General features: G+C 42.5%; 3 protein-coding genes across 8 annotated transcripts in view; 2 read left to right on the top strand and 1 right to left on the bottom strand.

The window, feature by feature from the left end:
* Snx24 (sorting nexin 24) overlaps positions 1-1,539 on the top strand; it is a 146,688-nt gene extending 145,149 nt beyond the window's left edge. For 3 of the 5 annotated variants that reach the window (XR_004768343.1, XM_027400899.2, XM_027400900.2), the window contains 2 exons: positions 54-117; positions 1,086-1,539. Coding sequence is in view for 4 of the 5 variants with exons in the window: in XM_027400900.2 (XP_027256701.1) it covers positions 54-117; positions 1,086-1,122 (101 nt within the window). In the remaining variant the exon portion in view is untranslated. Of the gene's footprint in view, positions 1-53 lie in introns of all 5 variants that reach the window. The other 2 variants (XM_027400898.2, XM_027400901.2) reach the window with 1 other exon arrangement.
* Positions 1,540-17,556: 16,017 nt separating this feature from the next.
* On the bottom strand, positions 17,557-30,377 carry Ppic (peptidylprolyl isomerase C). 2 transcript variants are annotated; one of them, XM_027400902.2, is made up of 5 exons: positions 30,175-30,376; positions 23,726-23,839; positions 23,219-23,312; positions 20,752-20,936; positions 17,560-18,372 (listed from the first exon to the last, which is right to left on the bottom strand). In XM_027400902.2, exons 1-5 carry the CDS (start codon positions 30,289-30,291, stop codon positions 18,244-18,246), a joined length of 639 nt encoding a protein of 212 aa, XP_027256703.1. In that variant the 5' UTR covers positions 30,292-30,376; the 3' UTR covers positions 17,560-18,243. The 2 variants fall into 2 exon arrangements, with proteins under 2 accessions (XP_035296038.1, XP_027256703.1); XM_035440147.1 differs by lacking the exon at positions 23,726-23,839 and having other exon boundaries at positions 17,557-18,372; positions 30,175-30,377.
* A 38,480-nt stretch (positions 30,378-68,857) lies between these two features.
* Positions 68,858-72,089, top strand: part of Prdm6 (PR/SET domain 6) — a 98,643-nt gene continuing 95,411 nt past the window's right edge. The window contains exon 1 of the mRNA XM_035439036.1: positions 68,858-69,449. Coding sequence (XP_035294927.1) covers positions 68,858-69,449 — 592 coding nt within the window. The remainder of the gene's footprint in view (positions 69,450-72,089) is intronic.

Here is a 72,089-nt window from a genome sequence, read left to right as displayed (position 1 = left end):
ATTATATGTTGTTGTTGCACATTAAGAAAAGCAGCTTTCCTTTTCTTTTTCAGATTTTCCAAATGTGGTCATCGAAGGAGTTCTTCATGGAATATTTTACTCTCACCTGCAGCCCAGGTAGAAACCCTACCTGGCCAGATGAAGCTGAAGCGAGTTTCAGTGTCAATGGCAAGAAAATTGATAGCTCTACCAACTTACCTGAAACTCCATGACACCATAGCTCTAGCTAGAGGGAAAATTCACAGTCCTAGCTTCCTTCAGAACAGGGACGTTTCTATTAGAATGGTGCTTTTAAAATTAGAAACTGAACCAGGGCAACGTCAGTTAAAGGCCAATTGTTTGAGTAAAATCGAGATTCTAACATGGGAAGTCAGGACTAGGAGGCCACAGTGGAGCATTGAGAGTACCCAGTGTCAAGGGAGCCAGCCTCTGCTTCAGCTGCACCATTTGCTAATTGGAAATCAGACCCTGAGTCATGCTGACACTGAACAACTCTGGTGGCCTTTTTTTCAGACCTTGACAATACTCATCTTTACGCCGTGAGGTTTTTTTTCTCAGAGAGGGATACTGTATTCAGGGGTGCTGGCAGCAGAAGAGAGTCCTGGGACCCAGTGTACTAAGTGTGAGGAAAAAGCCACACTGGAAATTGAGTTGTACTGATAATAGAATGCATTGAAGAATAGAATACATTTAGTTTCCATTACAGTGGAGTTGCCTCCCACCTGCAGGTTGGCCTCCAGCATCAGTGCTTGAGGTGAAATGGGGTGTTGGCACTATCTGTGAGAGTCCCCTAGAAAGACACTATGTGGGAAGTCTGGCCTCCCATTTTTAACTTTAGTGTTGGAAAGTATGAGTGCTCATCTGAAGACCAGCTGACACCCCTGATGAAGCCCCAGGGCCATTTCCTATAGAAAGTACACACTTTGAACACTAGAATCACACTGCAAAGTTCTTGTTCCAGTGGGAGTCAGATGTGAGTTGACAGTGGTTGCAACAGGAGCAAATGGACTGTTTGTAACTGGGTTTCCTCCACGGTGTACATTATCAGGATATTACCACAGGCTTTTATGTGGTTGTTCTTATAGGTTCCTTTTCACTGATACCATGTATGGATTAATGTGAGTTTGGTGTTTGATGCTGTCTCTCCACTGGATGTCACACAGATGGTCATCTTTTGCTCAGTGACAGAGCCCAGCGTATGTCCTACCTGTGTGTATGTGCTGATGAACAACCTACTTGTGGTTATAGATTTTCATACATTTAAATGTTGGAGAAAATATTGACAATTGAAAGTACCATGTCATGAATTTTTATTAGAGTCCAAACCTACAGATTGAAACCCTGCTGCAAACTTTTAAGATACGTTTTATGATTGATTGTGTAATTATGTGTTAGGAATAAAGTAATCAAGTGTTATCAGCGAAAAAAATAACTAAATGGTGAAGTATTAGAGATACTTTTTTTAAGGTTTTTTGTTACTAGCTATTTTGAGTTAAATAAAAACAAATAAAAGTATTTGAATTTGTGGTTTTCCCAGAATTAGTGGAGGCGTAGATTGCGTCTCTTTCTACATATGCACAGAACACAAATACAACCATTCTCACATTTCACTAGACATGTAACTCTTTTCTAGTGGGGTAGTAAATTACTTCATCTGTTATTAAGCTAATTGTTACTCATTATATACTTCATGATTTACCAAATTAATTTTTTAAGTAAATAAAGACCAAACATATGGTGGTATGTTACTCAAGAAATCTTTTAGTTGATATTGGTAGCTCTGTGAGGCAGAGGTAGGAGGATCACTGTAAGTTTGAAGCCAACCTGGTTTAGATAGCAAGGTTCAGGCCAGCCAGAAATACATAGTAAGACCTTGTCTCAAAACCAAGACAACTTAAATCATTCTTTTTTTAAATTAAATCACATCTTAGTAATGACCTTTTTAAATACATTTAAAAATTTTGTAGATGGACCAGAGAGAGGAGGGCACAATGGTTAAAAACAACTGAAGAGCACTGGCTGCTCTTCCAGAGGTCCTGAGTTCAATTCCCAGCACCCACGTAGTGGCTCACAGGCTTCTGAACCATCTATTCTGTACTCACACGAGTTCTGATGCTCTCTTCCGGTATTCCGGTATGGATACATGAAGACAAAACATCCATATACATAAATAAATCTTCAATATATAATCTTATCACTTGGGCTTCTTGCAGAAACTATAAACTACTGTAGGTCTTTTGAGCATAAAGAGTTGTATATCTGAAGTTGAGAAGACCTGAGTTCATTTCCCAGCACCCACCTCAAAGGCCTGACAACACACTTCTATAATCCCGACCCTGGTGAGGTGGAGACAGAAGGATCCATGGGCCTCTCTGGCCAGCCAGTCTAGTTGACTTGGTAACTTCCACCATCATTGAAAGACCTTGTTTCAAAAAAAAAGTGAGAGCCATTGAGGAAGACACCCAGTGCCAACCTTTGGCCACCACATGTATACACATATACACATACACACATCAAAATTCAAAACCAAACAAACCCATGATTTGCCAGCCAGAGCAGTAGGAAGTTGGCATTTACCCCAAAACCCCCAACATTTGCCCACTCCATTGCCCATCAACATATGGCAGTGTAATATATTCCCCACTATAATGGAATCTGGGAAGAAACTGGTAGCCTTTTGATCAACATAGCTCAGGAAACACTGGGAAGATGATGGTGTATATTACTATGGTTAGAAATGTTATTAAAAAGAGAATATATAAAGAAACCCTCCTCTCATTTCATCTCTTGAATACCCTGGTCCCCTCCTATAAGCAGCATGGTACTTAGTTTTTCTGTATAGTACTTTGGGAGAGAATTCCTATATAGGCAAGAATATATTGTCCATCTACTGTTTGTTTTGATTTGATCTTTTAGATTATGTGTATGAATATGTTGTCTGTATGTATATACAGCACATACATACTTGCCTGGGGCCCACAGAGACCAGGAGAGTGTCAGATTACAGGTGGTTGTGAGCAACCATGTGGGTGTCAGGAACTGAACCCAGGTCCTCTCCAACAGCAACAGTATTTTTTGCTCCTAAGCAATCTCCCCAGCCCCATCATCTAATATTGATACTTCCTGTTTCCCCCCTTTTTTAAAACATGATAACCTCCAATACTCATCTTTTATACATATTTTCATATAATGACGCATCTTGACAGCCTATGTTAGTATACAAAGTATGTTTCTTTTCTATTTACAATTGTATACTTCTACTACAGTTTATGCAATATGGTATTTGTGATGATGTTGACATTTTTCTACTATAAAAACACCACAGACAACTTTGTATGCACATATATATACACATTAATTTTATAATAATTTTCAAAAGCTTATGGTCACAGCAAAACTTTCATATAGAAACCCATGGGTAGATGCACACATTTTATTATTGGATTCTGCTGGGCATGTGTAAATATACTTCACTCGGGTTCCCTTGTACATGGTTGTGTTGTTATGCAGGTTGTGTACTGTACAAGACCACACCATGCCATATTCAAGCTGCACAATGTGAATGATACATTGAGCCATGCCTGAGGCTCTGCACATGAAGAAGTAATAAAAAACTGATCCATTCAATGCATATATTCATGAGCAATAGAGAAGTAAAGGAGCAGATGACAGAAATAAGGAAAAGAAAAGTCCCATTGCCGCTTGATCCAGGATGTAGGGTAGCGCTCCTGCCCCATCCACACAGCTGTTTGACATTCTGCCCACCTGTCCCCTGGTGTTTGTTCTATGCAGAGCTGCTCTCCTACCTCACCTCTCCTCTGTTCATTTGCATACTGGCTTCCCTGGCCCTGCTGTCCTTTCTTTTGGTGTCACTTCTCCTTGTTGCCCTTCAAAAGTCACCCATGTGTACAGTGCTTCGTGGCATCATGATCACTGCTGCCTTGCAAACCCTGCATTTAGAAGCTCACTTTGGAAAGTGTGGAAATCCCAGAGTCACAGGAGAAATAATCACACTTCAAAACTGACAAAGGGCTCTCGTCTTTCTGGTTAACTTTGATCAATGGACAGTGGCTGCTTAGCACTTTGTTGATTCTGGCAGAATTTCCATATGACTCAGTGATTCTGGAAATGAGGACCACAGCTGAAGATGGCATTTGGATATCTGTGTTCACAGAATTGTGTACAGAAGTAGGAATGACCTACGTGCCCATCAGTGGAGGAATGAGTGAAAAACAAGTGAATTCTGGTGTATGCTGTTGGATGAACCATGAAGACATAAGTTGAATAAGCCACTCATGAAAGAACAAATAATAGATGACTCCATTTGTATGTGGTATTTAGAGTAGTGAGATTCCCAGACACCAAAATATGGTGGTGGGTGTGCCAGCAGCTGCAAGAAGAGGACATGAGAAATTAGGGTTGCATGGGTTTCTTTGGAAAAGATGACAGTTCTGGAGATGGACAGTTGTACAGTGTGGATGTGCTCAACGTACACCACTAAAAATGATCCAAATGATTGTGTTCATTGTGTATCTTTCACTTCAGTGGGAAACAACCTGAAGAGGGTGATTGGGGCACCTGGAGCTCTGTGAGTAAGGACAGAGCACTCCATTGGTGCTCTCTGCCATGGCTGCAGGAATTGATAAACACACTGTTGCTGCTCTCACAGTTCTGGAAACTTCTAAAATTCAAACTGGATTCAAAATTCTTAGATTGTCAAGCAACAGAGGAGGGGCTACCTTAAATGCCCGCCCCTGATAGTGAAATTGATGACTAACTTATATGCCATCCTATAGCCTTCATCCAGCAGCTGGTAGAATAGAAGTAGAAGCAGACACCCACAGCTAAACCTTGAAATGAACTGGAATCCAGTTGCAGAGAAGGAGGACTGATGGACAAAGGGGTCCAGACCAGGCTGGTGAAATCCACAGGAACAGCTGACCTGAAAAAGGGAGAGCTGTTGGTCCTCAGAATGATAGCTGGGAAACCAGCATGGGACTGATCCAGACCCCCTGAGTGTGGGTGTCAGTGAGGAGACCTTGGAAATCTATGGGGCCCTTTGTAGTGGATCAGTACTTATCCCTTGCATAGGAATGGACTTTGGGAGCCCATCCCACATAGAGGGATACTCACTGAGCCTAGACACAATGGGGTGGCCTTAGGCCCTATCCCAAAGGATATGACAGACCCTGAATACCCCCTATGGAAGGCTTCACCCTCCCTGGGGAGCAGAAAGGGTATGGGATAGGTAGGGTTTTAGTTGGGGGGGGCAGAGGAGGAGTAGAGGGAGAGGAAACTGGGATTGACATGTAAAATAATCTTTCTAATTCAAATAAAAAATTAAAAAAATTCTTAGATTGTCAACTAGAACCAATTATGAACCACTTGGGATTCTGAGTCAGCCTGGACCATCCCACCTGAAGATTAGAACCACACAGCTGACTGACACACAACACTAGTAGGAACCACTGTAGCAGACTATGAATCACCTTTAACATCTCTTTAAAATACTTTTCATCTATTTGTTGACAATTTCATACATGTATGCAATGTATCATGAGTGTATATAACCCAAATCCCTCTTCCTCCTCTCCGACTGCCTCAATTCTCCCTACATTTGTGCTTTCTTTAATAGCCCACTGAGTCTAATTAATGCCACTTGAATGAATGTGTGTGAAGCTCTGCTGGTTGTTTTCTGACAGCTTAACACAAACTAGAGTCTCCTGGGAAGAGGGAGGGAGGGAGCTCACTTGAAGAATTGCTTCCATCAGATTGTGCTGTGGGGATGTCTTTGAACTATTTTCTCAATGAATGATTGGTGTGAGATGATCCAACCCACTGTGGGCAGTACCACACCTGGGTAGGTGATCTTGGATTGAGTGAGGAAGATAGTCGAGCGAGCCATGATGGGCAATCCAGTAAGCAGTGTTCTATGGTCTCTGCTTCACCTTCTGCTTTGCTTGAGTTCCTGCCTTGACCTGTGATAGATTGGGAATGGGATGCGTAAGCCAAACAAACTCTTCCCAAAGTTGCTTTTGGGAATGGTCTTTTTCACAGCAATAGAAAGGAAAGTAGGGCAGGGCCATTCACTGTACTACAAGCAATACAGCAGAGACCACACCTGCAAAGAAAAATAATTGCCACTTTCAGCAGCTGTCAGTTGCTGACTACTTCTCAGGTAGAGGTGGATACTCATGAGTCATTTTTCAGTCCATGCTGGAATGTAGACTGGCTCAATCTTATGTAGACTTTGTATAGGTGGTCATAGCTGCTGTAAATTCATATACATTCATGTAGTGACCCTGCCATATCCAGAAGACAGCATCTTACGTTCTTTCTGTCCTCTCTTTCATGATACTTGAGAGCTTTGGAGTGTAAAGGGTTAATATAAATGTTCCATTTATAGCTGAACACTCAATAGTCATTTATTCTCAGCACTTTGGCAAGTTATGAGTCTCTATGTTAACCACTGTCAACTGCAAACAGAAGTTTCTTTAACAAAGATTGAGAGCAGCATAAATTTATAGGTATAACCATAAATATTTAAAAGACAGTTTGACAACATATTCATTTAGAAAAATGATAATAGCATCCCCATACTGAACCATGTACTTTCAACGAGTTTATGGTCCAGGCATTAATTCCTTCCTATAGAGTAGGCTTCAAATCCAATCCAAAGTGATTGGTTGCCTGTATTATAGCCATGCCACCTTTGCACCAGTAGGTACCGCTTGCCTAACAGGTCAGTATTGCAGCATACTGGGTCTACCACTGGATAAGTCCATTGATTACTTTTCACCCAGCACCCTACTTATATGGTACCTTGGGCACTATGAAAGCTCATCAGCAGAGAGGAAGGTTCCAGATAAGTTCCACTTTGATTTTTCAATGTCCCATAATCAATGTGTGTTGTGTCTTCAGCATGAGAGTCATATATATACTACATAGCTATACAGTGAAACTAAGAGCAATAGCAACAACCTGTGTTGTTTGGGGGCCTTCTGGGGCCTTCTGATTAGTAAGTTTAGCATCTTGAGATATTTCTCTCCCCTTGTCTCTTCTGTTCTTGCTCCCTTATACCTCAAACTCTGCCTCCACGATCTCTGTATGTCTTTGAGATAATCTACTGTGTTGCCTTGAGTGGGCTCAAACTTTTGGGCTCAAGTGATCCTCCTGCCTCAGCCTTTGGAGTAACTAGGATTGCAGGCACCTACCACTGCACCTGATTGAGTAACTTGATAAATTTATTTTAATAACTACTTCAGAATCCACTATTCTGAGCCCCAGCCCCACTTGTGAGCTTTACTTGTATTAGGTTCAGTGCTGCTTGGCCAATGACTAGGACTTCTCATCTGCTAGCTCAGTCTTAATTATCATAAATCTATATATGTTATAAGACTTATCTTATCAGACACCTTATTGGCGTCCCTCATTGCCGGTGGATCACATACTGCCGCTGGAGGAGGAAGGGGTAAAAGGGGCCCTTCCTGTTTCTCCTTCACTTAAATATGAGTCTCCTGGCTGGATCATCACTTCTCTACTACATTTCCCAGAATCCTCTTTGACTCCTAGTCCTGTCTACTTGCCGTCTCATTGGCCAAACAGTGTTTTATTTAACAATCAAAAAGATAAACATACACAGTACTTTTCCCATCACACTATCCAAAAACACACCTATTCAAGTCAAGGTATTATATGTGGCCACATCAAGGGTGATTGACAGGTTTGAGGAACATTCTTAATCCATGTGGTTATACACTGGGGACATTCTGTATTTACATATCTATGCATTCATTCAGTGAAGTTCAATAGAATTCTTCTAATACATTAAGCCACTGTGATGGCCCTCTAAAGAACAAAATACAATTTCTTGTTTCTCGAATTGTCAACCGCTTACTAAGAAGTTTCTTCCACTGTGCTGAGTTAGGGAATAGAGGTCAGTCTGTCTGTCTACTCTATAAAAGTCAGCATCATCTTGGCTCTTTTTTTGGCTTTTATCTTAGATGATAATTGTATATTTGGAGCTGAGTAGGGATGTGCATGGAAATAGTACCCACTAGTTCCAAACTAAAATGTCTAAATTTGTTTTCTGTCTATACAAATACATTGTGATAGCTAGAATTTTGATGGTGAAGCAAAACATATTTTTGTGTGAAGAGGAGGAGAATAAAGCAACTATAAAGCTATTGGGATAGATTTAACTTACTAAGACAAAATGTGAAAATATGCTTGTGAATTTGATCTGAAATTGTGAACCACTTCCTGTCTTCATGTCTACAAGTGTTCTCGGCAATATCTGTTTTATTCCTAGCTATGATGTCCATTTCACTTGGCCACTCCAGAGCTTCTCCCATGTATGTTTCAGGACTAGAGTTTTGCATACTTACTCCATTGAGTTCGATTTTAGACAGTACCTTGTTACACATAGCTATAGTTGAAAAGCAGACTCAAAGTAGTAAAAAGTAGCTAATCTGAGAATTTTCTTGGGGCTGGTAGTTTCTGAGTAAGTCCTAGTCATGGATGGTGCCTTTACAGCCTCACCACACCTGTACTGAGTCATCTGTAACTGTTCCATGCCACCATAAGAAAGGTCAAGCTAAAGGAAGAAACAGCTTGCCATGGGCCACCAGTTTACACAGGGCACCAGAATCTGAAACTTTCTTCTGCAGAGCTCAGGCCAGTCCACTTTCCAGTCAACTTTCTGTTTGCTGTGTGAGAACTCTGGGTTTTGTGTGTTTCTGATTGTTGCTATGTAATCCAATCTGGCCTTGAAACTGTGGTCCTTCCACCTCTGCCTCTTGAGTGCTTCGATGACTATGGATATAGGATGTGCTACCACATCTTATTGAAGATGCATAGCCTTCATCAAGCTCTATGTATCCCCACCTAGCTTGGGATGGGCAGAATGACTCTCCTTAAAAGTAGGGTGGTGTAAAGAGGAAGGGTCACTTTACTATTGAGGAAATAACCCAATACTACTGGGGAGTTGGCTTCCAGAAACATGCCTTCCAATTCTCAGATTAGGTGTTTTCCATCAAGGAGCAAAAGACAGCAAATGTGTTCATTGGTACCAGTCTCTGAAAATCTTTCTGGACTAAACAAAGAATGTCCTGTCTACATCAGTGTGCTTGTCTGGAAACCAAAATGAAGACAGAGCCTAAAAAAAAGCTCTCACCTTTGATAACGTGTCACCACAGTCAAAATCTACACACTGTTGACAAGGATGAGATAGCCATAGGAGTCTCAAGTAAAATTATGAAATTGTTCCCCCCAAAGTATGTACTGCAAAGGTATATTTGTATGTTGGAAAGTTTGGGTCCTACATGTTTATGTCTCCTGTGCATCCTGATGACATGGTGCCAGGAGAGAGATGATGATCATAGGTTTTTGAGATGCATTTTGCTTTGTCTTCTAATATTTGTCACGTAGACATTTTCCTGCCACTATTCCTCTGCCTAGCCACCCCAATTCTGTATTAGTTACAGTTGTTTTTCCATCACTCTGGCATATCACTAGCATTTGGGGCTATGTTATATCACAGCCACAGCTTCTGTTGGCCAAAATCTTAAATCCCTGGGCTGAGTTACAGAATTAAGTAAAAACTGTTATGTACTTAGTGGAACAAAATTTTCCATTACAAATACTGTTTTCACTCTTCCTTAAGTTATGAATCACAAAAAATGCCTGAAGGGGTATTTGAATTTCTAAACCTTCTAGATCAAAGATATTTTTTTGCCTGTCTGAATTATAAGAATGTTGAAAAACAAAACCAAACCCCTTATAAAAGCCTTGCCATGTTTTTGCCGTTTTGTAACTCAAAACGGCTGAACTGAGAAAGGAACTTGGTTGAGTTTTATTCAAAAATCTAAGAATTCATAAAAAATGAAGTAATTGATAATTCTGAAACTGTCATTCCAACTAATGTGACCCAAGAATAAATTTTACTGAGCACCTAGCTGATGGTCCAGAAAATTACTAACAAGCTCTGGGAGAGAATAAAGCAGACTATGGCTAAGAATGCCAAAATGTTTTAAATTGTTTATTAAAGTGATTCTAGACTAAATTGTAATAACTTGGTCTTGGTGATGGTGTCAGTGTAATTTTCCTCCGGGTCCATATCCAACCTCAGCTACACATGTGCCCTTTCGTCATCAGGATCAGTAAAATAGAGGTGTTTACTTCAAAAAGATTGTTGTAGAACATGCTCAACTATTAAAAGCAACAGATGGGGCCAGTGAGATGACTAGGCCAGTCAGGGAGCCTGATGATTCGAGTTCCACATACAGAACACACATGGTGGAAAAAGAAAACCACCCCCAAGGTCTGTTTACACACACACACAACACATACATACATACATACACACACACACACACACACACACACACACACACACACACACACACACACCCCACACACACACACACCACACACACACACCACACAATTTCGTAGTGATCAGCTTGCTTGTGTTCAGGATGAAGCCTGGTCCTCCATATATAAAAAATAAGTTCTTTTGGAGAGGGCTTGGTGTCATTATCTCATTGGTCATCTATCATAATCAAAGATGTGATAATTTACCACCAGCACTTTAGTACTCTCAGAATTTCATCACTTCTAAGATGAACTACTTTTCCCCTTATCACTGGAGAGGTGTCACTTCCTCTCCTACTGATTAAAACCTAGATAGCAAATATGGTCAAAGGTACACATCCTTTTTTTTTCATTTTTTTATTTGAATTACAAACAAGATTGAATTACATGGCAATCCCAGTTCCCTTCTCCCTCCCTTCCTCCCCTACCACCCCCCCCAACTAAAACCCTACCTATCACATATCCTTTCTTCTAATCTACACCTGACTCAACCTTTCTGCTACCTCATGACCTCTGCATCTTATGCATGGGATCATGGTCATTTGTGTGCTTTCTGACACTATCGGCTGCAGGCACTTCTGCCTGAATAAGGTCATTTATTTCCAATTTCCTGGTTTTGTTTGTTTGTTTTATTTTGTGGGATTTTGTTGTTGTTGTTATCACTAACATTAAACATACCCCAGGTTATACTTGGAAACCTGAAGAGTAGAAAGTATACAACAGATGAGAATAACAACTGAAGATGGAGTTTCTTTCCAACCTGGTCCTGCAGCCAGTTTGTCCCAAATATACTCACAGACACTATATTAATTATAAAACTGTTGGCTTATGGCTATGGCTTCTTACTGGCTACCTCTTAATTCTTACTGTCTTAATTATTAACCCATTAACTGTTAAGCAATGTATTTCTATATGACCTTATCTTACCAGAGAATACCTGGCACATCCTACCTTCCCAGTCTCTACATGGTGTCTCTTCATGGCCTCTTTCCCCAGCATTCTCCACGTCTTTTAGTCCCACCTATCTTCCTGCCTCTCCTGGCCAATCAGTGTTTATTCATCAACCAATAAGAGAAACATATATACAGAAGAACATCCCCCATCATCCTCCCATCATTTGCACCCACCGTGTGAAGCTACATTTTGTTCTATGTACATAATTGGGGGTCATACTACATACAAAATTTCTAATTTTCATTACATTTGCTTATTTATTGTATGGAGCAGAGAGGAGACACATGGTATGCATACTTCTGGAGGTCTCAGAATAACTTTTGAAGGTCAGTTCTCTTCTTCCACTGTGTGGATCCAAGCAGATTGAACTCAGGTCTCCAGGACCACCAGAAGATGCCTTTACCTACAGAGCCATTTTGCCAGCCAGGATTTCTACTTTGAACACCCACAGTAATGGGCTGGAGATGTAACTTAGTTGGTGGAATTGTTTGCCTAACATTCACTAAGCCTAGGGTTTGATCCTTATCGATACATAAGTGATAAAGATCTACAGTCATAGCATTTGGGAGATGGAGACAGGAGAATAAGAAGTTCAAGGTCATTCTCATCTATTTAGAGATTTGAAAGCTAGCCTGAGATGCATAGTACCTTGTCTCAAAAATAAATAAATATATAAATGAAAATGAACCCCACCATTAATACCAGTCTTAATGAATGATACTATTTTGTTATGTGATATATACTTTATAAACATTTGGGCGTTAAAGTTCCCTGCAGTATTTTCCTTTAGTTACTTCTAAGCCTTTGTGCATAAAATGTTTTTGATGTTTCTCTGTTAGACAATGAATTCAGGTTGTATGTCAAAGGAAATCAATTTGCCCTGACTTAAGGGGAAAAGGAGATGTATTGGCTTGGTGGTGAAAAGTGAGGGATGAATTAAATTCAAACATAACTGGACACAGAAGCCAAGTGATGTCTTCAGGAACTCAGGTTTTCTCCATTAACACTTTAGACTTAACATACAAAGTAATGGATTTCATTGTCTCACTTCCCATATACCTGACACATACATACACACGGTACAATTATGTATATAATTAAATTATATATATATATAATAAGATATATATATATAATATAATAAGAAATAAAAATAATATATATATATATATATATATATATATATATATACTATTTTTATTTCTCCTTTTTTGCCTTTCTTTGTCCCCTGCTCTGCCTCCTCACCCAAAACAATCCCTGCTTTTGCTTTCATGTTGCATTTAGGAATTCATTGTTTTTTTTTCTTCTGAACCTGCCTCTTTCTCTGATAATTTCATTCTCATTGAATGCATTGCATCCATTGAACAAAGGCAGCTGATCTTTTCCTTCTCCAGCTGATGTCCCATGGTTAAAGCTGGTTAGTACAATGGAGGTCAAACCCCAGACATGAACTAGCATTGGGCCAGGTTGAGGGACAGCACTGTCTTAGGGTTTCTATTGTTATGACAACATGCTATGACCAAAGCAACTTGGGGAGGAAAGGGTTTATTTGGCTTACACTTCCATATCATTGTTCATCATTCAAGAAAGTAAGGACAGGAACTCAAGCAAGACAGGAACCTGGATTTAGGGGCTGATGTCAAAGCCATGGAGGGTCCTGCCTACTGGCTTGCACAGGGTGGGTGGGCATAGAATGTAGGGTTGTTGGGGTCAACATGAGTGCTGACTGAAGACTGAGTTAAGGAAGCAAGCCATGTGATACTGGAATAGTAGGGGGAGAGGGGTCAAGAAGAGTGTCCCCCAGTGAAGGGCAGGCAGGTGGGTCTAATAAATATCAGAGGCTGAAACATAATACTCTGTGGCTTGGTGCTTGCTCTGGCGAGTTTTACATCAATTTGACAAAAGCTACAGTCATCAGAGAAGAGGGAGCCCCAACTGAGAGGATGCCACAGTAAGACTGGGCTGTAGGCAGCCCTAGCAGGGGCCCAGTTGATTATGGGTGGTGCCATCCCTGGGCTAGTGGTCCTTGATTCTGTAAGAAAGCAGGCTGAGCAAGCCTGGAACTAGAGTAACAGACAGTAGTTGTGAACTTCAATGTGAGTGCTGGGAATCAAACTTGGGTTCTCTGTAGGAATAAGTGTTCTCAACTGGTGAACCATCTCTGATGGGAGAAGTATTTCTGTACAGAGGTATACGGACTTTGAACTACTTTACTCACCTCTCCTGATTTATATCCTGCCTTACCTGATTTGTTTGCATAGTGTAGAAGGTAAGAACTCCAGAAATAGGAGTTTGTCTTACAATAAATGGAAGGATCCAGATTGTTCTTTTTTATGAATTTAATTCTGTCAGTTTTGGGATAATTGTTGCTAATTGTTCCCAAAAAGTCAGTAAGAGCTATCTGCCAGTATTCATTATCCTTCCTAAGGAGGAAATTTCCTCATTAGTTAAAGGTACTATAATTTCTGCTGAATCTTTTCCAGTCAGTTGATGAAGTCTTAATTTGCCCTTTAAAATCAAATCAGAAATCTTTTCTATGTATGTCTTTAGCTTTTTATTCTGTTTATGTGGCAGAAATATTCATTCTAATATAGTATCTTCCCTCTCCATCAGAATCCCTGAAGGGTATTCTCTGGATGGTAAGATAACCAGAATATAGTCTAAATTAGCTAAGGTCCACATGGTCTACATCCAGTATTCTGCTTTCTACCAATTGTAATTCTTTTTCCATGTAATTCTTCAACATGGACTGTTGAAGTCCTTGTCCCCTTTAAGGGCCATTTTTAAATGCTTTAAGTCATGTCCTTCCACTCCAATAATTGTCTGTAGTTGAGAAATTTTCCCTAGCAGCTTCTTCACAGTATTAAGAGTTTGGTAATGATCTCTTCTAATTTGTACCTTTTGTGGCCTGATTTTTTGCAAGTCTATCTTGTAACCTAAATAATTAATAGAATCTCCACTTTGTATCTTTTCTGGGGCAATCTTTAATCCCCAATGAGGTAGAAGTTCTTTCACAGTTTCAAACATTCGTTCTAATGTTTCTTTATTAGGATCTGATAATAAAATATTATCCATATAATGATAAAGAATGGATTGTGGAAATTTCTTATGAATTATCTCTAAAGCACTTTTGTATGAAGTGCTGGCACAAGGTAGGACTATTTAGCATTCCTTGTGGCAAAACCTTCCAACTTACATATTCTAAAAATGCTATGACTTCTACATTTAAATATAAGGACGGGATACTTGGGAAAAGAATTTTTGCTTGTATTTCCACAGAAAATGTAAAGCTATGGATTCCTTCCAGACTAATATGGTTCAATGAAGCAAGACCCCCTGAAGCAGTGTCCCGGGTGATCCAACATCTAAAACAGCTGAGATGATACAGCCTTACAGACTACAAAAACAAAGATCTGGCCAAGTTTCTGCGTTTTACCATGATCCCCATGGTATGGACATCGAACCCAACCAACAGGAAGTAGTTTGGAATGAGCGACAGCCAAATTCCCAAATATTGTTGATAAATGTTTGTTTTCATTTAAATGGGGTTGGTTAGAAATGGTAATGACCACAGTTAATCTCTTTTTAAAGGAAAAAAGGGAAATAGGATATAGAAATTAATATTTTGCATTGGTATAGATTTTCATTTATTGATACAAATTTAAAGGTTAATTTTGCTATATGTAAATTTTTCCTCTTGTTTGTGTATAGTGGTTATACAGGTCTTTTAAATGTAATGCATAATTAAATACAGATTCTATAGTCACCTATAATAGTCAGAACTTATAATTAGGTTAGTTAGATGTATTTGAGTTGGATAGTCTTCAAACCTTTCAAAGACCTACAGAATATATGACATTTAAATGGTTTAGGGTTTTTCATGGTAGTGAGACATAACTGCTCCTGGCACACCAATTACATCTGAGAGGAAGATGGGCATCGAAGAAACTCAATATGGAGTTTGCCTTCAACATGGCAAGATTAGCCATTTGGGCAAGAAACTGCTCTTGCCTGGACTGTTTGATAAACTGGACATGCAGGACCCACAAGAAAGTGACTGCTGAACTTGCAAAACAAGATAGTCCTGAAGGGTTCCTGTTTCATGGAGAAGTCTGCCAGACACACTGTGGCCTATAAGCTGAAGATGGATGCCCCAACATTATAGAGGAACTTCAGGTGACTGTCCAGACAGCGAGATGTCTCTGTCAGTTCTAGAGTTTATATATTATCCCTCTGTGGTCTTTGATGGAATTGAAGACAGATAGTTATGGTTATAGTTTTCTTTGGTTATTGTGAAAGATAAGCAGCATGTAGGACTTTGGACTTACAAGCATAGGATGGATAATAGAATGTTTTCTTTAAATCTTGCTAAATGTTTTTTTCTTCTTTAATTTTTTAAATTTTAATTAGAAAGAAGATTATTTTACATGTCAATCCCAGGTTCCTCTCCCTCCCCTGCCCCCCCAATAACACCCTACCTATCCCATACTCTTTCTGTTCCCCAGTGAGGGTGAGGCCTTCCATAGGGGTCTTCAGAGTCAGTCAAATCCTTTGGGATAGGGCCTAGGCCAACCCCCTTGTGTCTAGGCTCAGTGAGTATCCCTCTATGTGGGATGGGCTCCCAAAGTCCATTCCTATGCAAGGGATAAGTACTAATCCACTACAAGGGGCCCCATAGATTTTCAAGGTCTCCTCACCGACACCCACAGTGGGTCTAGATCAGTCCCATGCTGGTTTCCCAGATATCTGTCTGGGGACCAAGAGCTCTCTCTTTTTCAGGTTAGCTGTTTCTGTGGGTTTCACCAGCCTGGTCTGGACCCCTTAGCTCATCAGTCCTCCTTCTCTGCAACTGGATTCCAGTTCATTTCAAGGTTGTGTCTGCTTCTACTTCCACCAGCTGCTGGATGAAGGCTATAGGATGGCATATAAATTAGTCATTAATCTCATTATCAGGAGAGGGCATTTAAGGTAGCCTCTCCTCTGTTGCTTAGATTGTTAGTTGGTGTCATCTTTGTAGCTCTCCAGACATTTCTCTAGTGCCTGTAAATCTTGCTAAATGTTAATGGACTAAATATTCTAACTATAGTTCTTACTTGATAACTGTCTTGTTATATATTTTTCTATGTTAATGTTAAAACCCTTCTTTTTATTTAGGCAGAAAAGAGGAGATGATGGGGGAAGTCCTTCGGTGTAAATGTTTGTCTTATTGGTTGATAAATAAAGCACTGTTGGCCAATAAATAGAGAAGTAATATAGGCAGGACTAGGAGAGAAGGAGGATTCTGGGAAATGTAGTAAAGACGGAGTTGCCATGTGATCACCAGCAAGAGAGGGCACATATGGCCAGTGTCCTAGATAAGATAAATCTTTATAAAATATATAGACTAATAGTTATGGCTGATAATTAAGACTGAGCTAGCAGATAAGAAATCCTAGTCATTGGCCAGCATCATTGTACCGAATATTAATCTCTGTGTGTTATTTTGGGCGCCCACGTGGTGGCGGGGCTGGCGGAAATATTTATTATTATACCAGTCCCCCTCCTTCCATCTCTTGCTGAGATGATAAGACTTCTTTGACTCCTCACAGCTTGGCATGATTCTGTTTCCATCTAACCAGAGCTGGGCCTCAGCTCTATAGCCACAGACGTCACACAGCCCTAAGACTGTACTGTCTCATTTCATTTAAATACAATCTGAATCTTGACTTACACTACCAACTGAGATTCCATAGCAACTGGACTCAAAACAAGTCTAAGTCTATGGTATTTCAACCTATTGGTTACAACCTCCCATAGATAGGGAGGTCACATGCCACATATTTACATTATGATTCATACATAACAGTAACAAAATTAGTTATAAAGTAGCAACAAAATAATTTTGTGGTTGGGAGGGTCACCACAGCATAAGGAACTGTATTAAAGGGTCACAGCATTAGAAAGGTTGAGAACAATTGGTGTAAATGTTAAGTAAAAATTAGTGAATGATCAGCTTATATGTTTGGGATGTAGGTTCTGTGCCCCATCTCTGGTCCTTATCCAAAGGACCCAGGTTCAATTTCTAGCACACATATGGCAACTCACAACTGTCTATAACTTTAGCCCCAGGCATGGGATCTGTTGCCCTCTTCTAGACTTCATGGGCACTGCACACACATGGTGTGCAGACATACATGCAGACAAAACACCCATCCCATAAAAAATAAAATAAAAGTCTTACAACAGAGCCAATTCATATAAAAAGTATTTAATATAAAGAGCATCAAGACACAGAAAATCTGATGACATACAACATATGATACGACTCAAATTTCCCTTTACCTGTCAAGAATTATATGAACAAAGAATGCTAAGCCTCATTGTAGTCACCTTTCTCAAACAAACCTTCCAGATCAGCCAACATGGAGGTTACAAGGAACTGAGTGAAACTAAACAAATAAACAACCATATTCTTAAAAATAAATAGCCAATACAAAGTTTTTTTTTTAATTTAAAAATAGCACCATTGGAAAAGAAGAACCTGTTTTTTTCAATTTAAAGTACCTGAGCAGGTAATATACCAAAATTCATGCACCATAAACTTTGGTTTATTTTTATTGTTGTTGGCATGGTTTTCTGAAACAGGGTTCTACATATACTAGGCTAGCTTCAAATTCACTATGTACCAAGACTGGCCCTGAACCCTTCCTTATTCCTCCTGCCTCTACCTCCCACATGCTGGGATTTTAGGTGTTTGCCAGGACATCTGGCTGTGTGGTTGATTCTTAAATCTTTGATGCAATCTGGACTGGGATATTAAAAGAGAATATTTGTTTTGAAAGTACAACTTTAAGTAACTAAAAAGTCAAAAGACAGCTAGTGGGTAGTGATGAACACACGGACCAGCCAGAGTGTTCCTGTTTTCCAACATTTCTGTCACCAGTCAGGGACCTCAACTACAAAGGGTGTTTTCACATCTATCTTGCCACTGTTGACGATGGTGCAGTCAGTAAATGGGCGGTCATGATCATCCGTTGCTTGAAGTTCTATGGAGTGTACCACAGTCTGGCAAGAGAAAAGACAGATCTGATGACTGATGTGGGAGGGCTCAGCCCGCTATGTATGGGTAGGGCCATCCTTGGGGTGGTGGTCCTGGATGACATAAGAAAGCAGGCTGAGCAAGCCATGGGGAGCAAGCCAGTCAGCAGAAAGTCCTCCATGGTTTCTGTATCAGTTCCTGCCTCCAGGTTCCTTCTCTGCTTGAGTTCCTGCCCTGACTTCCTCAAGTGATGAACAGTGATGTGCAACCATAGGCCAAATACACCCTTTCCTCCCCAGTTTACTTTTGGTCATGGTGTTTCAGCAATACAAACTCCAGCTAAGACAAATCCCTTCCTCTCCAAGTCTCTTTGGTCAGTGTTTTGTCACAGAAACAGGGAAGCTAACCAGGATACTTGGACATTTGGCAGAGGCTGAGAAAGCTGTTCTGGGAAAGCTCTAGAAGAAATCCCAAGAGAGGTATGAATTAGATCTCTTGGCTATTTTTCCAGTGAATAACTAGCAATGTAGATTTGGGTCCTCTTAATAATTTCTGGTTATTATAACCTGTGTCTTTATATGTGACTTAATATGTGGACCGAATAACATAAGTTCAGGATTTTTTTTTCAGGACAGGGTTTCTCTAGAGACTTGGCTATCCTGGAACTCACTCAGACCAGGCTGGCCAGAGGCAGAGATTCTCTGCCTCTGGAGTGCTGGAATTAAAGGCATGTGCCACCATTGCATAGCTGAAGATTTTTTTTAAGTATTTGTTTGTTTACTTATTATTGAGAGAAGTCTTGCTTTTAGTCCAGGCTGGCTTAGGACTTTCTTTATACCACAGATAGTCTTGAAGTCATAATCCTCCTGCCTCTCCTCTTTAGTATTGGAACTACAGTCATGCACCATCACACTTGGCTATAATATTTTAATTTAATTTCTGAGATAGGCTCTCACTTTGTATCTCTGTCTGTCCTCAGGACTCACTATGTAGACTGGGATGGTCTCAAATTCAGAAGTCTGCTTGGCTCTACCTCTTGAGTGCTGGGATTAAAGATGTACACCACCTGCAGGCTAATATTTTATTTTAATTGTAGTAAGAAAATATATCACAGTTTGCCAGTCAATCCATTTTTAAGTAGTATTGTACAGCAATATACTCTATATTTAAAAATTTCCATTCTAGAGATAGGCTTCTTAAGATTCAGGAGCAAACAATTCACAAATCTCAGAAAGTCCCTAAAATTTACAAGATTCACAAGGTACCTCCCTCAAGTTATATAAGGAATAAAGATTGATGTAGGCAAAGAGGACTCTTAAGACAGTTGAATTGCTGGGAAGCATGCATAGAGCTCCAAGGTTGTAGCTTTTTTGAGTAGCCATCCATGATGGGATGGGCTTTTCAGTGATATAGCTGCCTTTGAGTCATGTGCTCCTGTAAGTAATCAGTCATCTAGACTCCTATAGGAAACCCCAATTAAACTCATTGGTTCACCAAGTTTAACTTTGGTAGAATCACTCCATTGGTTTGTCATCAGTGTTCTATCTACGGTAAATAGATATTTGTCCATATCTTCCCAAGAAAAGTCACAAAATGAATACAGAGCTCAGTAGTGGTTACATGCATGCAACCAGAAGTTTGGTCAATTTGCAAAAGTAAGCTCTGTATTCATTAAATACTTCTGTTTCCTCACCCCTGACAACTGTCAATTTTTTTCTAGTCCTATGAACTTTACTATTCTAAATACTTCATATAATTAAACTCATATACTATTTGTCTTTTTGTAACTGGATAAGGTTTCAAATGTGTGTGAATAGATAGGCAGACACATAGACTCATGGATAGATAGATGATAGATCGTGTGTGTGTGTGTGTGTGTGTGTGTGTGTGTGTGTGTGTGTGTTTGTATGTGTGTGTGTGTTATCGCATGTATTTAAATGTTCTTTAGATTACCAAATAATATTTTATTTAATGCATATCCAGTCCCTGGTTTATTTGATTACATTTCTCAAATTAACTGAAGTACCTAACTTCTTCAGTGTCTGCTTTAACGCCTCTCTAGCAATTAAAATCCATATGCAATTTGTTCACCTTCAAAATCTCTAGTCATAGCCAGGCAGTGGCGGCACATGCCCTTAATCCAAGCACTCAGGAGGCTAGTGGCAGGTGGATCTCTCTGAGTTCAAAGTTATCCTGGTCTACAAAGTGAGTTCTGTAGACAAAGACTATACAGAGAAACCCTGTCCTAAAAAACAGCAAAACAAAACAAAAACCACCAACAATAAAAAACTCTAGTCACCATATGAAAGCTATCTAATAACACATTTGAAGATTCAATGAATTACTGAAGTTCTCCTCGTAAATATAAAGTTTTATAAGAGGGAAGAAAAGACAAATCAAATTACCATCCCATCCAGGACTTTTCCAAATACAACATGTTTGCCATCCAACCATGAGGGCTTGGTCAAGGTGATGAAGAACTGGGAGCCATTGGTGTCGGGGCCAGCATTGGCCATGCTGACCCACCCAATGCCATAGTGCTTCAGTTTGAAGTTCTCATCAGGAAATGTCTCACCATAAATGCTCATTCCTGGGTGAGGCAAGACAAGGAGGGACAAAAGCAAACGTTAAAAGCAAACTCTTCAGAGAAACTGAAGTCTTTCACGCCATCAGTTAGTAGAATCTCACAGGTGACAGGGATGAGGATAGGCAAACATATGAAGTGAGTGGGTAGGATAAAACTGACTGTTTAAGGAAATAGGCATCAGGGTCTGAACCAAACCAAAGAAGGCCCTTTAATATGGCACAAGATTAAAGTACCCATGGCTCCAACCCAAAATTTGACAAAATACGTCAGTGATTTCATTTTGAAGGGAAGATGGCATCTGAAAGCAGGCTATAAAGGTGCCTGAGCCATCCTGGTGGCTTTGCCTCTGCTGTATGCTCAAACGAATTGTTCCATCTCCTCACCGACCAGGTAACCAAGCATCGAGTGCATACATTGGTTTAACTCCACAACAGCCCCACAGGACAGGCCTTCTTAGTCCTGGTTTTTGCTGGGAAAGAGTTACAAAACCACAAATAGCAGAGCAGAATTGCAACATCTGGCTCTCAGACTCTAAGCCTACTGCTTTTTCTTGTCTCAGCACCAAGAGCAGCAGTAGCTAGTCTGTAAGTAATAGGTGTGACTTCAGTGCCTATCGGACACAGAAGATGATCAAACTAAGGAATACTCATGTCCTGGAGCTCTAGCAAAGCAGCAACCACAACAAGAACCCTTTCCCCACAGCAGCAGTGTGGACTGTGCAAGCCACCCTCCCTATCTTTGAGCCCCTCAAGGGCCTGTCCTGTCTGCCTTTCCTTCTGACAGTCTGTTTGCCAGTAATTGCCAACCTCAAAATCCTGCTAGAAGTACCAGAGGTGGAATCAAAACGAAGAATTTTAAAGCTGATTGACTAGGGCATCGGGGATGGCCTGGAGGATAGCTCTGCTCATAGAGGTCTAGGCTAAATGGTCCAAAATTTCCTCTCTTCCAAACTCAAATAGATTTAACCCAAGACCCACTCCCCACCCCCACCTCCACCCCCAGCATACACACACTGAGCAGGGAAGGCAAACGAAAGAATAAAAACAGAAAAGAGGGCAAAGTAAAATTGTCACTGTCCCTGCTGGACTCACTCTGGTAAGAAAGCAGGTGCAGAGTGAGGGCACAGGTGCTAGAGCCTGCTGCACAGTTGCCTGGGGTCAGGTGTTGCGGGATTGCTTCTCTGCATGGGTCTCAGCAACTCTTATCCCAGAGGAACCTACATGCATCTCTCTTCTCTACCCTGCACTTCTCACCCTGGGCCACTTTGATAAGACTGATTGCTTCTTTTGTGGTGCTGGAGGTTGACTGAACCCCAGGCCTCGTGCATGACAGGCAAGGGCTCTACCACTGAGCTGCATTTCCCCACCTTTTGTATTTTTGCAAGAACTAAAACTCAATCTTCAAAACGTGAATGGTTAACTGAAGAGCTAAATGGCAATGCCTAAATAAATAAGCCATTTGTTAATATAAAGTCAAAATAAAATCTGAAAACAGCCTAAGAGCTTCTTCGAAAAGTTAGCCACTAATATCTACTAAAACCAGCATTTAGTTCCAAAGCAGATTTAAGTTCTGTCTAGATGCTTGGATAGAAGTGTTCTGAAGAACTGTCCTCACTCTCTGGAATTGGGCAATCATGACCCTCGGAGACATAACAAAGTATAGTTTGAAACTAGAAATCAAAGTATTTGTCTTTTAATGAACTTTGTTTATAAAACTTAGCTTGTATTATATTGTTGATGGCTCAGCTACGACTTAAACATTTTTGTATTCTTAAAAGGGCCAGCCACTAAAGAAAGCAATTTTGATAGAAGAGGCAAAAGTTCACCATGATCTGCCACCAACATTCCAGTGGTGTCCTTTGACTCCTCCTCCACACCCAGTGCAGGTACATCTTTAGTTTTCACTTTCTGGGGCAAACGTTTTTCTGTCCTCTACATACTGAAATGCCTGAAATGCCTGCAAAATACCCTGCGAAATGGCTGTCTCTATACTGTGTAAGCCCATGAGCAATCAAGTAACCCTGCTTAACCTCAGGAACACCTCTCTTGTTCATATTTGCTAGGATTCAGGGACTAGGGCTCTACAACTCCATCCTTCTTAAAGACTGGAGTGGGAGCTGGGCATGGTGGTGCATGACTTTAATCTCAGCACTCAGGAGGCAGAAGCAGGCAGATTTCTGAGCTCGAGGCCAGCCTGGTCTACATAGTGAGTTCCAGGACATCCAGGGCTACACAGAGAAACCCTATCCCCAGATAGGAAAGGAGAAACACAAAAGACAGTGTCACCTCCGGTGCCGTCTCTAGCAGTGAAGTCCCCTCCTTGGATCATGAAGTCCTTGATGACTCGATGGAAGATACTTCCTTTATACCCGTAGCCTTTCTAAAGAAATGATTTCAATTAAATACACAAGTAGAAACAACCCTTATTGAAGATGAACAGTGTTTACCTGAAAATGAGAAAATTTGAAAATCTATAGAGCTTGACTATGTTCTAGTAATTATGTACGAGGGAATGTTTACCATTAGCTGTCCAAAATAATAGACGTATAGGAATCAAGTATTAATAGAAATAATAAAAAGAGCAGTCTGTATTTTCATTTGATGGTTTTCCTCTCAATTTCTAGAAACCTAAGGACACTGAGTGACCGAATAATTATAAGAAAACAAAAGTATAAGGTGTCACACACTCATCTGATATATTAATTCCAATTTTTCCAGAAGATATCTTTGTATTTTTTTCTTAAGGAAGATCCACACTTGTGCTCAGCTAAAGTCAATAAGGCTGGGACAGACCTCCCCTGTTGCCAGAGCCACAAAGTTTTCCACCGTCTTGGGTACCACTTTTCCAAAGAGGCCAATGACAATTCTACCCACATCTTTGTCTCCAATCTTCACATCAAAGAAGACCTGTGGATAATTGAAATGCAGAATGGAAGGTCACCACGTGAAAAAAGAAAATTCAGCTAAGTCCAAATTAAATCTGAAAATTGGTCCCCATAGGAAAGCCTGTCCATGAGTGCTTTCTGAGAGTCAGGAAGCATAAGGCCAGTTACAAGTGTTGGCACAACACTGTGTGGGAGCAGTTCATCCCCAAATAGACATTCAACAAACATTTATCAGGCACCACAGGGTCAAGCATGAAAGCTTGATTCAGTATGGCCAGAGGCAGCTTGTAAAGTCGTCAATATGTTACTCCCCTACAGTCTTAGAAAACCACAACTCGGCTTCTTCCCTTTCCCTGCTTTGTGCGTGGAGATTAGAACAGAAGACTATTGCTTTTCTCTTTATTCTTGGTAGGAAAAAACAAACAAACAAACAAAAAACAGTGAGAGGAGCCAAAGTCTACCTATCCAAATTTGTTTTTTTTGTCATTTCAAACATTGCCAAACTCAAGATGAGTTCTTAGTAGACATCTACTGTCAAGGGAACAGCTAAGGACAATGGAACTCAACGCAGTCCTTCAGCAGGTTTGCCAATCGAGTCCAAGAGCAATAAGACACCAGGTCCCTAGCAGGACTGCTAGCCTGTGCTTGGTTACCCACAAAGCTATTGTCCTGTAAACTTTAACACTGGATTCAGATGTCTGATTCCCATGGTCACCCAAGTAGAATTTGTTATTCCTCTGTCATCTTAGAACAAAAGAAAGGTAACACAGCTAGAAGTACACGTTGCATTTTTTTTTTTCAGATTAAATCTAAAAAGTTCTCTTGGAGTTTCTCTTTAAAAACTGTTTCACTTGGAATGAAATTATACACATTTCACTTCACAAATCACTATGTTCGGATGATGATTTGGAGACAGACGGCTTGAAAAGGCCACAGAGTCAGAGGGCATTCCATTAGCAAGTTTAGATTATACAAACCAATTTACTGTTTGATTGGGTAAGAAAAAAAAAAAGACATTCAAGGAATAGCTTTAAAAAGTATAAGAAGGGTTGTCAAAGGAAAAAGATGCCTTGCAAATCTAGAAAAATCACTAGGTAAAGACTGTCAAACTCAGCTCCAGGCAAGGGCTCCTGCCAATACATCAGAACGCCTGTCACAGGCTGATGTGATATTTAGGGTTTTGTGTGGCATTTACATTTTCACGTGACCAAAACAGCCACCGTTTTATTATCATTTATATACAAGAGCTTTAACAAAGGCATTGCAGACTTGACTCCGTGTGAGGTATGAGGGAAGACAACTGCGAACCACCAGTGTGGTGTGGGGAACAAAAGGCTGCCTCAGCGCATGTGAGTCTGGCAGTGAGAAGTGGCTTCTCTTCCATGCCCTGGCGAGAAAGGAAATGTGGGTAGTAAAAGAACGGCTCTGCCAGAGAGCCAGGGGTGTAATTTTAAAGAGACAACCAGAAAGATACTTGCAAAACCTTCCTGACTTTTAAATTCTTAGAAAGTAACAAAGAAGTCAGCTGCGGGGATTGAAGGAAAAGAACTTGCTGCCCAATATCATCGGCAAGTAAAATTCCTTTCTCACATATAGCCCAGTTCGCATATCTCTCAATTTTTTTTCTCCCAATTGTCATGCCTTTCAACCCCATGAGGACAATATAAGGAATCAGAATGTTCCCAACCCTAATGAAAATGACAAAGTCCAATCTTGCTTAGCCAAAAAATGGTTATTAATACCTACATGTAAGGCGATGTCTTGAACACACTGCCCTAAAGGCAGCATGTGAGAAATAGGATAAATGCCACAGTGGGTGGCAGAGACAGAGATCCCTGTGAGACTGAGGCCAGCAAGTTCCAGTCCTCAAAATAAAAATCAAAAACAGAAAAGTAAAAACTAACCACAATTGGCACAAGCATGGATGTGAGACATGCCCAAGAACACTATATATGAAGTCCTGGAGGGTGGAAGGGTTGGGAGAGGTCACTACAGAGGAGTCAGAGGCAGGTCTGGAAGGAGGGCACCAGGCTCAGGGACAAGAATGGCCATATACTTCACCTGACATGCCTTCCTGGAGCCAAGGCAGCCAGGCAGAACCCATGTTCGGGGAATGGAGTATCAGGGCAGCCTTTTCCATGGCTAGGACAGGAAACTGCTACTATTTCCGTGGGGCCAAGGACAAATGCTACACTCGGAGGTTTCTGCTTTGCCAGAGTGAAGGAAAGCAAATAAGGTTTTGGGACAGGGCCTCACACAGAGCCCAGACAGAAGCCGGACACGTCACAGCAGCTCAAGAATGAGGTTCTCTGGAACTGGAAAGCTGAGATAGTGTCTCCATGTGCTTCACCACCATATGTAATTAATCCCCAGCCCACCTGGAGAGAAGCAGGAACTGTTATCACTAATTCTCAGATGAGGAAAGTGGGGATGGGGGAGGCTAAGTGATTGGCCTCAGTTTCCCAGCTAGGAGTATGAGCACTAGGATTTCAATCCAAGGTCCCCTTTTATTAATCTGTGACTTCTCATTAGCAGGGAGCATCTAGAGAATGGAAACAATCAGCCCTTTCGGATTCCCAGCTGTCAGCACAATGGCAATAGAAAGCAAGCAGAGAGCGCTGGTGGTTCAGTGTCACCCCACAGGAGGGAGGCAGGTGCCAGGCAAACCCCTCCTTCCAAGGCTCCTCTCTGACTCCTCTCTCTGATTTTGCATAAGCCTCCTTGGGGACACAATCCAAACTGGACAAGGAAGTACTAAAAAGCTCCTATCCCCATGGAAATACACATAGAAATGATAAACCAAAAAAAAAAGTAAGAAATGATATTTTTTTAAAATAAGAAACTGGGCTTTATAAGGCGAAATCAGATAAAGTGTCTAGTTAAAGTAGAGGATGGAGGTTGGTGGTGGGGTGGGGACTGGAGTGGGCTCCTTGAAAAAGACAGTATTTGGTTTCCACACCATGTTTAGTGGGTGGGCATCTCAGACACTCTTTTTCCCAGAGGCTGGCCCTGAAAGTCATTTGAAAATGATGGGACCCTGAAGGTTTGAGGAGGTAGAGAAGGGGTAGGGTGCTCATAAAGCCCGAGCAAGGCCCTGTAGGATCAATCCTGCCAAGAAGACACTATGTTCAAAATGCTCGAAACGCTTAAACACAATCCCATTACTAAATGATCATGGGACCTTCTGTAAGTTAAAACTGAACCATATACCTCATCTATTAGATGGGTGACAATTGCTTTCAAGCTTAGGTCATCACCCTAGGATTCATGGATGAACAAAACTAAAGAGTCACCTCACAAATGAGGGACCACAGACTAAACACCTGCTTTATCACACTGAATTCTCAAAAATCCATATTATGTGCAGAGAGATGTGTACCCTCCAAACATACACATAATAATGGATATTTATCCTTTCTATATGCTTTCCACAGAAGAAATGAAGTTTCAGACAATAGATAACTTGCCCAAAGTCCCCTGGCCACCACCCCAGGGCCACTACTTCCTGACATGATTAAAAGTGGGAAAGAAGACAGTGTGCATGAAATCCAAGGCGTTCGCTGGAAAATGGCTTCTGTGTCTGCAATCCAGGGCTCACATGGACGCACCAGCACGGCGGTAGGCTGCAAGGCTGAAATGGAGGCATGACTCCTACTATGTGTGTTGGGGGGGAGCACCTCATGCCTCTTACTTACAGATTCCTAGCTTTAGAGAAAGTCATAATGAAAACAAGAACAGTGGGTGAAACAACATAGGATAGTCACAGCCGGTTAGCCTACAGCTCTTTTTTAATGTCTGCATTTTCCGTTATACTGAATTGTTGTAAGGCATTCATTAAAAAAAGAGTCCCAAACCAATGTAGAGCTGTGTGAGGTTCACCTACATATTCCCATCTGTCAGAAATCAGTAAGCTCAGTGAAAAAGAATAGGCTGACAGTCCTGAGTGTAGAGCCTAAGTCTCAGTGACAGTGTGGTGGATACAGTCAGGATGTCCCACCCCTTGCCTGCAGCCATGGCTTTTTCTTTTGCAGGCTTTCTTCTGGTCCCAGGCTGCATCATAGGCTGGCCAGGAGGTGTGAAATTTAAGTGTTGGGCACTGCTGCAAAGACTGCCACTGACTTGCTCTGAGTGGATCTCTATCAATAAATACATTTTAAAAACTCTCTGGCTGAAATGATTCCAGTATCACAAGGGACATACACTGAAGAATCACCCATTGTTAATCTGAAATTCACATCTACTTAGATAGATAGATGATAGATAGATAGATAGATAGATAGATAGATAGATAGATATAGATAGATAGTAGATCGATAGATAATCATGCTCTTTATCTCACTACCATACACCCCTTTCACCTAAGCTTTGAGTAACTCCTGTTAATTATGCCTCCAATATCTACTTCAAGTTCCTTGTCCCTCATTCCCAAGATTAACACCCTGATCCAAGCCACCATCTAGAGTCTAGCACAGAGCCCCAAATGGCCTCTCGGTTCACCCTCTGAAGTGACCACAGAAATTTAAGAGCATATATGAAATTATGTTATTTCCATGTGCAAACAAACCACTCCAGTCACTTTACCTTAGAACAGTGATTCACAACCTGTGGGTGGCATCCCCTTTGGCGGGTGGGGGAGTGGCGGTGGTAAAGGGTAACGAAGGACCCTTTCAGGGGGGTTGCATATCAGGTTTTCTGCATATCAGATATTTACATTACAGTTTATTTACATTACAGTTCAGAAAAGTGGCAACGTTATAGTTACGAAGTAGCAATGAAAGTACTATGGCTGAGGGTCACCCCAGCATAAGGAACTGTATTAAAGAGTCCCATTATTAAGAAGGTTGAGAACCACTGCCTTTGAGTAAGACCTGAGTCCTAAGAATGATGTCCTCAATGGCCACATTCCTAGTCATTCCTTTTAAGCCTGTTTAGAGTCTTTCTGTTACTCACTCATCCATTCTGCCCTCAGTCCCTCCCCCAAAGACAAGCTGTCCTTTAGGTACCTCTGAGCCAAGAATGGCTTTCCCACCGGAGACCTTTGCACAAGTAATTCCCCTTGGCACCCCAGCCTTTGCCAGGTTGGTTTTGCCTCACCAGTTAGGTGTTTTTAAATAGCACCCAACCTATGTTAGGTTTACTTCCTTAAACAACAACTTCATAGTTGTATGAATTTTATGTTTATGGTTTTATCTAAAATAGTATCTGCAGACCAAATCTGTGTTAGCTGTGTGGCTTGCACAAATCAGTTTTCCAGTTTAGATACCTATGGATCAAGGGGCTGCCTGAGGATGGATGTTAATCTAATCATGATGGCTTTCGTGTCTCAGGAGAGTGACGCTGGATGCTGGGCTCACTACTCTCTCTCCTTGCTAACTCTTTGGTTGAGTCTGCTGAGAAAGATTTAAATATTTTTGCTAGTCCCGAGGTATCGTTTCCAGTGGCAAACCGGACCCGTCATTAAGACCACTTTCTGCTGGCCCCGCCCCATTCCAAGACTGCTAGGGTTTTTTCCTGGACGTGGTCATTACCCCACCGCAACAGTCCCTCCCTCCCTTTCTCCCAGCACCCTTTCTTTATCTTCTGTCCTAGGGTAAAACAGAATGAAATAGAACTTTAGCAGTGGACACTATATGGACTAAATTTCTCTCGATTCCCCACTTGCCTTCCTTAAGATTCCAAGTGTCGCTTTGTCATGCTTGCCCAGGGCTCAACCCAGGCCCGCCACAAAGTTTAAAACTGCACCCTTTCGTCTTGGAGGCTGACAATTCGTAAATAGAGGAGGAGGACAGGTCTCACTTGAGCGCTGAGCTTTTGGAGCCGGGACCCAGGCTCTTCCCAGCGGGTGACGTCCTAATCCCGCCGCCAGGCCTCCCCTCCTCAGCCTGCCCCCTCCCCTCACATTCTTCCAGCTTTGTTCCCCACCCAGGCCATTCCAAGGAAGTACTCCAGCAGCTTCCTTTCTAGAAGAAAGGGCCTGTGGCTTTAGGGAGCTTGTCCCGGCTCCCAAGCTGCTCAGGTACGACCCGCCCGGATGACAAGTTCAGACAACCGGCGGCGGGACGGCGGGAGTTGGCCCGGTAGCCCGAGTGGCGGGGATGCACCTTTAGACGTCCCCTCTCGCTTGCCGCGTGGCCACCTCCATCCTCCTCCATTCCCAGCCAGTCTCAAATCCCAGTTAGTCCCTCCTCTAGCCCGGCGTCCCCCAGTTTCCTCCCGTCCCAGACAGTATCCCCCAAATCCCCGCCAGTTCCCCCTGCCAGGAGCCCCTCCTCTCCAGCCCTGCCACAGCGCCTCGGTCGCCTAAGCACCCCGGTGCCTGGCCCGCAGGAGGGGAAGTTGCGGTATCCGCAGGATCACCTTGGCGGTCACCGAGGGACCTCGCTTTCGGACGCCCGAGGACCCCGAAGAAGACACGAGCGTGCCGAGCCCCAGGCAGAGCACGGCGGGCAGCAGCAGACGGGGACCCGGGATCATAGTGAGCGGTAGAAGTGGCTGCGATGGCACGGGCGCAACCCTGGTCTCCCGGACTGTGACCGGACTCTTGGGCGCCTGCGCCTGCGCGATCCCGGTAGGGAGGGTGGTGGATCCGGGCAGGGCGGGAACCCGGGGCGCGCTCCTCCCAAGTTCAAACCCGTGGCCGGAATTGGGGTCTCGGAAAGCGAGGCTTGGTGGAGGACGCCCGGGACACAGTGAGTCGGGCGGGGCTGCAGCGCGCCCCGGACACTGACGCGGCTTCTTTGGAACCTGGAAGTGCTGAACACCTCTCCGACCTTCGGGGATTTCTGGGAGGGCTTCATCTTGTTTCTCGAGACGACTTTTCGCAAAGTCATTGGCTTTGAAGATCTTTGGGAATCGTAGAATTCAATCCTCCGGAGAAACTTAACCAGATCGAGGCATTAATGACATCGAAGTATTTTGGGCGGGTGCTGACTCCGTGGCTTTATCCACAGTTTTCTGGGCAAATCCTTACACAGGCCCAGAACCAGGCCCAGATAAAGTTCTTCCTTGCGAAAACAAAGTACTCAAACTGGGCTTTGAAGTGTAGCTGTAGGATAATTTTTATTTTATTTTATTTTATTTTACAAACCCACGAATTACATTTAGGAAAATTAATAACCTGGAGAAAGTCTCAGTGCATTTTTTTAATTAAAAAAAAAACACAGGTTGCAAAATCACATTGAGAGTCTGATCTTAACTCTGAAAATTAATATAAAAACAGCATTTAAAAATTGCAATGAGAGGGCTCGGGGTGTGGCTCAGCAGAGTGCTTGCCTAGCAGGTAGGATTCCTGGTACAACAAACTGGGTGGGGCATACAAGCCTGTAATCTCAACACTTGGGAGGTAGAGGCTAGAGGATCAGAAATTTAAGTTTATTGGCATCTTCCTTGGAGACACAGCACGTTCCAGCACAGCCTGTACTGCATGAGACTAGAGAGGAAGAAGATATTTACAATAGCTGTGGTGATAGTAATATACATCTTCGTTTTCCCTGTGGTTTTCTTATTTCTCAGATGTTCCACAATGAGAATATAAATAGTTTATAGCCTAGGAAGGATTATTTTAAAACACTACATTTTGGCCAGGCATAGTGGCACATGCCTTTAATCCCAGCATTCAGGAAACAGAGGCTGTGGATCTCTGTGAGTTCAAGGCCAGCCTGGTTCCAGGACAGACAAACAAATAATAAATAAAAATAAAACGCTGCATTTTGAAGTATGAATTCTAATATAATGGCACTAATATTGCATTTAAAATTACTAGTATGTTCTCCCCATCCTCTCAGATTTAGGGCTAGTGCCAAGAATTACAAAGACTGTCCCTGGATAAGCACCTGGAAATCTAAGAGTATATCTAAAAACACTGGAAGCCTGCACTATAGACAGGAGGTGTAGCTGCTGTGTTTTAAGGTGGAGCAAAAATTTCTTATAGACAGGATGTGTAGCTGCTGCATTTTAAGGTGGAGCAGACCACTTTGGAATCATCTTTCCAGTTGAGTCTGTTGAGGACCTAGGTGCTTTCTTCCTTGCTCTATCTACCCCCCAAGAAGGAATTCCCAATGAGAAGCAAGGCTACCTGTTTGAGACCTGGGGGACTGTATATATTTATTCTGTGCTTACCACTGTCTCTCTTATCTGAAGCAAGCACCATGGGAATGGGGATCATGACTAATTTTATTCCCCCTGACGACACAGGTCTAAGCACATTACCTAGAATAGAATGATGAATATTGACCAATGTTCATGAAGTGAATGGTGTGTCTGTTTCTCCTCCACTACCCTACCACTCCCAGGCAAAAAAAAAATCCTCTCTAGAAAGGCCATCAGTCCTCTAGAAATCCTTTATATACCTCCTTTCTATTATTAACACTTTTTTCCCTCTTAAAACTAGCTGCAATCTTGACTTTTTACACAGTTTCATTTCAATGAGTCTTACAGTCTTTTTTTTTTTTTCTTTCAGTTTTTGCTTGTGAAATCCATCAGTGTTTTGGCATGTTATTTTGGTGCAAAATGCCAAGTGGGTACAACTCATTCTTTTAAAAATATTTATTTTTTTTCTTAAATTATATGTATGTAATACGTATGTGGATCTCTTTGTGAGTATGTGTAACATGGGCTGTGGCATTTGTGTGTCCCCCCATAAATAAAAAATTAAATACAATTTAAAGCAAAAATGATACATTGAGATTCCAAGTATTTATGAATGTGACCTTAGCTGGAAATAATTTTGCTAATGTAATCGATATTAAGGTGAGGTCACAGTAGAGTAGGCTGTACCCACTGTCAAGTGACCAGTGTCCTTATGGGAGAAACACAAGATCTCAAAGAAGAACATGGTGAGGATGGAAGTGAAGACTGGAGTCATGACTCTATAAGCCAAGGAACACCAGAGATGGCTGGTACCCACAGAATCTAAGAGGCAAGGAAGAACCCAGAGCCCTCAAAGCGGGCATTTTGATTCTAGATTTTAACCTCAAGAACTGTGAGGTCATATATTTCTGGTATTAAACGGCCCAATTCAGACTACCTTGATCATCCCCTTGCCCTTTTGATGTGAATATAAAAATCTACTAGTCTTATTTTTGGGAATTTGCATCTGAATGTATGAATGAGGCCTGGCTGAAATTTCCTTTTCCTTGGGGTTTCCTGTGAGTTTTTGTGTCATGGTTACTCTGGCCTCTTGCTGTGGGTGGCCGATGACAGTTAGCAGTGCTACACTTTCCAAGTCTGGGTAGGGTTTCTCATTTCTCCTTCAAATGCTGCTGGAGTTAATTTATTATAAAGTTCTAAATATGTATTTGTAAGAAATTCATTGAACAATCATCTACATTTTCTACTCCATCAATTTCTACATGGAATATTTCTATTTATTTTTAGATTGTTAATATAAAATCGTACAAAATATCTTGTATTTTGTACGATTTTATAGGTAGGTAGGGCCTATAATGTTTCCTTTTTTCTTTTTGACTTTATTTGTTGTCGTTGTCGGCCCCTCCCCCCCTTAAATGCTCTGCCTAGAAATCTACTGAAAAATACAATATATTTGATACATTGTATTTAATTTATGGTCTCTATTTTATCATATTTTTTCTCATTTTCTAGGACTTTTATTTACTATTTTCTGTCTTCTTATGTGTGTTCCAGTGCACATGTGATTGTAGCTTACAAAACAAAAACAAACAAACAAAAAACAGCCTGAGGTATGTCAAAGACCCTGTCTCAAGAAAACAAACCAAAATAAAAATATTTTCTCATTGAAAGTTTGACCTAAGTAGTTCATGAAGTGTGTGTGTGTGTGTGTGTGTGTGTGTGTGTGTGTGTGTGTGTGTGTGTCGGGGATAATCTAGGGATATTACTATCTCCAGAAAAAAAATATGTTATGTATGGAGAGTATATTTGTTAAACTTACTTTTGGCAATAAATGCCAAAGGTCAGTGATACCGATTAGGTATGTGATATGCTTTGTAAACTGAGAACTTCTTTGTTAGGCTGAAGGAAATAAGAGTATAGTCACCTAAAATCACCAAGATCTTGGCCCTGGGATATGGACCCAGGATTGCTGGGACATTATTTGGCTCCTCCTTTGTCCTCATATTTTCCTTGTACAACACTTTTTTTTCTAGAGGTAGTAGTATCAGATACCACCCCCTCACACACACACTACATGCACACACATGCATACACTTCATGAGCTGCCTAGGTCAAACTTTTAATAATACAATATTTTTGTTTTGTTTTCTTGAGACAGGGTCTTTCACAGGTCTTTTCACAGTTTCTCAGGCTTTTTTTTTTTTTTATGTTGCCTAATAAAAGTCCTGCCAATCCCCAGCTCATATACTGTGATATCATGACACCATGTTTGATTAGATAGTTAAACTCTTAGCAGTCTTATGATTCCCAGAGGCATTCACACCTGAGCTCTCTCAGTCACTAGCCAGAGCAGATGCAGGCAGGATATCATTGGGGTTTCAAAACTGGTGAGTGAACAGTATTAATAATGACTGGTGTGCCAGTGAGTGACCCAAAGAGCACAAAGTAGGATTAATCCAAGGGAGAGGCTAGAAATGGTATTCAGCTTTCATGGAATGTGCCTGCTGCATGCAAGGTACAACGCATACACTTCCCAGAACAACTGTGTCAAAGGAAATAAGTATTGCTAGAAACTTCTGAAAACGAGGAATTGAAGTCCATCGGAAACTTTCATGTTCTTGCTTCTATGAAGTTCAAGTGTGATGGAAATTTCACAGATAACTAACTTTAAAAGTAGGTGGTCAAAATGGCTCACTGAGGACCATGGGTGTGCAGTTGGATTCCAGTATGCTAAGTGAGAAGTGGGAAGGGCATGTAAAGCCATGTTGCAACGTAAATGAAATAGAAGACTGATTAGTTGTGGATTTTATTCCAAAAACCAAAGGAAATGTTTTAATGTAAAGGAACCCAGACCCAGTGCTTGAAGTCCTGATGCTCCCTCACTCCCACTGCATTGATTTGAGTCCTAGATATGTCTTCCCTGACAATCCAGGCAACCCTGTTTTTAATTCTTTGGAGACAATCTGTTATTAAATTGATCTGTGTATTTATGTTCTGTCCTATTCACTGTTATTTACTATTCACCAAGGCTGCCAACTTTTAAACAGTCTTGGTGTAAATGTTTGTTCCCAAACCTTTGCTGATAGATGTGTTTTATGTAACAGTTACAGAGTCCATTAACACGAAGGACTGAAACACAGAAAGAAACTGCACAGATTTATAAGCATGTGCAGTGCCCTCACCAGAGAGAGACACCAGAAATAATAAATCCAAAGTCAAAGGAATATTCTTGAAGCTACCATTACAGATTTATCTACTTCAAAACCTGTTTCGTGGGATTGAATCATACGATATATTACATTTAAAAGGTAAAATACAAATCAACTCCTCTTGGTAATGGTTTCTCATCGTGTTTAAAAAAGCCTCACTGTTGTAGAAGAGAGAAATTCTGTTTCAAACCATCTGTCATTCACCTCAGCCACAGAAATTTCCTGAATGACATTTTTTTCTCATTAGAAGATGGAAACTCAAATGATCAGTATAGATACTAGTAAAATGCTTCTAGCACTGTACTTTCACATAATTATTATTAATAAGTAATAATGATAATAATAATAAATGTGCAATCCTGAGGCCCATTGCTGGTCACAACAGAAATCTAGAGGCCAAATTTCTCTTGACTGTAACTTCAGATATAATTAGAATCTTCAGAAGCCTCCCCACACCCACACCCAAGAAAAAAGCTGGCCGACCTAAAAGGGTGGCATCCATCTCCTCGTTAAAACATCAGGCTGACAAAGTCCATGTGCCCCTCTGTTTCAGAAAGTCACAGCTCTTTTAAACACTGGCATTCTTATCATTTTGTGTGCTCTGTCCTGGCCACAGGCTGACCGGGCCTGTGGTTTTCTCGTGGGTATCTTTACCCCATCTGGTGATAAGTGAGTCTCTGCTAGGGTTCTGGGGCTGGCTACTGCTGGAGAAAGTGAGCAGATAGTGCATATTTGGAATTGTTGCAGAATCTATGCCTTCTGCTCTTGTTGTTTTTGTTTGGGGTTTTTACCTTTGCTTTTGACTGTGTATTTGAAGGTAGGTGAAAGAGATGGTCAGGGCATTTGAATGTCAGTTTAATATACTTTCCTTGAAGAAAAAAGACACTTACTGTAAATCCAGCCTATGTTCACTATCATGAGGATAATCCATGGCCATAAAATTAGAGTCAACTATAAGAGGAGCTGCAGGTCACTGTTTTCACATCAGCCTTTTACAAACTCATAAATTATTTTAAGAGTGGAAACAAAAATTTTAATTGCTTCTTAAACGTGTAGCTGTGGTTGTGGAACTATCCTAGTAACTATTGGGCAGATTTGCTTTTCCTGCATGTGTATAGCATTGTGTTTAACTCATGTTAGTTCTGGAAGGCAAATAGGAGAAACATTTGTATCTCCATCCAACCCCCCAGATAGATACTGTTGATGTGTTGGTGTTTTTCTTTGCATTCTTCCTATCATCCTAAATCTCATTCAACTTTATATTTAATGTTTTATTCTAATGAACTTAATACAATGCTATAATGCTTTGGGTTATCTATTATAGTGAAGTATAAATTAGGAGCAAACATGGTTTTGGAAGAAGTTAAATGATTTACAGGAGTGAAAAATTTTGAGGATCATCTTTTCTGCAATAGCAAAATTTCTCAAAAGGGAAGTTTGTTGTTGTTTTCAAAGGTTGAAAACATCACACAGTAGTTTTAAGTTCAGGAACTAAACACTGAACTTGAAAAGAGAGCATGGAGAAGAAAGACCCTCAGCCTTACTCGGGAAGGATCGAAATACTCCCTGACTTCTCACATAGGCAACAAGGTTGCCTGCCAGCTCCTGGGACAGCCTGCTGGGTAAGAAGCCCTACTGAACCTATCCTGTAAGCACAAAGCATGGCTTGCAGCCCCCAGGACCAGAGGGGAATGCCAAAGGTCTTGCCTGCAGCATCCATCCAGCTTCTAGTCTCTATCTTTAAGTGTATCATTGCAGGAAGGGTTTTAACCTAGCCTGCATTTTGGTTAACAGATAAGAAACCCACAGAGAAATGAAGTAACCCATGCAGGACTGGCTCTGTTGCCAGGCAAGGGTCTGGAGGACAATGCCCACTTCCTTTCCCAGGTTTTTCTGCTGCCTCTTGTTTCCTTCTAGAACTGCTTAGAACTGGGGGCCAAAGTTAGTCTGTGTTAAAGCATGGGCACGCGTGAATGTTTTTAAGCCAAAGAGGCATCTCCACTGCCCTTTCCACTTGTGACATACACACCCATTGGAATGACTCTGAAAAGTCTCTTAAGTTTTCCATCCTTGAGAACAGGAAATGACAGAGAACGGGAAAAACGAAAGCTCTCAATAACAGGACTCAAAAAAATTAATAATCCTGCACCCTCAAAACTTCACATGGATCTGGGAATTTTAAACCCTTGGTGGCTAGAAGGTCCTTATAAAGATTTTTTAAATAATTTTTTTAAATTACAGTTTTAAAAGACACAACAAAGTTATTAAGTCCATCACCAAGATGTTACTAAAATTTTCTGTCTTCAGAAACCAGAGAGCTGGCTGGGTGACTAAAGGCACTTGCCACCAAGCTTGATGACCCGAAATCAACCCCTGAAACATACCCCCCCACACACAAAATACACAAATAAGTACATAAATAAGTGTAAATAATAAGTCCTGCCTTGAATAACAGTTATTATATAAATTATAAATTATCTTTTTATTTCATACAGAATTATAAAATAAGAAATGATGAATCATGATGATATTTGTGTTTGCTTTATTGAGGAGTTGGAAACGGACCATTAAATTACTCCGCATCCCTCTCTCACTCCATTCCTACTACTGTGTCAGAATATTTGAGACTGGGTGATGTATACATGGCAGATACTTATTTCTCACAGTACTTGAGGCTGGGCACTAGCAGGCTCACACCTTCTTGCGGTGTGGCTCAGACGACAGAGTAGCAGCTGTCCACAACTCTTACACGAGGTCAGTGGGCCCATCCAACAGAAATGGCTCCAGCTCTCCATACACTAGTCAATATATGAATTTTAGGGGTACACCTTCAGACCACAGTAGTCACTGAATGCTTATGTGCCCCTGTTCTAGATTTGAGCATATAGTACTAAAATAGCCATTACCCCCTGCTCCAGCCCCCACCCCATCCTGGTATCTATTTATTTTTGTAAAGGACTATTTCACCCCTAGAGGCTGCATAACGATAGCCCTTAAATTTTGGCAGATTGAGTTTTGCTTTTTGACCAGATAGATGGAAATGAAGTTGCTAGGGTTCCTATTAAGCCTCAGGTTGCTGGAAGTGACCCCTATAATTCGGGATTGTGTGGGTCGAAAGCTGGTCTGTCCTGGAGGAAACTGAAATCACGGGAAGGATAATGAGGGCACCTAGTTAGCAGCAGACATATGCGTGAGGCCCACCCAGAGAATTCCAGCAAGAAAACAAACAAACAAAACACAAAACCAAACAAAAAACAAAGACAAAAATCTGTTTCTCTGCCTGCAGCTGCCTGAGTTGTGAATGTACATGCAGGCAAAACCTGTGGTTGATCTGTCCCTATGCTTGGGAGATTATTGGCTGAGGGAAATCTTTTACCATTTCCCTGCACTATCCCATGTTAGTCCTGTGCAGAGATTTGAGGAAAGACTTGGAGTTTCTTCAAAGCACAGCCTGGCATCCCAGGGGCAGGCCAGGAAGGAGAATCTCATAGGACTGGCTCCACATTTTGTTCTCATCACCATCACCACTCTGGAGCGTGACAGACTACCTCAGTTAGGGTTTCTATTGCTCTGAAGAAACACCATGACCACACAATGCTTATAAAGGAAAACATGAGATCGGGGCTGGCTTAGGGTTTCAGAGGTTTAGTCCATTTACATCATGGTGGAACCTGGTGGCATGCATGCTGGCAGACATGATGCTGAAGAAGAAGCTAAGTCCTGCATCTTGATAGGCAGGCAGCAGGCATAGCTTGAGCATAGGAGACCTCAAAGCCCACCACCACAATGACACACTTTCTCCAACAAGGCCACACCTCCTAATGGTGCCACTCCCTGTGGGCCAAAGATTCAAACATATGAGCCTATGTGGACCATTACTATTCAAACCACCACACAGATACATCCCTACAGAAAGGTGAACTTCCTAAAGACTAATCAGGAGTGAAAAATACAGAGAGAGAGAGAGAGTGAGAGAGAGAGAGAGAGAGAGAGAGAGAGAGAGAGAGAGAGAACAGTTTTAAGGAAAAGAAAACCAGTTAGAAAGATCTATTGATAGGTAGATAGGAGATAGAAAGAAAGAAAGAAAGAAAGAAAGAAAGAAAGAAAGAAAGAAAGAAAGAAAGAAAGATAGAAAGATTGATAGATGAGGATATGTTATAAGAAGCACCATGAGGCTATTTCATCAGAGTGTACTTACTCTAGGAAGGCTATGGCATCACTAGGTAATATGATTTATGGAACCACTATCATGGCTGTACCATGTGCTGAAAGATCACAATGCTTGTTAGATTTTGCCAATTTGACACACACGCAAATCAAAGTCATACAGCTATTAAGTGCTGGACATTCACACCTAGAAGTCTGGCATGTGACTGTAGTCTGTGTCGACACCACACGTTCACCCAGAGTCATTCACAATGACTCCTGGTATGGCTCTCTTTTCCTGCTGCACTGACCCCACCCCCACCACTTGAGCTAGAACTTCTTGCTTCATTACACTGGAACATCCTTCTGTCTAGGCTCCAAATTTCCACATCTGCGGCTGGAGTTCATCATGCCCCATGAGTAATATTTTTAGCATATAGCACATATAAAAAATGCCCTCTGTAACACACTTTTCAGTTCACTTTTACTTTTCCTTCTTGTTCTCCAAAGGTTGGAGTGCAGCATTCCTGCAATGAGCCTGCCTGTCACCAGGAAGCCATGCTGCTAGAGAGTGATGGCTCCACAGATGGTGAGACCAGAACTCTTAAAAGTGCTGTGAGTGAGGCACCTGTATTTGGAGCACAGTTAGAGATTTTGGAGTCTCAAACCTAGTTCTCTAGCCTTCCCAGAAATTCCACAGGGTACCTAATTCCTTTTAATTTTACTTTACTTTATTTGGGGTAGCTGATGTGGATTCTGCCACCTGTAATAAAGAACCCTCACTAACACAGGATGGTCTTGAACCTCTCCCCATTGGAAAGGCCCCTCTAAGCAAAGCACATCGGAATACTATAGCTCCGTTTTTATTGAGCAACTGTGAAGTCTTTTCCTTTGATTCTCATTTGAACCTTCAGTTCCAGAGGGTGAGTAAAGCAGGCTGTACACTGAATTCAAAGGACCTGGGTCAAAGAGCAAATGGACAGGACAGATAGCGCCAGCAGAAACCAGCAAGAGGGTCCACAATTAAAGATCAGGTCAAGCTGGTTGGAAAAGTAAAGCCAGGATGCCAGGTGTGAATCAAGTTTTGTGGACAATATTTGGCAAAGGTAGAAATGTTTCCTGAAGGTGTTTGGCCTCTCTGCTAGTCTCAGCACAGCCACATCGAGGATATGCCTAGCATAGTGTGTGCACACCTGTGCTGAGAGGATCTAAGGAACTAGTATCTCCTATGCAGGCATCAGAAATGAAGAATTTTAAAGTAATAATGCTTTGGGCCTCTCCCAAAGATTTTTTTCCCATTTAACTTTTGGACTTTCATTTAAAGGGAAATTCAGTTTACATTGATCTTTATAATGTATATAAGCAAATATATTTATATTTACATAAGTTATTTATATGTCATCTCTGATACTCTATTTTTTTCTGGGTGGTATTCTTGAGTTAAAAACACACACACACACACACACACACACACACACACACACAGAGAGAGAGAGAGAGAGAGAGAGAGAGAGAGAGAGAGAGACATACCAACACACCATTGCTTTCTTTCTTGGCAGTCCTGGAGAGCAAACCTAGGCACTCATACATATCAGGCAAGCAAGCATAGTCTACTATTCACCTACATTCCTGGTCCCTAAACTATCTTTAATAATTAAACAATTAAACATCTTACATTTTCCTAAACGATCAGCAATGTGACTCAGCTTCTGTGATTCTCAACAAAACAACAGGAACTCCTTAGCCAGGCACACTGTAACCCCCAGCCCAGCAGGACCAGAAATTTCTTCTATGAAACCTTCCACTCAACACACCGCTGCTTGCACCAGAATTCTAGTGTTCACTGTACAACACAGCCTCCCATGCTTGTATAAAATTCACAAATACTTTAAGAGACTAATAAGATGGTTTACTTCATGCAGTCTTGATTACATCCAATTCAAATGGACTAACATGTTGCCAGGAGCTGTGTGATTTCTGGGTACATGGGTCCCACTCTCTAGGTCATACTAATCTAAACCTTAGTCCTGTGGTTTAGAAAGCTTTAAAGAAGTATACATTCTGGAAACTGGTCACAAAGGCTATTCTCTGAAGACAGAAAGCAAGTGTGTAGCAAGGCTTTTAGTTGTTACATTTGTTTCTAAGCTATAAACATGCCTCATTGATATTAAAAATAACACTTTATTTAAAAATGTAAAGAAAGGGGAATACAATACTTTCAGCCCAGTTACATCCTAGCATTCATTAGTTCTATGACTGAGCTCTTTCTTAACCACAGAAACCAGCAGACTCTGGATTATGGAGTGAAAAAAGTCTCACTCAACCCTATTTCAGCTCAATGTTGCTAATTCTCTGATCAGAACCAGGCTTGTTTACATAAGCTTTATCTTCCATTGTAATGAAGTTGTGTATGTATAAAGGCTCAAAACTTTCCCCAGATTATCAAGTTGCACTGATTAGAAAAGTATTTATGATTCCTAGGGGCTGGGGAGATGGCTCAGTGGGTAAAATGCTTTTTTTTGTTTGTTTGAGACAGGGTTTCTCTGTGGCTTTGGCGGCTATCCTGAACTAGCTCTTGCAGACCAGGCTGGTCTCGAACTCATGGAGATCCATCTGCCTCTGCTGAGTGCTGGGATTAAAGGCATGCGCCACCAACGCCCACCTTGGGGTAAAATTCTTTTAAACAGGTTCGTGGGCCTGAGTTTGGATTCTTAGCACCCATGTAAAACTCAGGTACAGTTCTGCCCACCTGTAACCCAAGTGCTGAAGGCAGATCTCTGGAAAAGGTTGCTTGGCTACCCTGCATCAGTGAGTTTCAGGTTCAGTGAAAGACTCTGTGGAGAGCAATTGTGGAAGACACCAGACACCAACCTCTAGCTTACACACAGGCACAAGGCACACGCATGTACAAGCACACACACACACACACACACACACACACACACACATACACACACACACATGCATACACAGCTACTTGCATATACACATAATGTGCACACACACACATATATACATATAAGAAAGAAAAGTAATTCTCAATGAGGATGATGTTGGCTGTTTATCACAAAGTATATATTTGTGCTAGACTTTGCCTTATATTCAGCAACAAAATGTGGTCTTCTGAGTTGCTAGTCTAATGTGGAAAGAAATATGGAGCATGTGTAACAAAAATAGCTCAAGTGTAGAATCACTTGGGGAATAATTTGGGCTTACATAGTAAAACGAAAAAAAAAAATCTCCAAAGTCATATTCACCAGAATTACATCCAAGAACAACGTTTTATTTAGCAACTAACTGAGATGAATAGCAGCTTCAGTAGCTCTAAGCAAAGGCTCTATTCATCAAATTTAAGGACATAGGCAAAGGAAATTGATTCATTTCTGGACCTGATTGAGTTTCCACAGTTAGATGCATTGGAGTGAGACACGACCTGAATGCGCCAATTCTGTGGTCCTTTCCTGTATGTAATCTGGTATGGAGCACTCCACCCTGTGTCCTTAAGCTAACCAGGCTCCCTATATGGAAGAGTATCTTATCTCCATGTCCCTTTTAAGATAATAACGAAATCTTTAAATGCCCTGTGATCTCTTAACAGAAAGCAACCTTCTCTTAGGAGATGCCTTTATTTATGAAGCAGAAGACAGGCCGCGGCACACTGGAGTGGCTTATGGAACAGGATTTGTTGTCTTGAATGTAGCTGGTGTCCACCCTGTCAATGCCTGTTGAATCTGTCAAAGACCTCTTGTTAAAATCATTCCGTTGGCTGTTGTTAAACGATGTCTTTTCACCTCCTCCCCATCATCTCGAGAGTCTACTTGGCAGTCAGAAGGTCCTTCTGTGACATGTTTTCACTCACTTTCATAGCACTTCGGAGCTGCTGGATCACTGGCTGGATGGCTTAGTCAGCATCTAGACTGGAAGCTCTTAAAAGGCAGGAATGAGGCTGTCTCATGCACAACACACAATGCAAGGAGCTCAGAGAATGCATGAAAAATACTTGTGAAAAGGTTAGTTGCCACCCCTGAAATCCAGGCTGGGGTTGCTTTTCTGTTCTCAACATACTGGAGGCTGGTTTACTGTTGGCATGCTAAATTCTTTGTTAACTCATTAACTTGTATTCTCAAGCCTTGCTTTTGAAGGTACAAGACCCTTTGCTTGAACCTGAATCTGGCTGTTAGCTATGGAACCTTAGACAATTATACTCTCCCAGCCTCAGTGTTCTCATTTCTACAAATGAAATGACTGTGCTTTTTTTTTTTACAAGAGATTCTGGTATTAAATGAAGGCTTACATACATATATGTAACAGAATATGTTTACCCATCATATATCCATGCAGTAGAATCTAGCTTGTCATCAGTGCTCTAAGTAGCAAATGTTTCTTTCTATTTTATGTATATGAATGTTTGCCTGCATGTATGTTCATACTCTGTGTGAATTAATTGCTTCTGGGGGGCCAGAAGAGGACACTGGAGCCTCAGAAACTGAGTTACAGACAGTTGTGAGCTGCCATGTGGGTGCTGGGAACTAAAACTGGGTCCTCTGGAAGAGTAGCCAATGCTCTTAACCTCTGTACCACGACTGCAGCTCCAATAGCAATGTTTCTTTTCTGTATATAGCTCAAGTTACTGAAGTATAGAATCTCTTAGATATAGTGAAAAGGGAGCTCTAAACTATTTTAATAGAATCAGAGGAATCACAACTCTGAGGTCAGCCTAAGCTACATACATAGTGAGATCCTATATACAAAAAAAAAAAAAAAAAAGCATCACGCAAACAAAAATTAGATGGGGGGGGGAGACTATTTATCAGCCTCACAAATATACTATAAAAAACCTAATTAGGAGAGGAAGAAAAAGAGAGAGGGATAGATAGATAGATAGATAGATAGATAGATAGATAGATACAGAGATACAGAGATACAGAGATACAGAGATATATAGACAGAGTCTTTTAGTGGTGTTTCCTAAATCCTTTAAGTTGTTGTATATTTTAAAGCTAAATTATCATCTTGGTGTGGGGAAGGGGAATTTTTTTTCACTAGTAGGGTAATGAAACACTAAGCCCTTGCAACAATGAAATAAATCCTAAGTGTTTTCTTGAACTAACAGTTTTTAGATTCCTTTGCCCCATATTTTTCTGATTACTCTGTGGGAGCAAGACTGATGTACCATAAATATCTAGGTGTCACTTGTGCCTGTTGGATATATAACAGACTCACACTTCTGTCACCTGTCCATGAATGTGTGATATGTATTTCTTCTTCCTTCCCTAGGGCCACTTTTCTAATGAGAGTTGGTATCATGAAGTACATTTTTAGATGCTGCCTATTCACACAAATCAAAATGATCTACTATGTTCTCTTGCAATATGCAAGCTCAAAGGAGAAAGATACATTCATCACAACTTGGACCTTAAAATATAAAAAAAGAAGATCTCGGTTTTCTTATTGAGCATATATTTTAGTGGCCGTTATCTCAATAGCAAGAATATGCAGCATTTTTGCTCTATTCCTAATAGCCAGGAAATGGAAACAGCCTAGATGTCCAACAACTGATGAATGGATAATGAAAATGTGGTCCATTTACACGATGGAGTATTGTTCAGATGTTAAGAAAAAAATTAAGAAATTCACAAGTAAATGAAGAGAGCTACAAAAAACCTTTCATTCAGAAAGAAAAATGTCAGTACTTTCTCTCACTTGTGGATGTTAGCTTTGAATCTTCAGATGTGTGCGTTCCATTTGCGATACCCGTAGAGGTCAGGAATTAACAAAGGGCTATGGAGTGGGGAGGACCCTCGAGGGAAGGAAACTAGAACATCATAATATATAGGACTAAAGGGAATACTAAAGGGAAAGGTAGGGAAGGGAATGGCTAACAGGGTAGATGAGGGAATCTGGAGAGGGACAGGTAACACTAGAGGTCTTTCGAGGAGCCCATGTGAAGCCTACTACTATAGGAGCTTCCAAAAATATAGACATATTCATATAGAAAAAGAGATTTGATGAAATTGCTCTACAATGGAGGAGGGAAACACCCCCAGCTAAGTACCTCATGCTAGCAAACCAAACACCAGTATCAGGAATGAGCTTCCTCTTCTTTTTAGTTGTTGGCCAGTGGGGTCACATAGACAATTGTTACCAGTCCTTAATGATAATACCCTATTGTTGAAGACAACACATAAAATACTAGCATCATAGACATCAAGAAATCAAGCTGGTGTTCACTGGAAACTTGATTGCTACTGGTTAATTATTATAGTGTTGGAAGGTGCTATGCACACTACTGGAGGAGAAGGGTAACATCAATCTCACCCAGCTGTGAATCCTGAAAACTACACCAATGACTGTCCAGATACGCTCCCCAGTGCAATAGTGGGAGAATGTTATGGGGATAACCAACCACTTTTTTAATTGCATTTAAGGTTCACTCCATGAAATGTGACCCCTGTGTCACTAATAAAGGAACCAAGATCCTATTGCTAGATAGGTCATAGGCCCTATGGGAGAACCTAATAGTATTATTCTGCTAAATTGATAAATTATTAAAAGTACTCCTAATGACATATAACTATACCCATAGATCAGAGCATCTCCCAACCCTCTTCAGAGAAGCTTCTCCTTGCTTTAGATGGTAATTAAATACAAAGAGCCTCAACCAGTCAACATGCAAAGAATAAGAAACTATGGAGTTCTCAGCCCTAAATGCAAAATACATATTACGCCCCTCCCACAAAGGCTCTAGGATCTTCTTGAAAGAGAAAGCAGGAAGATTGTAAGAGCCAGAGGTGGTGGATAACATCAAGGAAATGGTGTTTTCTGGACACAACAGGGCAGTTGCACATATGAACGCAACATTGATTGTGACAGCATGAACAGGACCCGTGAAAACTCAAACCAGACAAATTCCACCACAGAGGGGAGAAGGTCAGCAGCGAATCTCACCATGATCTGAGGAGCTATTGACATTTGATAGCTTCTGGGACAGGGAGAGTCAGTTTTATTTAGTGATGTGATCAGAGTCCAGGATAGGCCCCACCCCTAGTTGGACAACACAAACTCAATTCAACTGTACGGGGCACTCTGAGTTGGACGGGAAGGGAGAAGAGGGTGGAAAGGATGCTTATGGGAGGAGCTGGGGTGGATACGCTCAAATACATTGTATGAAATTAATAAAATAATTAAATAAAATAGTGTTTAAAAGGAATATGTAGTGAGACTTCATGGACGTAGCTTCTGAAATTTCTAGGAGATCCAATCTTAGAGCAAAGTCCCGGGTCCTCTGGCTCTTACAGTCTTGCTAGCCCTGCTTCAACGATGATCCCTGAGCCTTAGGTGCAGGAGTTGTGCCTAAACATGACTTGATGCTTATATGGAAGAAGGGAAAGCCCATGAGGCCTCAAATTTAGACAAAGAACTACAGGCAACTTAGGAACGCTGAGAGCAGGAAGTGGTACTTCCCAGGGAAGAGCACACTGAAACACCTAATGTAAGCTCTAAAAACATACATCCAAGTAGCATGATACAGACTGAGAGTGGTTTATACCTAAGTATTCTGTAACAAACAGACAGACAGACGGACAGACAGACAGACGGACGGACGGACGGACGGACACACACACACACACACACACACACACACACACACACACACACACACACACACGCACACACGCGCACACGCGCACACGCGCACACGCGCACACACGCACACACAGTTTGAAGAGAGATACCATGGACTTGAAAGAGAGCAAGGTGAGTATATGGGGTTTGAGGGAAGGAAAGGGAAGGAGGCAATGATGTGGTTGTATTATAATCTCAAAAAATAAAGAAGTTATTTAAGAAGAATATTTAGCATTCACTCACCTTTACATGATGTAAACTTTTCACTATCTTAGTTTGTGTGGAGAAGACATGTGTCTTAGGGTTTCTATTGGCTGTGAAGAGACATTATGACCACAACAATTCTCATAAAGGAAAACATTAAATTGGTGTGGTTTATGGTTTAGATGTTTAGTTCATTATCATCATGGTGGGATATGGATGCATGCAGGCGACATGGTGTTGGAGAAGGAGCTGGCAGCTCTACATCTTGATCTCCAGGCAACAGGAAGTGAGTGAACTGTGTCACTGAGCATAGCTTGAGCAAAGGAGTCCTCAAAGATCACCCTTCCACACACACACACTTCCTCCAGTAAGGTCACACCTACTCCAACAAAGCCACACCTCCCAATAGTGCCACTCCCTGTGAGCTTATGAGGGCCAATTACATTCAAACTACCACAACATTCATCCTGTGAGGTGTGTGGCACAAATCACTGTTTCTCAGATAAAGAAATTGTCAGCGGAATAGAAGTGGCTTGCCTGTAGTGACATAGCTAATAGATATTAAAGCCAGTGCTTAGCCTATCCTCCTATTGGTAGTTGGTGTTTCTTCTTCAAGTTGCTTTTGGTTATGGTGTTTATCACAGCAACAGAAAACAGACTAGAACAATTTTCTTCATTAAAATTCCACATGTCCATTTTAAAAATGTACTTTTCTGCTCCCCAACTCTATAGTTACCCCATTCTTGCAATGTTTCTATATTGTGTGTATGTTGTTTTCAATTTTCAGGTGTGTATATATATATATATATATATATATATATATATATATATATATAAAGACTGGGTGCTTCCATTAATCCTTAATGGGGATGATGCCTCAGGCTGGGGGAATCAAGCCGAAGAGTAGATGGGCAGTTTTGTCAATATGGACTCTAACATTGGCCAGGAAAAAGAAGAGTTCCATGGAGTTTTGTTGTGTCAAAGAATAATGGGGTGCCTATCCGGAGTAGTAGACAATGATCAAGATGGCAGAAAGGTTAAGAGTGAAGGGAGAAAGCCAGACATGCCTTGCATGGCTGTAAAAGTTGGTTGGTTTGCTGGGCAGTGGTGATGCATGTCTTTAAACCAGCACTCAGGAGGCAGAGGCAGATGGATCTCTGTGAGTTTGAGTCCATCCTGATCTACAGAGAGAGTGCCAGGACAGCCAGGGCTGTTACACAGAGAAACCCTGTCTTGAAGAAAAAAAAAAAAAAAGAGGTGGGTTAATTTAGTTTTGTCTGTCTTGGTGAATACAGTTTCTGGTGAAAATGCCACTTGTCTTGGTTGTGATAACAGCATGTGGATGAGGGCTTTCTGTCGACCTCAAACGCTAGTTTGAGAGGAGCTGGGGTGATCCGTGCAGAGCCAGGCAGCTGCAGGGGAAAGGGAGGAGGTGAGAAGACAGAAGGTGGGGAGGAGGGGAGAGTTGGGAGCCTTGCTTGTGCCGCCATCCTATGCCCCCCTCCCCTGAACACCTTAGTGCTCAGTCTCATAAGGCGCTGTATTTAAATTAGTATTTAAGATGCCAACTTATAGACTGTTTTTTCTTCTTCCCGTACTTCAACTCTTTGTCTTCATCCCTTCTGTCAGAGAGTTATCCCTGGTCAATAATCTCAGAAAGAGAGGGTGACTGACCAGAAGTCAGAAACAGGCTATAAGTTGTTTATTTGGGGGGTTCCAAAAAGCCTAAATAGTTAGGAACACTTAGGAGATTGTGGGTTTAAGAGAGGGAGGAGCTGTACCTTCCACATCCAATTGAAACAAGACTCTCCAGGACGGAAGTGGAAATGGGGAGCTAATGAGGGAGAGAAGGTATAAAAGGAGAGAGGTTTGGACACCCAGACCGGAGACTGAGTGATGATGTCAAGAGAGAGCCTTGGGGGCAGTGAGGCCCTAGAGACTAGCAGATGAATGAAAACAAGCAAGCAAACAAACAAATAATAGGAAAGGACATAATTGCTCCTAGGTGTGGCAGAGGAGAAAGTTTATCATAGCTAGTGGGAGAGCACAGATAGAGGTAGGGACATCTGGGACAGTTCAGGGTGGACATGACCAGGCTGAGCTGAGCTGTGGGAGATGGGGAAAGAAAGGGAGGGGGGAGAGAGGGAATCAGGTGCAGCAGCCAAGAGGCCAAAGGTACAAGAAGAGGTTGGGTATCCCAAATGTCTGGATTATATAGGGAGGAGCCTCTGGTGGAAGGGCAGCCCAGTCCCTGGCCTGGAGAGTTCAGGATAGAAGGCAGGGTATACCAGCCATACCTTGTAAAAGGAAGGGGCTGAGGGGTGCTGGGAGAACCTGGAGGCTAGGTCTGCTTTGATATGTTAAGTAGGCATCTCAGCCATTTGTCCTGTGTTTGAAACTTAACAACTGCCATGTGGGATGTGCAAGGGTGCTGAAAGATCCCACCCAATGCCCTATCCCAGGTCTTGGGATCTGAGACTATATTGCTTTGTGTAGTGAAAGAGACTGCAGATACGGTAAAGTCTCCAGGAGGAGCCAGTGCAATCCAGGCTGTTTCTGGGGGGAGGCTATAGAGCATAATCAGGCAAGATGCAAGATGCTGCTTGGCTGCTGTCTTTGAAGGTCCAGGAAGGGGTTTTGAGTCAGGAAGTGCAGGTGGCCTCCAAATGTGGCAAAAGCAAGCACATGGGTTCTTCTGCACAACTTCCCAAAGGGAAACCTTCTTTGACTCCGTACCACTTATGTGGGACTTCTGACCTCTGGGCCTGTAAGCTAATGTAACTGTGGCTCCGAAGCAGCTGGGCTTGTGGCCCTCTATGACAACAGCACTAGAAAACTAACACGGCTTGTAGAGGCAAATATCACAGCTGGCTGTGCAGCAAGTCTTCCATGCCCCAGATGGAACCAGCAGAAACCTGAAGGAACACACGCAGAGACAAGTAAGGCCTTGTCAGTGACACAAATGCACTGGGGACAGAACACTCAGTGGGCTCCTACGCCCAAGACCCAGAGTGCCAGGCATACCCCAGAATTCCCTCTAACTAAGATTAAATTGCTGTCAGTAAGGCTAAATGGCCCCTTGAAATATAAATAAGGTGATCTTCTGGGGCACTGAGCTTGGAGACTCAAATTCCTACTCACCACATAGTAACATTTTCATGTTAATTAGGGGGAGGGCATCCACCGTGTGCCACAGCCTGTTCCAGTTCATCTCCACAACCCAAGAAAGCAAGTACCTCTCATTCTCAATTTCATTTTTTTCCTGAAAATGTGCCAGATAGTGGGTTGGAGGAGGGGATGAGAATGACTCTATTCCATTATTTTAAATGTAAAACAAAATATAATGAATTCCAGGCATATCCAAAAATTGCAATCAATTTGCTCAAATACCGACCGCAGCACAACTTGAACAGCTGTGGAATAATATACCAAGGATTTCTGCATCATATAAAGCATTAGGAAACCAATCATCTAATTATTAAGCAGAGCACTGGATATTTTGTATTTGAAACACAACTCTCTACAGTATTATATACCAACTACATTTTCCCTCTACACTGAGATGAAATGTAATGAAAATAACATGTGTGTATGTTAGTCGTAGATACACAAAGTGCCCTCCTTCAGGGGGAATGCCTAAGTTCTGACCACTGTGCTCCCCACAGTGACTAGCCCAGGCTCAGGTCTGCACCATGAATGGTTTCCTCTGATGTGTGCATGTGCACCTCACAGCTTGGGTGACCATGTAATGTGTGGCCAAGTAGAGCCATTTTTTGATGGAAAGAGGGGCTGTAAATTATTACACTGGAGCCAGGCGTTGAGGGGCACACTTGTAATCCCAGAATTCGGGAGGTAGATGCAAGAGGAAGTCTAGTCTAGGCTACAGAATGAAGTCTTATCCCCTCTCCCCCCATGAAAAATATAATATCTAATAATATCTAAAATGAATTGTCTGGGGCAGAGTGAGATACATGGTTAATTCTGCAATTTAGAATTTCAGTAAATGCCCTGAAAATTTTATAGCAAATATTCAGGTAGCATGAACTCACTATTTTCTTGTTCCTAATTTCCAGACAGCCAGGCAAAAGAAAAAAGACTAGAAGTAAGTAACTGTGTGCTTAAAGTTGCACAGTAATTTCTATGGTAGACCGAGAATCCAAACCCGAGTCTGTGTGCTGTAATTTCGTTAGAGCAATTTCAAAGACTGCAACTTGGACTGCCTTCTTAAGACTCTAGAGAACTTGTTCTAGCCCTACCTTTGGGGCAGCAGGTAGGCACTGTTCTTCCCAGGCCCAGACCTCACTGCCACCAGGGCTGATTTTCAAGGGCCAATTTCAACCACTCTTCTCAATGAGTGACTGGGAAGATGCAGCAGCAGGGACGTGACCAATTCTAGAGCCTATCTTGAAGCAAACAGAAGGGAAGTTGCAAACTCCAGGCCTCACTTGAGCCTTCTAGGACTGAGGTAAACTGCAGCTACCAACTTGTGCAGGCAGCCCTCTTCTGCCGGTTACATCTCACCATGACAGACAGACCCAGACCCTAGCATGCATCACTGCACAGATGAAGAACTATCCTCTTCTTCAGCTAACATTTTTTGCTTTTAGTTTGTAACTGCAATTCTTCTTGTGCCCCTCTATTAGTTCCCTTGTGCTCCTTTGAAAACTGAAAAACAGTACCACAAACAAGGTGGTCTATAGCAACGGAAATTTGTTTTAACTCACAATTTATGGGCCCAGAAATCTGAAATCAAGTTACAGTCAGGGTGATATTCCTTTCAAAGGCTGCCAAGGAAAATCCTTCCTTTCTCTCCAACTTCCTGTGGCTCTGCGGACCATGCTAACATCACACTCCAAAGCGACTTCCATCTACTAGTCTTTCGTGTGTGTGGGGGAGGGTGTGTGTGTGTGGGGGTGGGTGGATATGTGAGTGGGTGTGTCCCCATGGTCACCTTACAAGGACACCAGGGCCTGTCCTAATCCAGTATGTACTTAACTTAAATACTTACATCTATAAAGAAGCCATTCTCCAGGAAGACCCCATTCTAAGATTCTGGGAAGGTGTGAGTTCCGAGGGGCATCGTTCAATGCTGCATCATCCTCAGTTCTTCAAGCACCACTTCCTAACTTTTGTAAAGCATGATCCAGATTCAAACATCTGGAATAACCACCTGCAAGAGATACGGTTGCTGCAGGTCAAGGTGGGATGTGACAGAGCTGGTTATGGGGCTTGAAAATATTTGCCATGAAGTTAAAAGAAATCCATTTCCTTTCTGATGAATATGGCTTAAGGCAAAACAGGCTCTGGTAAGAATTTGAGGGTGCTAAAACTTCAGTTACTTCTCACTGTTACCAGAAGTCTTTGAAGAGATAAAGTTTCCAAAGTCACCATTATATGTTTTAAATGTAGTCTTTAAGCAAATAGTAAGTGGTTAAGACTGGATCAAGTTTATATTCAAGCTAAGGCATGCTAACAGTTAGCCTTTATGCTTTTCTCACATCTTGTTTATATCAGATCTTAAACTATGGAGTCTTGTCTTCTCCTTTAGTTTATAGTTTGACAAATATGACATAGCCTTGTTCTTTCAAAAATCCATATGTTTATTCACATTATACACACAATACCCATAGGAAATACTGGAAGTGTTCATTAGCGGAAGCTATTTTTTCACAGTGCACTCACAAAACAAATTAATCATGCTGTGCATCTTAAATATATACAATTTTTATTCATTGTACCTCCAAAAAAACTGGCAGGGGGGGTCCATCTCACACAGGCCATATACCTTCTATTATCATTTCATTTACTTGACTCACTGAGGGATCTGGCAACCTACCTACAACAGGTACTGACCAGAGTGTGCCTCATGGGCAAATATCACTCCTTGCCTGCCTCCTGTAGCCTAAAGAATGTCAAGCATAGAGACTGTCCAATCCTGTGTTTGCTGAAGAAGGAAACACTATGTGAGAAAGACCAGCATCACCCGCTGTGCTAACTGAATCCACGCATCTACTTTAGAATGTTTCCCTGTTCTCTCCAAGTGCCATGTGGAATTACACATTTGATCCTGCTGTTGCCTAGGCTGCCTCTGCTGGTGCCTCTGCTGGTGTGTTATTAGCATGTGGTTCATTCCTCCATCTAACTGCTGTTGCTGTTCGAGGTCCCCAAAACAAAGAGAGTGTAAGCTTCAAGTTCAAGGTGATTTAAAGCTTCTCCATCCCAGGAACATACTCCGTGGAAAAGCACCTCATAAAGATGGAAAGGAGATGGCTGACACTCGCCAGATGACATTACAGCCCAGATTGCATGCAGGAGCTGCACACTACCCTCCTGTCTTGTAAAACTGCACTGCTTTTTATAGAAAGAAAATAATCTAACAAATCTCAAGTTCCACGAATGTGCAAATGTTCTCTGTGAAAAGACGTTATGGATAATTCATGACCCAACTCTAGGACAAAATATGGATCATTGAAACAAGCATTCGAGGCCAATGAGATGCTCCAGTGGATAAAGATGCCTGCTGCCAAGCCTGACCCTCAGTTCTACTCCTGGGACCCACATAATAAAAGGAAAGAAACAACTCCTACCTCTTGTCTTCTGATCTCCACCCACATGCTGCGGTGTGTACACATATGTATGCACACACAATAGATTTTTTAAGATGTAACAAAACCAGCTTTCAACACTCACACATTTGAAATTATAAATGATAGACTAATAATTTTTGAACAGGAACCTTTTCAACATCCCAAAATCTAGTTCTTTGGGGGAAATTGTTTATAGAACTTGCTCCTAACCTAGGGTATTTAGGCTGAAGGAGGGCTGATTTCTCATTCTCAAATCTCTCTTATTTTGTCCACCATCAATTTAATTCTAATGGTAGTTGTACACTTTGAGCATTATATAATACATATTATTTTCATTTCTAGGAGGTGAAAATGGAGAATTAGGTGACAAATTTCAGCTTATGTGTAATGAATGACTAACCTTGGTTGACAACTTGACTATATCTGAAATTACTAAAACCCAAGCTGAGTGAGCCTGTGAGAGATTTTCTTGATTGGATCATTTGAGGTGGGAAGACTCAACTTTAAATCTGGTCCACACCTTCTGGAGCAGCCCATATAAAGGGACACAGAAGAAGGAAGCCTTTGCTTTCTGCCTACTTGCCTCACTCTTGCTGGTAAATTCATCTATCCTGGCAATGAGGTGTTCATTATTTAGCTGTTATTAGGACCCACTTCTTCAGGATTCCAGATCGTGTGAGACATCCATCCTCATGGATTGAACAATTACCAGTTTCTTGGCTTTTTCATTGAGAGATAGAGGTCTTTTAGATTTCCTTCCTTCATTGGAAGAAGTGTTGATGAAAGCATAGTTGAAGTCAGAAGGCTGGATGGGAGCTAGATGGGGGCCAAAGGGGGCCCTCACCTCAGGAAAGGTTTATGACTATGAGTGCTTGGTAGTTGAGCATAATTCAGTTTCTAGCTTTTTAAGACTGGTATGAAAAAGAGCCTAAGCCCTGAATGTTGGAAGGACACACAAGAACCACTGCCTGAAGCACTGGGGAGATGTACTCCGTTTTTCTAGGGTACCAGCTCCATCCTCTAGATGGATCCATTTTACATACTGGAGACAAGATGGACCGACATAGCCTAATTTAGGTTTGTGTATTTGGTGTCTAGCTATACTGTCTGTGTTATCCAGAAGCCTGCTTGAAGAACAGACACTAGCATCTTAACTACTGTGAACAAGAATAGTTAAAGAGCAGGAAGCCACCAAGTAGTGTGCCTAATTAACAAAATCACAGAGTGAGAGAGAGGATATGGAGCTTATGTGTTGATTAGGAATTTATCTTTCTAGAGGGAAAGGCCTTTTGTTGCCCAAGAGGCCTCAGGACAGGTAGCTCAGTCTAGCATTGTAGCTAATTGATTCTACAAAAGGATCCAGGCTTCTGTATAGTGGTTCTTCCATTCTTGGCCCTGTATGTACCCTTCTTCCTCAGTTTTCAAAAATGACTTGTGAATCCCCCTTCAACATATTAGTGTCCTTGGAACATGAAGGGAGTAAGGACAGGGAATAGGGGAAATGATTTAAGAGATCCACCCGGGAGTTCTACTTACATTTCACTGATGACTTCCAAATCTGTCCTAGAAAGAGAATTGGGAAAGGAGGTGTTCATTGGTCAGTTAACTGCTGATATGTGTCCCAGGATGACTGACTGGTGGAGCCAAAATGGTCAAAGCTCTGTTTGTAGGAAACACAATGGATTCAAAGGAAGTCCAAGAACTACTATCCATCATTTCCCAAAATTAAGGGAGATGCTCTACTACCAGCCAGTGTTGTTGATGGCAATGTTCTTATAAAAAATGTTTCACTGTCAGTATACATCGCCTGCCTAAAGAAGATATTTACTTTTTAAATATTTACCTTTTAAGAGCTATTGATTTTTATTCTTGTGTGTTTGTGCCTGTATGAGTATATGCTCTCTGTGTGTGTTATGCATGTGCGTGTTGTATGTGTTGTGGTGTGTGTGTGTGTGTGTGTGCGTGTGTGTGTGTGTGTGTCCATGGAGGCCAGAAGAGGGCATCAGATCCTCTGAAGCTGGAGTTACAGATAGTTGTGAGCCACCCATTTGCATTATGGGAAGTCAAACTGGGTCCTCTGAAAGAGCAGGAAATGCTCTTAACAGCTGAACCATCTCTCTACACTGAAATATTTGCTCTCTGTGGTTCAATATCTACCTCTACTCTTCTTATATATCTATCTACACATGTATATCTTGTATATTTATATATACATATAGATATCTTCTACTTACCTTGGCTCTTCTTTAAGAAATGTCCTATTCCCTCTAAGTCTGTGGGGCTTAGTTGGGGCTGAGGTCCAGGTTTGAACAGTCAATATACTATATTTCCTTCATGACAATGGAAGGATAAGTGTGTGATTCATATTACTCAATGGACACTGCATTCTGGGACTTTCATGGGAATGATTAAGAAACAACTTATGTATCCCTAGATTGCAATATAGAAGAATAAAAGATGAAATATTCCACCTGAGATTAAATTCAGAACAAAAGAGGCAGAACCAAGAGCTGAGGAGAGAAGCTGAAGCATGGTGGCATTGTTTAAACCTCTGAATCTTATATTTTTTGGTTGTGATCCTAGCCTTTAATGGCTGAGCCATCTCTCCAGCCCCATTTTTTTTATTTTTTAATTTAAATTAGAAACAAGCTTGTTTTACATGTCAATCTCAGTTCTCTCGCCTCCTCCCCTGTCCCCCACTAGCCCCCTATCCCAGTCCTCTTTCTGTGTTCCAGGAAAGGCGAGGCCTTCAATGGGTGGGGGTCTTCAACGTCTGTCATATCATTTGGAGCAGGGCCTAGGCTATCAGTCTGGGGCCCATGAACTCCCTCTTGTTCAGGTCAGCTGTTTCTGTAGGTTTCACCAGCCTGGTCTTAACCCCTTTGTTCATCACTCCTTCCTCTCTGTAACTGGATTCTAGGAGTTCAGTTCAGTGGTTAGCTGTGGGTGTCTGCTTCTGTTTCCATCAGTGTTAGGATAAATCTTTCCGCCAAAAGCCTCCAAGCCCCACCGCCACGTGTGCGCTTTACGGCAGCCACCCGTCCGAGTTAGGGGCCCAATTAATGCACAGAGAGACTTGTATTAGGTTCAAAGCTGCTTGGCCAATGACTAGGACTTCTCATCTGCTAGCTCAGTCTTAATTATCATAAATCTATATATGTTATAAGACTTATCTTATAGAGGATGCCTTTTGCTGGCACCTTCTCTTGCCGGTGGCTCACATGGCATCACTGGAGGAGAAAGGGGAAAAGGGGACACATCAGCTAATGGGCGAAGGCCCTAGGATGGCATATAAGGTAGTCATCAATCTCATTATCAGGGAAAGAAATTTAAGGTAGCCTATCCACTATTGCTTAGATTGTTAGTTGGTGCCATCCTTGTAGATCTTTGGAGATTTCCCTAGTGCCAGATTTCTCTGTAAACTTATAATGGCTCCCTCTATTATGGTATCTCTTATCTTGCTCTCCTCTATTCTTCCCTGACTCAACCTTCCTGCTCCCTCCCCTTCTCTCCCCTCCTCTTCTACCCTTCTCTTTCTCCTAGCTCCCTCTCCCCTCCCCCCATGTTTCCAATTTGCTCAGATCTTGTCCTTTTCTCCTTCTCCAGGGGACCATGTATGTCTCTCTTAGGGTCTTCCTTGTTTCCTAGCTTCTCTGGTAGTGTGGATTACAAGCACCTTTATCCACAGAGTCATCCCACTTGCCTCCCAATTCCTCTTTTAAGACAGTTTTTCTTGTTTTTTTCATATAATATTTTTTCTTTGTTATTTTCTTTGTGTTGTTATTTATTTGCTTTTGTTTTCCAATCAAAGTTTCTCCTCTCTCCCCTCTTCCCAGTCCCCCCTCAACCTCTCTCACCCCTCTGCCCCCATGAAGTCATCCTCCACTATTTATCTTCAGATGCAGGTTGGGTCTCCCATGGATATCAGCCAGCCATGGTATATCAAGTTGCAGTAAGATTAGGCACCTCCTCTTCTATTAAGACTGGATGAGGCACCCCAGTTGGAGGAATGGGTCCCAAAAGCAGGCAACATAGTCAAGGACAGCCCCTGCTCTTACTCATATATTTTGATCATATTCTTTCCCCTCACTCAACAACTCCCTAATCAACTTCATGTTCTCTCTCTCTAAAAAACCAAAACAACAAATAATAAAAAACAAACTAATCACCTGGCAATTGTGGTATATGCCTTTAGTTCCAGCACTTGGGAGGTAGAGGCAGGCAGGCAGATCTCTGTGAGTTTGAGTCCAGCCTGGTTTACAAAACAAGTTCCAGGACAGCCAAGACTGTTGTACAGAAAAACTTTGTCTCAAAAAACAAAACAAAACCCCCATAAATAAATAAATAAATAAATAAATAAATAAAATCTAAGCAACCTAAAAAATAAAGTAAAATCAACCAGACCAAAAAAAAAAATACCTAAACAAAATAAGAAAAAAAAGTACACAAAAAACATGAAGTCCATTTTGTATTAGTCTATTATTCTTGGGCATGGAGAGATAATTGATTTTCCTCCTCCCAGCAGGTATCAATTACAAATAACTTCTTGGTTAGGGGTGGGGCCTTGTGTCCATTCTCCTTCTCAATGGTGAGATTTCATCTGGTTGAACCTGTGCCAGTTGAATGTATGCTGCTACAGTCTCCATAAGTTCATATGTGTATCAGTCCTGTTGTGTCTGGAAGACAGTTTCCTTGGGGTCATCCATCACCTCTGGCTCTTATAATCTTTATGTCTCCTCTTCTATATAGATCCCCGAACCTTGAGAAGTAGGTTCCCAATGCTTCTTAACATCCTGCATCTAGAAACAAAACTAAATAAATACTGCAAATATTTGCATCACAAACACACGGCAGCTATACAGATAAAGTTCAATGTAGTATGCATTTTCAGTGTATTCTTATCAAGAAAACACCCAGTGAAGAATACTTGCAATTGTATTGCAAAATTATTTATAAAGATCAGCCCTGTACGCAACCCACAGAGATTTGAAAGAGATGTGACCAATGTAAGATATTGGAGGGGGCTTAACAGTAGTTGACAGTCGTATAGGAGCAGCTTACTAGGATGCTCAGCCTTCCATACTGACTCCAAGACAGAGTGAAAATGCTTCTGTTTGAAAACCTTTGCTTATGAAGCAAACATTTGATTTTGAAATCTATACTTAAACGATTAGGCTGCTGCCAAATTAAACACCCATCAAACATGTGCTTCCATTGAAAATGTTTGCCAGTGTAGACAGAGAAGAAGAAAAAGCTCAAAGTGTGGTCACTTGGCACCATATTTTCAAAGCGAATTTGTTAAACACTGAATTGTCAAAATGTCAATTTTCCAATCAATGTTCAACTGTCACTTGTCTATCACTGTAAAAAGTGCACTCGGGATTATGTTATTATGGGCTACATTTTATTTTTAGTTTTCTTTAAGAGTCTGGCAATACTGCCAGGCATGGTGAGCTCAGCTATCATCTCGTTCTTGAGAAGTAGAGGCAGAGGAATCACAACTTTGAGGTCAGTCTGATCTATGTAGCAAGTTAAAGGCCAGGTAGGAACATATGGAGACCTTGTCTCAAAAAGCCAAAGGTAAAGCAAAGGAAACTAATCCAGCAGTCTTGTCAAAGCAAAAAATATCTTATTTTTGTATAGTATTTGCCCTTTCTAGGTCTGGTCTTTTCCTTTTAAACTTATTTTTTATTTAACAGTTTCATAAATGCATATAATGTTCTGTGATTGAAGTCCCTACCCCAAATACTCCCTTATTCCCCTCCCACTTTCCAGATCCCTTCTCCTTTCCAAGTTCTCCTCCTACTTTCCTGTCTTTTTTTGTTCATATGACACACTGCAGCTAATTAGGGTTGCATGAATAAGCACTGATGGGATCCATTTGTTTAAGTGGGGACAATACACTAAGGGATACACTACTGGACATACACACACACACACACACACACACACACACACACACACACACACACACACCCTGCATCCCCTCCTTGTCCTTTAACTGTTACGAGCTCCTCTAGGACGGATGGAGCCTTAAGTGTCCCCTCCTCTTGATAAAATGATAATGGACTCAGTCACTAGGCACTACTGCTATGAGTTCATGGATGCAAACAGCAATACCATATCCAGAAAGACAGTTGTTTTGTTTTGTTTTTACAGCAATCCTTCCCATCTTCTGGCTCTTATATTCTTTCTGTAGCCTTGTCCACAATGCTCTCTGAGCCTTGGAGAGGTGATATAGATGTACTGTTGAGGGCCAAACACTTATAGTTACTTGTACTGAGCACATGACTGTTTAATAGCCTCTGCAATGATGACTGCTCACTACAACTAGGAGCTTCTCTGACCTGTGAATATAAACATGAATATTCAGAGGACAGTATGCTACAGTGCCCAGTTAACAAAACAGCAGTAGCAGTTGCCTCCTAGATCCTTCCCTAGCCATGGTCTTTGCCCAGGTTTGTGGTAACAGGTATGTTCTCCTGTGAGGTGAGCTTAAAGTTCAATTAGAGTTGAATTTGTTACTCCCATAACAGTCATGCCACTATAGTGCCAGTGCACAAATTTTGCATGGTACCTTGGTATTGTAGTTCATGGGGTTCACAGCTGGATAAGGCTACTGACTAGTTTTCTTCCCCAGCATCCTGTTTAGTACCTTCTGGAGGGACATGTACCCATTTACAGGAGGTGCAATCAATTAGCCAGGAGAGAGAAAGCTTCTAGATCAATTATAGCTCAATTTTATATATTTATATGGTGTCTTCAGTAATAGTGTCTTATCATCTAGTTCTGGGCAACCAACAGAATTGCAAGAGTTCATAAGGTTTGGGAGGGGGCTTTGAGAACTCATGAGTCACCCCACTCCTGGCACTGGGATTATTTTTAATATCCCATGGCTTTCAAGAGAAGTTATGGAGGATATCGCCCTTCAAACTCTTTTTTTTAACTTATATTTTAAAATTTTGCTTACAATATTCTGGGTTTCTGTATGACCTTGTCATATGCCCTTCGTTTTTGCTAACCCTTACTTACCCCAAACCTCTTATCTCCCCATTCCCACTTCAACCTCTCAACCCCTTATATTTCTCATCTAATTTCACTGCACCTGTGTTCTACTAGTCCCCCTCCCTAAGGCAACCTTCCACCCAATAACCCCTTTCTAGCTTCCTGGCCTCTAAAATTCAACACCAAGAAATCAACCCAATCAAAAAATGGGCTGTAGATCTGATAAGACAATTCTCAAAAGAAGTACAAATAGGGTCACTTTACCTGCCTAGCAGGTAAAGTGCTTTTAGCAGGTAAAGACACTTGGCATCAAGCCTGAAAATCTGTTCAATCCCAGGCCCATATGGTAACATGAGAGAACAGACACCTGAAAGTTAGTCTTTGGCTTCTATATACATGCTGTGGCACATATACAATAAAGAAATAAACATATAAACACATAAACAAGAAAAATGTGCTGGGCAGTGAGTGGTAGTACACAGCTTTAATCCCAGCACTTGGGAGACAGAGGCATGAGGATCTCCATGAGTTTGAGGCCAGCCTGGTCTATAGAGTGAGTTTCACTACAGGCTCCAAAGATACACGGAGAAACCCTGTTTCAAAAAGAAAAAAGGACATAAAAGTATCTTTAAAGAAGTAAAAATGGCTAATGAACATTTTTTTAAAAATGTTTGACCATCATGGAAATGCAAACTAAAACTACTTGGAGATTCCATCTCACTCTACTAAGAGTGGCTATCAAATCAAGACCCCCCCCCAATAAAGGCATGCAAGGATGTGGGGAAGGAGGAGCCCTTATTTGGTGTTGGTGACACTATAAATTGGTGCAGTCAGCATGGAGAATTATTAAATGGAACTACCATATCACCCATTTTACCACTACTAGGCATATACCTAATGGACCATGTATTCCTAGTGTAGAGGCCCCTGCACCTCTATTCACAATAGCTAGGAAATAGAAGCAGGCTGGATGCTTATCAGTTGAAAAATGGATATCGAGAACGTGATACATTTACACAGTAGAATTTTATTCAGCTGTAAAAAGCAAGATTATGAAATTTTCAGGAAAATGGATGAAACTCAAAAATATGATACTGAGAGACATAACCAAGACCCATAAAGACAAACACCACATGTTGTCTCTTGTAGCTTCAGAATTTTAGATTTGTATATTTAACTTGGGATCTCAAGAATCTTAAGTAATTTATCTGTAACTCTCTGTTTTGTATGCTTTTAAAAGGAGAAGAATCATGGCTAATTGGGTCTCTGGGATGTGTTTTTGCTTATTCTAAAACATTTCCTTACATGGTTTTTATTTCAAAAGGCTCTGGAGAACCAGTCTTTTGAGCTTCTCAGCTTGCTTATTTATTTATTTTATTTATTTACACAATAAATAATCCTTTAGTTATTTTATAAAGGGTTTCAGCATTAGGAAGGTTAAGAATCACTGTCCTAGGAGAACAGGGTGTCTGGAGAGAACCTCAGGACCTGCTCACTTATGGAACTAACTGGAAGTCATCCTGACTCTTAATGACTGTTGCCACACATTCATGGGAACCCATCATACACCAGGAATTGGCAATTTCATCTACATGACAGTATACACTGTATATTTAAGTACACAGTGGTTCTCAGCCTCCCTAAAGCTGTGACCCTTTAATAAAAATTCCTCATGTTGTGGTGACACCCAACCATAAAATTATATTCATTGCTACTTCATAATTGGAATCTTGCTACTCTTACGAATCATAATGTAAATATCTGATAATATGTGACACCTGTGAAAGAGTTGTTCAATTTCCCAATGATCTTGAGGAGACCCACAGGTTGAGAACCACTTGTACACAGGTTTCACAGACTTAGGCTACAACCTGTTTACCACTGGAAGCATTTGTTACAAGAACTTCAAAGAGGATTGCACCAAAGATGTCTATTAGTCATTTCTCCTACACAACAGGTGCTCATGAGATGGTACTTATTGCTGTTGTAGATTACTTTAGTTGGGTTATGTATTTTTATGGGTGCTTGGAAAAACTGAAGACTTAATTCCCAGGGAAAGGATAGAGGGTTAAAGATAGTCCAATGAATACCTAACTACCTGAAGGAGTAGTTTATCCGGTCTAATTCTTTACATTTTTCTTGTCATCTCAAGATGGAAATAGAGAAAGGGAGGAAGGGGAGGGGCTGCTGGTTTTTTACCCAGTGGTAGTTCATTAAGTCTTTATAGGACTCAACTGTCATAGGTAAGTTTTTAATTCAAGAAAGCATAGCAAATTGTAATAGCTGATTTTTCTGTGAATGGAAAGGATATATTTAGAGTCTTCCCTGGGAGTATGGACTGGCCCCAGGAGTTGGTAACATACTGCGGGCCCTTTCATCTCAAAGTCAGTGGGTCAAATCCAGAGCAGGCCCAGAGTGTCTAAGAAGCATTGTGTGAGTGACAGCTGTTGGGTGACCAAGGTGAAAAGAGCTAGAGGTCCTACTGCCTTTCAAGGGAAGTGAACAGGTGCTGTCTGCCATGGTCCTGGCAGAGGATGAAAGACAAAGTTTAGAAACAGGCTATTTTGACCTCCTGGCTTCAGAGGCCATCTTTGACGTGGTAAATCTAGGAGCTTGCTTTCATAGTACAGACTGTGGTAGGAAGAAGTCGAGGGGACATCTAAGCGGTGTATCTCTGAAGAGGATGGTGTGTCTGTCTTCAGAATGCCAAGGCTCCCGCTGTATCATCTGAGGGAAGAGCAGTTTCTGCCTGAGGATCTGAAAATTCCTTCCACCTCACCTATCCCACTCCTTTTATTTCCCACAGAGGTTGTCACTCCTCTGTCACTGAGTAAAAGTGCAAAGGAATCAGTGAGGAGACTAGTGATTTGAGTAAATGGTGGACTTTCTTGATTCCAGAACATCTCAAATACCAGACACCTGACCTCTAGGGAGCAGGTAACAGAGGTTACAAGGCAATGTCCACTTTGTTCAAAGCTTAGGATAGAAAGTTACATTAGTCTCCTCCTTTCATTTGTCTTTGAAGAAATTTAAACCCAGACAATTGGAAGTAGATCAGTTTAAGCCACCAGGTGCAGAAGCAACTCCAACTGACATGAAGCATGAATGGATATTCTGGCAGGATATCCAGTAGCTCACAGTGCCCTGAAGGATGACAGGGGCCAGTAGCTCAAGAGGTAGAATTTTGACTCTAGAGGCCCTTTTACTGCTTTAGTCCCTGAGCCTTATAGGCATTGTTGTCTCTAGGGTCCCATTTCTAGGAGACAACTATCTACCTGAAGTTGCCTGTGCTCCTAAGAAGGAAATTCCTAGATGCCACATCAGGGCAAGTTTGAACCCTCCTCTGGGAAAGATGGATGAAGGTTTTTTTGTTGGTGTTGTTTGTTTGTTTTGATGAAGCTTTTGAGAGCTTTCTCATTGCTCTAACTCCATAGTCCTCTCTGAGATGTCCTCACATAGCCCCTAAACCATGAAAGGAAGGAGCTTTCTGGACATCCGTAGAGGTAGGCAAAGGGGCCACTAAAGGCCAGAATCCTTGTCCTAAGTTATAACTCGTTTTCAGATAGTTTTGACCAGGAATTTAGTGGCAAGCTGAAGGAATTTACCCACTAGGACAGCTGATAAGGATGTCCAGAGTCCCCAGCTTTTTTACTCCTACCCCTCCTTTTGCCAGCAACCCCCCCCCCATCCACTTCTCAGGAAAATAAATCTCCAAGTGGAGGCAGGGAGGGCAGAACTCAGAAAACCCTTCTGAATAAATGTCTATATTAATGAATTATTAACTTAGCCACCCGTGACCTTAAGCCTAGAAACAGGAGGACCCAGGGCAGAATGGAGAGCTGTTGAATCTCTTATTGGAGTCCTGTCAAAGGTGATGGCCATTTGTTTCCCTCCCCCACCAAGAAAAAAGTAATTAATATGGAAGGCAAACTTTTTAACTGTATGTCAAATGAAGTCAGATGGGGGATTCTCCTGTATAGACCACCTTCTTATTTTCCTGCCCTCCCCACCACTGTCTCCCTGCTCTGCCACAGGCTCCATTTTTTTCCTGCTCAGCTAAGGGTACAATGGGCTACCTAGGGTGAATTTTCGGGGGGAAATCCTGGATAAATGATAAATTGGGGCAGTTAATTTATTGATCCTGACTCCTCTTCCCACTTGTTTTATTTTAGAGGTCATTAATCAATGAAGAAAAACACTACCGTGTCCCCCCTTTGCATCTAATATACTCTCGCTCCTTATTCATTCCTCTGGAACAAATTCCCAGCAAATATTCACCCATCGATTCTGGGAGCGATGGATTTTTATGCAGGTTTGATCGCTTCCTAAGTGGTCGGAGTGATTTGTTTCCCCATCTTCTAAGTACTAAGAGAAGGGAAGAGATCTGAGGGACACAACATTCCTGCAGTCAGTAAGTCAATGGTCTCACTTTCCAAAAACCCCAAGATGTTCCAGGCTTTTGAGGATCAGCCTAGTGACAGAGTGACTTTGCTAGTATCACCCTGTGGCTTGGCTGTGCACCAGACAAGGACAGAGATGACCTTGGCCACAGTCAGTGCCTTGGACCTGCAGAGGCACTTGGGATGTCCAGACTGTAGAAGATCCCCTGGGGACTTTTCTCGTTTGCTCCCAGACCTCGGGTCAGTAACTGTGTCTTCCTCCTTCAAGAAAGTTCCCCATGTCTTCTGGTACTTAGAGCCCTATCTCCTCACTGTCTTCTTGTACCCAGTACCTCAGGTATTCCTGACAGGGGTGAGGGCTGTCCTCAAACATGACAAGTCAGGTATTCTACAACAGGCATAATGGAAGAGAAGGCCTTTACCACCTCATCTGCCTAATTGCCTAATTCCTGACCCCGGAAACAGACCTCTCCTGTGATAGATACCCCACCACCTCCCAGGCGAGGTTCAAAGTAATGAGTAGAGATTTGACTAGAGTAGTTAGAAACATATACCTGGCAACCCACTGAGCAGGGTTTGAATGGGCCTCAGTCATTCATTAGTGGCCCGACCTTAGGAACTATCTAACCTTTCAGAACCTTTGATCACCATTTGTATGCAATACGGGAGTGAATAATGCTTTACAGGCAGCGTGGTAGCTGGATACAATAAATGTATGTGTACCCCACATCCTAAGCAGCCTTTAACCGCAGGTTATTTTACTGGGATGAATGTGAGTGGGGCGCCCCGCCCAACCTCTCTAGCCACAGTGTGAGCGGCAGGAGGCCTCCCAAGCAGTTGTGCAACTAGCATCTCAAAATCTTGATGTTTTCTAGGGATGAAAAAGGGTTGTGACTCTTTGACACTTTCATTTCTGGGGACCAACCTCTAGGAAATAGCCTGATTTTTTTGGTCAGTGTCCGGCAGTGTCCAGACTTCCATTCCCAGAGCTCTCTGCTTCTCAGGGAGACCTTAGGAAAGTCCAGGTCTCTCCGCAGTGAACTAGGGTAATGTGAGGGAGTTTGCTCTGTCTCCCTCGGTCCCATCAGCCGCAGCAATTCTGCACACAGATTAATAGAAAGGGGCCTGGAACTTCATCCCCTTCTGGGAGTTGTCTGAAGTCTTCGAAGACTGCCTGGTTAGCCTCGGGGTCTACAACGCAGTGGGTTTTCCCTCGTGATGCTTGCCTCAGACTTGGGTGCTATCAATCTATCCAGGAATGACGGATGACCTTGTCATAACGACGCCAGTCAAAACATTTTCGGTCCAACTCGGCTCCAACCAGGAGGGAGGCGTTCTGCCTGAGACCCGGACGAAGTCTAAACAGCGCGTTTCCCAGGCTCGGACAAAATGAGTGGTGGGAAGAGAAAACGAAACGAGCAGAAATTAGGAAAGAATGGAGATTACTTGTTCGGAATGGTGACTGTTAAATAAATTGGATTGTTTGCGGAAAGATAAATGGTATTTCCCCCCTCTTTAAGGTGTGGACAGAACCCTGGCCAAGAGAAAGCCCAGGAGTTGGCCAATTTCACACAGTTTGTCACTGCACCCTGCCACAGAGTACTATGAATGCCAGAAAGCTAAGAGTTTGTGCCTAAAGGGTGGACGCCAGATCACGCGTGGTGGAGCTGCTGCGGCTCACAGCTCTGGGAGATGACATAGTAGGGTGGGCTGCGCTCGAATCCTGTACCAGAAGCCCTAGATTTGAGTTAAAGAGGCCCATATTTGACCTCCCAGGGCACCCCCACCTCAACCCGGTAGCTTTCAGAGCAGCTGAGGCATACGTGTAACTCAATAGACACTGGTAAGGCCTGAGGTGCCATCAAGCAAAGGCGGAGAATCCTGGAAGGCAAACCTAGAATGAGGGTGCTTGAGCACTGGATGAGGGCTCGGCAGGAGCTTGCTCTCTACGCCAGCCGGGCTGGAGTCCTGTCAGGGCCTGCTTGTCCTTTGGGGACCCACGCTCTCAAGCCCCCCTGCTCAGCTCGCTCGGGCTGCAGACTGAGGGTTTCGCGCTCTCGCACAACGCGCCCCGCCTCGCCCCCAACTTTTCTCTCCGGAGGATTTATGTTAGAGATTGCTTGGCGAGCGAGTCAACTCTGGCACCCAACAGCATTCCAGGAAAATCTGAGCCGGTCTAAAAAGCAAACTTGCTCAGGGGACTGGGTCTATACCCCCCTCCCCCACGGTGTGCTGCTTCCATAACAGACACCGGCTGACCCAGAGGTGCCTGTCTGGTTTGTGCGTTTCCAGTGCTTTCGGCATTAGGAAACTGAGCCCGCAACTAGAAATGAGACATTGCGGACAGAAAAGGGAGAGCAAACAAGCTGGAGACGCCACGCCAAAAAATAAATTTAAAAAAGTGTGTGTGTGTGTGTGTGTGTGTGTGTGTGTGTGTGTGTGTGTGTGTGTGTGTGTGTATCTCGGGTAGAGGGGGGTGTCTGTGCCGCTGGAGAGGCGGAGACGCACCGGGTGTCTGCGAGTCCAGCCCAGTTTGAACTTCCTTCCCGCTCCCATCCCCTACAGTCCCTTGGCCTGCTCTCGTCTTACCCTCTTCCTCCTTTCCTCTTCTTCCCTCTCCTTTACTTCCCTCTCCTCTCCTCTTCTCCCCTTCTCCCTCCCTCTCCTTCCCTTCTTCCTTCCCCTCTCTTCTCTCTCCCCTCCCCTCCTCTTCTCTCCCTCCTTCCCCCTTCACTCTCCTCTCTTGTCCTTTCCACTCTTCTCTGCTTTCCTCTTCCCGTCCCTTCCTCTCTCGCCTCCCTCCCTCCTTCTCCCCCACTCCCTTCTTTCCTCTGTCTCGCCCCCCCATACACGCGCGTACACACACACACACACACACACACACACACACACACACACACACACACACACACACACGAACGCACACATGTATTTGGTGCTGTCGTAAAACCCACGTGTCCAGCCGGGGGACTGCCAGAGCAGAGCCGAAGCACCGAAGCGGCCGAGCGCAGCTGCCAGAGGCGGCTCCGTCCCGCGTCCTCCAGCGCTCCCGCGCTCTCAGCGGAGCTGCTCTTGCGCCCTCCGCGGGCCTGGGCGGGCCTCGGCATCCTTTGCTGGCATCCCCGGAGGGCTCCAGGCTGCGGGGTCTCTAAGGCTCTCCACCTCCAGCTTGGGGTCATGTAGCTCGCCCAGGGCTCCCACTCTCCACTCCTACACCGAAACGGTCTCCGGGACTCAGGGACGCCAGCACCGGCCACTGCTCTCGGTTCCCAGGTACCGCGGGGCTGCTAGTCGTGGGCCCTTGGCACCCAGAGGTTGGAGGTCTGGGGCAGGGGGCGGGGGGCGAAACTGTCCCGCCTCCCGGCGCCTGGGGCCAGCGCGGCTCCGGCGCTGCGCCACTTCGCCTGGGGTTGGCTCCAGGGCGCTGGCTGAGGGCGGGGGCGACGTCCTGCCTGGAATTGTGCCGGAAAGCGCCAGGTCTTAGGGTCCCAGTTTAGCAGGGTAGTAGCTGGGATCGCAGGCTTCGAGGCTGCTCCGGGTGCACGCAGCCACCTCTGAGCTGCACCTCGGCTTCCGAGTAAACTTTGCGCCGGGGCTGAGTTGGGAAGTGGGGAGCCACGGTCACGGGCTGTGCTTTCGGAGCCGAGTGAGGCTCTAGAGCTCCACCCTTGTCCCCGCGGTCCTCCCGCACGCCCCTCTAGTCCAGGCCAGGGTCTCGCTCACGCTGCGCTCCTCCCTGCTCTCCTCTGCCCCTCCCCAGCTCGAGGCGTCGGACATGCTGAAGCCGGGGGACCCCGGTGGCTCGGCCTTCCTCAAAGTGGACCCAGCCTACCTGCAGCACTGGCAGCAACTCTTCCCGCACGGAGGCGGCGGCGGCCCGCTCAAAGGCAGCGGGACCGCGCTTCCCCTGGGCGCGCCCCAACCCCTGCAGCCGCCGCCGCCTCCGCCGCCTCCCGAGCGCGCCGAGCCTTCTCCGGACGGCCTACGGCCACGGCCAGCCTCGATCTCGTCCGTCTCATCCACCCCAGCTCCCTCCTCCACCTCCGCCTCTTCTGCCTCCTCCTGCGCCGCCGCCGCCGCCGCCGCCGCGCTGGCGGGTCTCTCGGCCCTGCCGGTGGCGCAGATCCCCGTGTTTGCGCCTCTAGCTGCTGCTGCGGTGGCCGCGGAACCTCTGCCCCCCAAGGACCTGTGCCTGGGCGCCTCCTCCGGCCCCGGGCCCGCTAAGTGCGGCGGCGGCGGCAGCGCGGGGGACGGTCGTGGCGTCCCGCGTTTCCGCTGCAGCGCGGAGGAGCTGGACTATTACCTGTACGGCCAGCAGCGCATGGAAATCATCCCGCTTAACCAGCACACCAGCGACCCCAACAACCGTACGTAGCCGCAACCCTAGCTCGCATGCTCTGCCCCGGCGAGGGCGACAGCAGGCAATGGTGGAGGAGCCCGGGTAGGGTCCCATAAGAATGACACGGGTGAAGGGTGGGGGATCTTGGTCCAAGGCTATGTCCCGCGCCACCCAGATTACTGTGGCAAAACTTTTCTGGCGTCTGAGAAGGGACGGGTGCCCGGGTGTCACCTTGGGCTCCTGCCGCTCAGCTCTTTTCGGATCCTGCTTCACAGCCACAAGGCTTTGCCACCCCAGTGGTCCTCTGCCCTCCTGCTGCCCAGTGTTCCGGGCCAGGCGGGTACTGGCAGCGAGCAGCCGCGATTGCCCGGGTGGACCCAGCCGCCCCGATCGGGACGAGGGAGGGAGTTTCTGAGGAAGCGTGGACACCAGAGATTGCTTCCTGGTCTTTATTCCACCTTTGGAGTTAACGGTGGCAGCTCATTTTCGGGCCGCGATTATCGAGAATTTCTTTTTCGTTCGTTCTTTCTTTTTTTTTTTCTTCTTTTTTCTTTTTGTAGCAATGGGTCAGTTTCTTTCTGCAGGTAGGTATTAAAAGTAAAGCTACTATTTATTTAGAAGCCAAAGAAAAGGGAGGCGCACTAAATGAGAAGGAAATTTCCAGTGTCAGGATGGTGTCATTCTTTGTGGATTCCCCATTCTCCAACAACTCTTGATCCTGCAAATGTTTGCAATCCATGTTGCTTTTTTCCTTTAAACAAACAAACAAAAACATTTTAAAAGTTAATAGTGGTGGCTATTTCATAAAAAAACTTACTTCTTCCTCAAGTAAACGGTGAAATGACTGGCTACGTATATATCAGAACTTCACCGAGCTTTCTGTATTCACAATTCCAAAAGCTTGCCCTAAGCACAGCTATACTCTGACATTTTGAAACACAATCCTCAGTGAAGGAATGTGTGTTGTCGTGCATCTGTATTTCTTGGTAATTTCGAAAATTATGATATGTTAACACCTAGGACATTGGCATATGCGTTAACTATACTCTCCAAAAACCTTCCGGCCCAACCTTAAAGCAACAGGGTGAGAGTCACATTGAGAAAAGCATTCATCCACCAAATTTCTTTAATCCATTCTTCATTTGGCTTCTGTATAAGAAAAGTAGATAATAAATACTTACTTCTATTCTATTATAATAAGAATGTCTATCGCACCATCAACTTCTTGATTTCTCACCAAAACGAAATAATAGAAATAGAAGAGTAATGTAAAGTTGCTTTGATAAAAACAACAACAAACAAACAAACAATGGGCATTAGCCTCATAATTGAGGCTTGTCACTCTTCTTGAAGTAGTTATTATGACGGAGATAACAATTACTAACCAAAAAAGCAGTTGTGTTTACCTTTTTCCTTTCTAGCATCCAAGGGTAAAATATTGCTTTAAGACAAGAGCTGCAATTCCTTTTTGTGTGTGTTCATTTAAAAAGACTTATGTATTTCAGGGTTGCAAAACATTTTATAAAATTGCATTCTCTTAATCGAGTTCAAAGATGTGTGTTTCCTTGTGAATCTTTTCCAGATGTTGTCTTACAACCAGTTCTTTTTAAAGTGTGAAATAGAAAACTTGGCAGTAGTTCTTACTGCTAAGTGAAATATAATCATTGTAGATTGGGAACACCTTATCAAACTTGCTGTTACTTCTCTATATGAAATCTGGGTTGGAAAAGATACTAACCCTGGTTTTGGTTGTGCTATGCGTGATTTTTTACAGTGTAGCAGTGAGATTAAACCTATTTTCACTAAAGAAAACATCCACCAATCAGAGAAAGAATTAGGACAGATTACTAATTGACCTTTGGGTATGAACGAGTTTGTTATCTAGATAGCTCCCCCACCCCATGTTAGAGAGGATGATTTGTGGTTTTATTTATTCCTATTTTGTTAATCGGCTGGTATCCTTTTTTGAGTCAAATGCATTGATTCCATGTTCAAAGAGCAGGAGAGAAGACAGAAGGATGTTAGATTGTTACACTTAACTTTGCTTGCTAATTAAAGAGACAGTTGGGAGGAAAACAGAAAGGGATCATAGCTCTGGGTAGTGGGAAATCAGCCTCTGGTTCTGGGCAAGAAAACTTGGGACTCTTAAAGCCAGACGTTGTATGGTGTGTTTTAAAGATGAGCAGTGACTGTGTTTAATCTAACTAGGCATTTCAAACAAACCTGAAATGCAAAGACTTAAAACTTCCAGGGCCTTAGAGTGTTGGTATTTTGGTCACTTGAAAGCCTGAAAACAAAAGCTTCCCCTACTGTATGGGGAGGGGTGAGGAAAAGGAGGGGTGGACGGGGAGGCTGAAGGAAGTAATTTTAATTTCTCACATGTAGCATAGCATTCCCTAGCTGTCTTTCTTTTTCTTTCTTTCTTTTTTCTTTTTTTTTTTTTTTTACTTTTCACCATTTCTCTCTAAAAATTTTCTTGAAGTGATTCATTCAACATAGCATCCCTTTGTGACTTTGTATTAAAGGAGTGTCAAGTCAGTTCTCTTTTTTCTTACTAGGCAAAAAAGCTCCTCCTCACTTCTCCCCTTCCTTTTGCCCTTGATTAGTAACACACACCACCATTGCTCAGCCACACCTCGGAACTCTGTTGGCATGTATGGCAGACACC

This window comes from Cricetulus griseus, chromosome 2 (assembly GCF_003668045.3).
Source record: "Cricetulus griseus strain 17A/GY chromosome 2, alternate assembly CriGri-PICRH-1.0, whole genome shotgun sequence".
NCBI classification, from domain to species: domain Eukaryota; kingdom Metazoa; phylum Chordata; class Mammalia; order Rodentia; family Cricetidae; genus Cricetulus; species Cricetulus griseus.
This window is presented reverse-complemented; position numbering and strand designations above follow the sequence as displayed.

Bases quoted from the DNA above. Each gene is read 5' to 3' on its own strand.
- Ppic (XM_027400902.2), bottom strand. From the start codon at position 30,291: ATGATCCCGGGTCCCCGTCTGCTGCTGCCCGCCGTGCTCTGCCTGGGG. The intron at 23,313-23,725 runs GTCTGTCCCAGC...TCATTTCTTTAG, and splicing joins TGGCTCTGGCAACAGGGGAG to AAAGGCTACGGGTATAAAGG. The intron at 18,373-20,751 runs GTAATTTGATTT...TTCTCTTGCCAG, and splicing joins GAAAAGTCCTGGATGGGATG to ACTGTGGTACACTCCATAGA.